Genomic DNA, 72,089 nt, shown 5'->3' with positions numbered 1-72,089 from the left:
ATATCGCGTTACTAAGTCTACCAACGCACTTCAAGTTGTACAGGTGTACAGTCGTACTCAGTTTGCTATGTTTCGTCCTAGTATGAAGTGGTTTCTCTGCCTTTTTAAGAAGGTCGTAATACTTTAGTGTGTCACCTTCAGCGGCTTCTTGGTTCACAATTTCTTCCCCCCTTGCACCACAACCTGAGGCTCACAATTGTCTTCCCTGACTTCGTGCATGCCGAATAAATCATGCAACATTGCGTGCATGTCTCCACCCTGATTTGCGCTTGCACCCGCATCTGAGGTCGGACGATTCGAATTAGAGCCTGTACCAGGACCCTGTACATGCTTTTCACCGTGATAGTACCAGAGTATGTATTCCAGCATCATTCATTTTCCCCTTGTCAAGTGGTTGAATATGAAATCTGGCGGGTGGCGTCAGTTATTTGGACAAATCTTACAAGGGCAATAGATGAATCCATCAGGGGTTCTTCGTACCCCTAGATTTTGTCATCCAATTCTTATCCATTTTTCTCTACGTACATAAACTCTGAACAAATATATAAGACTTAAAAAATAAAAACCTAATTTCAAGCACATACAAAATATAAACTTATATACATATATATATAGATATATGTTTATATTTTTTCTGTCAAAATGTAACTCTCTGTTAATTAACAAATATAATAAATATTCATGGATATATATATATATGCATTTGTTATATAAGGGGACCCTAAAATAAAAGAAAACTAGGTTAGTTATTTAATTAACAAATATATTCAGTATTCATGGATATGAATTTGTTATATAAGGGGATAGTACCAAAGTGTGTATTTTTAACATTTATCTAATATAATTAATCTTGAAAAACCAAGAAAAAAAAATAAAATACTCAATCCAAATTTAAATGCATTTTTGGTGGAGACCCTAAACAAAATAAATCTAACTAGGTTATTTTATAAGGTTTTTCTATAACATCTACCTAGGTTCGTTATGGGGACCCTAAATCTAGGTTATATTTGCATTATAGAATATTTTTGATTTTTTGTTTCAATTTTTAGATTTTTAGATTTTTTAAATATGATATAACAGTTAAAATAATTTTGAGTGTTTTTCAAATATTTTAAATGGTTTCTTAATATTTTATATTTTTCTTTTAAATAAAAAGAGATGCTTTCATAAAAGTTACAACTAGTTAAGAAGTAATGTTGGTAGTACACTTGTGTCTTTTCTCCAAAGATTTCAATTGGTATTTATTTAAACAGGTGATATATTGATCTAAGAATACTACATTTTGGAAAAATCAAAATTTAACAATTTTATGCTTTAAATACCTTTTTTTAAGTGATATTTATTGACTAGGTCATAGGCTTCCATAATAGCTTTAAGAAATTAAGAAGTAATTTTGGAGAGCAAACTTGTGTATTCTTTTCGAAGATTTCAAATGGTTTTTTTTTAAACAAACTAAGAGGTATAATTCATTGATATAAGAATATTAATTTTTGGCAATTAAAAATTGACAATTTTCTACTATAAATTAGTGAGGAGATTGCTGGAGAAGCTTCGGCTGGAGAACAGTCGGAGACGACGACGGCGAGGTGGAGCTGGCTGCCGAAGATGGAGAGTGAGCTTGAGAGAGAGACTAGTGCTAGCTGCCGGTTCCAAGTTGAGAGATAGAGCTGAGAGAGAGAGAGTGGGAGATGAGGAAGAGTGAGGGAGAGGTCTGGCCGATCGGAGAAGAAAAGAAAGAAAAAATGGGGGAGGTCTGGCCGGGTGGGAGAGAAGAAAAAGTAAGGGAGAGAGGGGAAAAAAAAAAAAACAAAAAAAGAAGAAGAGATCGAGGGAGGATGGCACGATGGGACGGCAAGCAGGGGCTGGCCTTCCCAAGGCAAATTTCTGACGTGCCACATTTGGCACGTCAAAAAATATGTTTCTGATAATTTTACATGCTCTTAATCAATTTCTACGTACTCTTAATCTTTTCAGAATATTACTGTTAATTATAATTTTACATGCTCATTTTTCCCTATAAATAAGACTAAACCCAAAAAATCCAGGTCATGTCAAACTGTCGTTATATTTGTTTTTGATAATTTTTAAGGTTATTAATTTCCTCAAATATTGGTTGGTACATAACACTTTAACCCTAATATTACCCCAAAATGCCAAAAAAATGGAAGGAGTATTTATGCCACACCCCTTTGTCGTTCCATTTCGATGCACAAAGATCCTCTCTATTTCATCTAAAATCCCAAATTTAATATGAGTTAATATAAAGTCTAAGGGTCATGCATTACACAGATTGGGTTTGGCTTAAATTTTTTTTTTTTTTTAATAAAAAAATAGTTCTTTTTTCAACAATTAATATTTAATTTTAAGAGTAATTCTAAATACTAATTTTCCATACTAGTACTCGATCTTATATTATTGGACTGTTGTGGCAATGCTCATTATTAGCCCTTGAGTTTATTTATTTTTTATTTTATTTTTTTTAATAAAGGCTAAACCAAGGGTAGATGAGCAATGCCACATGGGACAAGTGACATGGGAGTGAAATAGAAGATGAGTATGTAGCGTTACTTTAATTTCAAGTTTTCTAGGGAAAAAGAGTCATAGGCCTACGCTAGTGGCCTCAAGGCATAGCCTAGCTAGTTCCGCCTTGTGGAGGAAGAAAGTGTTTGAAAATAGAAAGCCTTTGTGGATGAGATTGAGATTCAATGTAGTTGCCTAACAATTTATATATTGTTTAAACAGATGAGAAGCGTATACCATATTACGCCTCGTTTTATTTTCTTCGGTAAAATTTCAGTTGACCAATATTTTATGCCTCGTCAAACACTTAAAAAAAGAAAACACATTTTTTATGATATGCCGGACAAGTGGAACCTATTAACTTTTTGATATCAAAGAATTAATATTATTTTTTTCTTTCAATTTATAATGATTTAATTTCATACTTTGAACAAATGTCCAACATTTTACAATATATGATGCATTCACATATTGGAACAAGATAATTGATTGATGGCTTCAAATACCGTCCATAATAACAAGTCTAGTATTTTTATATTATTTTTGTCACCATCAAATATCTGCATGCATGTCCAATTGTTATTAATCGTTAATTTTATTAAAAAAAAAATTATCAAAATTTTGCTATTAATTGTTATTAATCGTTAATCATTATTTTGTTATTAATTATTTTAATCGTTAATTTTTTAAAAAAACAATTTATAATTTTTATTATTGTTTTTTAATGTGTGAAAGAATGACACGTCAATATTCAACAAATTATTGATGTGTCAAAATGACACGTCAATAAATATTGACGTGTAATAATTTGACACGTCAATAAATATAATTATTTAAATAAAACCTTTAAAAATTAAATTAAATTTAAATTTAGCAACTTGTCAATATTTGACACTTCAGGAAATCCTGACGTGTGGAATGCAACACGTCAAAAAAAAAATTGTTAACGTGCCACTTTTGCCACGTTAAGAATTATTAGCGTGGCAAAAGTTGGGTTACTGTTTGCCACATAAAAAACTGTCCCTTTTTTTGTAGTGTATATTGACTTCTTCGTCAAAACCAACATCAGTTCTTGGCCTTCCAGTTGGGTATTTTGACGGTAAACAAAATTAGTTTTAAATCTTAAAGTTTATGAATTAAATTCAGTTATAAACCTACAAGCTATCACAAGAAAATGCATGCACCAGAATCATACCCCAGGCGTATGGATTTTTGTTATTATTATTCTATTTCCAATATTATGGTAGTAGCACATTTTAAATTCTAGAGTAAATTATCTTGATTGGTTTTGTTTTGGTAGAGACGTTCATTGCAGTCACACACCAGCAAATTCTGAAATTGTTGCATAATCTTTCTATATTCTACCATATCTTGATTGCATTTGTCAAAATAATAAGTTCTAGAGAATAATTTCTATAAGGTCTTCGTATAAACTAAACATTTTGTGCCCTCCATTAAGAGATTGACACATCACCCTAGCGCAAGAAAATCAAATGTTACCAAAACACTGGATCTCTGCCAAATCTACGTTCTATTGTCTCCCGACTCCCACCTCTGTTCACTCAACGTGAGAGAAGAAAAAACACCACACCGACCAGGCCAGGCACCCTTCAGGACCGCTGCCGCCCAGGCCAAACATCGCCGCAGGTTCCGCCGTTGCTCCTTCACCCAGGCTGAACCCCACAGCTACCACCATCGTGTTCGCACAGGAAGATTGAGAAAATCCCTTTTTGCCCATTCTCAAATCTCCCGGTGTGAGAGAGAGAGAGAGGAGGAGGAAGCAATACCTGAGTCGCTTCTCATAGATGCTAGAAGATCATCAATTGATGAGCAAGTGGGGCATGCCTTGAACGGCTTGGCATCACCCCTGCCATGGAGTATTTGTGATGTGTTCCAAACTGTTGATTGGATGGGTATATATATGGGCCTGATGGTGTAGGGAGGAGTGGAGGAGAACTGTGTTACAATTTGAAGGGTTGAAGATGAAGAGATCTGGGATTTAGAGTTTGTTTAGAGAAGAATGCAAATAGGAAAAGGGGATTTTCTCAAAGCAGCTCTCCGAGTGGGTGGTGGCGTTCGACCTGAGCAGCGGCAGTCCTGGGGCGGAATCTAGCCTGAGCGGCGCTAGTTCTGCCGGTGGCTGGTCTGGGCGCTGATTTCTCTCTCACGTTGCCTGAGGAGAGTAGATTTGGCAGTGATCTAGTGTTTTGCTCACATTTGATTTTCTTGTTTGAGGCTGATGTGTTACCCTGTAATTGGAGGGCCAAACTTAGTTTATGCCAAAACCTTATAAAAGTTATTCTCTACGTGTGTTCCTATTATGAGTTCTTGTGAACGCTTTCATTATAGACCCAAGAAACATTCTTTAAAGCTTACTAATTAATACAACACACAAAAAAAAAAAAAAAAAAAAAAAAAAGTACACCACACTTCACAGAACAACTACGTACCCACATGAAACAAGCTAAAACCGGCCCAAAACACGCCTACACAATAATACAAGCCAATCAAAACAGAATAACAAAGGAAACGACAAATAGTGCATGCAGAACCTATCTACGTAAGAATTGGGTCAAGGCCTTTCACTTTGGGTAGAAAGGCCTGGACAAGTTTTCTTCCCCTAGGCCTCACAATGCCTTCCAAAACTGGAACCAACAGAGGAGAAAACATGAAAGTAACTGCCCGCAGAGGCTCTGAAACTGGAATGAGTTCTAACGGAGATGTGATCAATATTGACGCGATAAAACACAGAGAGAAGATATAAAGGGGCAGGGAGAACAAAGCATTTCGAAAACCACTAGGGAGGAGAACGAATATGGTAAAGACTGTTACACTAAAGGATATCAGATTTAAAACCGCGAGTATAATGAAAATGTATTCATTCATGCTGTCCCCGCAGAGTGTGCTGCACCGGTGGTGCAATGCAATCGGTAGACTTGTTCTCTTGCCATGGATTTCTCATGGCATATGTTTAAGAGAAAACAAAATCAAACGTGAAAAGTGGGGACTGAAGCGCCACAAGGATTATGTGATCAGTTAAATATATATAGTGAGTGTCATATCAAAAAGTAATGACAAAAAAAGAACAAATATAAAATCATTCAATTCAGATTAATTAATTTAGACTTTTAAGATAAAATATTAAAATTGTATCTCAATATCATGAAACTAGTACTTATATTTTATTTATGGGTTAATATTGTGACGTGACTTTTTGGGTATCCAAGAAAATAGGACATGTGAAATAAAAAAAGATGTAACATTTGCATCATCAATTGGTCCGCCCAAGTTTATCTAAATGCACAAATTTTCAAATGAGTACTGTCCTAAGAGTACCTAATACTCTATTAATGTCGTCGTGTCAGGACAAAATCAGTGAAGGTTTTTCCCAGTACCAAATAAATCTAAAGAAATATAGCCCATGAAAGATAAAAAGAAGATGTAACATTTGCTTTATTAGTTGGTTCACTCTTCGAGTCTTGTACATGCAAAATTTCTCATATATATGAGTCTTCAAAAGCAGGCCGACCCGTGAGACAGGTTAATTTTGGCAACAATGTGTTCCTCTTGCAATACATGTAAGGTTGAGTAATGCTAAAAGGTTGAATCCTTTTAGATGTGATGTAGTTTTTTAAATTATTATTAAATTTTGATCTATTGGTGATATTAAAAAGTTTGGGAGGACTTTAGTTCTCATTCTAGGATTACTTCTTACAGTTAAGCCAAACACATGAAATATTTAATTAAAATTTGGTGAATTGACGGAGCCAAGGTTCCAACTTATAACCTTTGGCTCTGGTACCATGTTAAATCGTCAGTTATCGTAAAAGCTTAAATTAATAGAAAGAGATAAATTTAATCATTTAATCAATACTTTAACACCTTACCTTACTACTACTTTAGACTTCCTTTGCCGGCAAGACTACCAAATCTGAGTAGAGTGGATTTAGAATGTCATGGGGATCGACAATGCAATATTTTATGTAAAGAGGCTTTTATAATCTTTTAAAGCATTTCTTGATTATCTTTGTTAGACAAAGTAGTGATGCTGAGAGTCACAATTGGAAAGCAATTCTATAACTAAAATAAGCTGATCAGCAGATAACTTCACTCGAGAAGTTTAGGTCATATAGCTTATACCCTTTTATTGTGTGGGTGTTAAACAATTTTGGTTCAGATAGTGCAGGTTTTTTTTTTTTTTTTTTTTTTTTTTTTTAACTCCACAAGTCTTAGGGCCCGTTTGAGAGTGCGATTTTAATAAGTACGTTTTTAAAAATTGCGTTTTTAAAATCGCACAGGCGTTTGGTAAAACATACTAAAAAGTATTTTTTTTATCAATTGAGTGTTTGGATAACATTGACATATAATTTCGGTTTCATGACCAATTACCAATAAGGATGAACAAGACAGAGAGGATGAAGAAAAAAAAAAAAAAAAAAGAGAAAAGAAGGGTTTTAATATATTTTAGGTGGGTATTCTTGGTATTTTTTTCATTCCCGTTCTAAAAAAGGTAACTATTGTGCCAAATATCTTTTTAATAGAAATCGTGATTTTGTTTTAAATTCACACTTTTTCAAATAAGCACCCTCTAATCAGCTTATGGAAATCGCAGATTGCGATTTTAGTTTAAAATCGCAGATTATTTTTTAAAAAACGCACTCCCAAACGCACCCTTATAGTTAATCTTTGAAAAATAATTAGTATCAATAATTTACCTATACTTTTTACATATTCTCTTATGACCTTTTAATTCCTGTCACAATTGCTTCTTTCTCTCCTTTTTATGATGACTCCTGCATTCATCTTTCTTTCATGAAGGTGATGAGTAATTTTGTTGCATAGCAAGTTAGAATAATTTAACTTTGTGAAGCTCCAAAAAGAAAGAAAGAAAGAAAGAAAATAACAATAATAAGACAATGTCCTATATTTTCTTCTTCTTTTCAACGACCACAAAAAGTTCTAATAATTTATCTTAGTGAGGCTCCAAAAAGAAAGAAATAAAAAAAAAGAAGTTGATCTTTGACACATAGCCAAAGATCAACTATAAAATAAAAAAGTTCGAATAACAAAGGACACTATACGGTGACACATAGCCAAAGATCAACTATACATGTCCTTTGTTTCATCATGGATATCAGCTTTATCATCTTGCCACGGCTTGCCCAATAACAGGTGACACATAGCCATGTCGACCATGTCACACCAAACATGATCCACATATTTAGCTCCAATAGAAAAAGACACTTGGCAATGTTTAGATACCCTTACCTCGTTTTCTTTCGTAAGCCACTCCAATTGATAGGGAGTAGGATGCCTCTTGGTCTCAAGCCCTAGCTTTTGAACCGCTTCCTCCGAGACTGCATTCATACCACTCCTTAGATTGATGACAAGCTTGGCCCGCTTGCCTCTCATGGTGCATGTAGTTTGAAATTGTCAGCAAGTACCTCCAAGGTATTGGGACACCAACTCCGCTGCTTCCCTAGACAACTCTTTTTTGTAGGTCTTTTTTATTTTCTTTGTCATATCTATAAACCCTTGTCCCCAATTCTGTGATTTTCGGCCCATGGTATACTTATGGCGCAAGAAAGCGACTCGCATATATTTCAATAGTTTCTCCCAACTATTGATCTTCAATTTTCCTTGCCGCACCCTACTTTGCTTCAGTTGTTGTCACCACGCAGGAACTCTTCCCCGGAATGTGTGTACCACCAAAGAGACTCGCTGTTCATCGAGCACTCTGCTGAATTCAAAATCCTCTTCAACAACCAACACCCAATCCAGAAATTCTTCGGGTTGTAGATCCCCTTGGAATTCTAGAATATTGAGTTCGAACCTGTTCACCCGCCGATGGGCATGAGCTTACGCACGGTGCTGAGGTCCGTGTGTTCGGCGCTGCACAAACGAGTATCTAGATCCACTCCCATGTTGACCACACTAGTCGAATACTTGGGTAGTGAGGTCTTCAATTTGATCCCTCATACCTTAAGTCGATCCTCCGTGTGTTGCCAATATTCAGCGATAGATTTGCCTTTCGCCTCCACAAATCTCGGTCCTGGTTGGTGACGACAACCGTTCGGCCCACCACTCATGTGTCGCAAGCGAATTGGCGGTTGCTCCTTACGTGTTGTCTCCGTGCGCACGTGCACCTCGTTCATGTCTGCAAAACGGTTGTTCCTCCGCATTCATGGAAAGTAACTGAGCTCTGATACCAACTGATACAGCCCGACTTGGTGGGCTGTAGCGAAGAACAACAATAAAAGAACGGATAGGTAATTCTAGATCTTAAGTCCATTAAAGATCTAAGAATTCTTCTCAAAATTATAAATTCTATCTAAATTTTAAAGGAAAAAGAAAAATAAACTCAACTCTGAGTATTCTCATTGATAAAACTCAATAATAAACATAAACTCTGCATCTTACATATTAGGTCTGCTGTATTTATAATAATAAGCAAGCTTGGAGCAAAAGTAAATCTAAACCTATTATGGAAAAGTTCTAGAATAATAAAGGAAAAATTACAATTAAATAAAATCCTAATTTAAATAACGTAAATAATAAAATATATATGATTGCTGGATTGTTGGCATAAAATCTTTATTAAAGTTCCCAATAGAGGAATCAAGTCTTTCCTTATTAGATTCTTGCCTTTATTTCCGTCCAGCTTTTCAATCTTCCATTTGCAGCCCGTTTTGACCTAGTAAACATTGGAATTAAACAAATCTCATGAAACATGATTTTGTAGATCTTTGAATTATCTTTCCAACGCCACCAAGATCGCTCCAATACGATCACCAAAACTCGAGTTATGATTTTTCTAATAAAGCTAGTTGCAGCCGTGTCAGGACGGATATATAGGGGCCATGTCCGAACAGTATTTCCCGAAACTCTAAGATTGCAGCCCATGTCTGGACATGTGGAATTTCTTTCCAGAAACCTCATTTTAGGTCCTAGATCTACATCAAAAAAACTAGTAAAACCAATCGGGAGGAGGAAGAGTATTATGAGACCTGATAGACCAAAGCATGCATCAAATATTAGCATAAAAGAGTAGGTAAATATAGGTTTTATTCATGATTAAAATTAGTATTGCCAACAATTTTCTTGGCAAAAAAGCCAAATAAAAATAGTCATGTAGTAGTTCTTGGCAAGGGTTCAAAGTAGGGGTGTTACCGGGTGTACATTTTCATTTGGTAGATATTAACCACCTGCATTTACGTTATCCATAATTATTTACTATCTGCGAGTGTGAAAAATGATTGTGTTATATTAAGACCATTTATATTTGTTGGATTTATAATTTAAATTTGAAAGACTGAGGTCACTAAAGAAATCCTATACTCAAGCAAAAAGTACACATTTTTATAAATAAATAGCTGGGAAGTTTTTTATGTTATACATAATGCAATATTTGAATACTGATTTAGAGTGTTGTGTTATTTGTGTTGCTCGTTTGCTCTGGAAAATAATCCATAAGCATCAATTTGCAATGTTATTGTTAAAATATGAAAATAAAGTAGAAAATAAGAGAACGGTAAAGATAATAATTTGACATGGCTCAGTTTTAGAGGCCTACTTTTTATGACTACATTGTGTTTATATTGACCTATTTGATAATTTCCGCTTATAGGCCATATGAACGCAAGATATGATCAGTAATGTAAATTGTGTAATAGTGATCAAATTTTGATATTATGACATGATCAAAATATTATATTTGATTATATCGTTTGATAAAGAAAGAATACTACTTTTTAGAGTGATGCTATTTATATAAGGTTTTTGTAATTTTTGTTTTTTAAAGAATTTCTCATTGTAAGAATTGACTGCTTGGATCGAGCCAGATCCATATTGAAGGCGCATTGAGGGCCTGGTTTCAGGCCAACTCAGGCCTTCATTTTGGGCCTTTATTTAGGACAAGGACTTTATTGGACCTGACAGCTCATACCAAGCCTAGCCCTTTTTAAATCAAGGCCTGGTGGAGAAAATTCTTGGACTCGAACCAACTGCCAAGAATTTTCTTATTTATTTTCCTTCAATTTCACACCAGCCTCAATGGCTCCCCGTTGCCACTGGAATGTGCTCCATGGGCTCCCTCCATGAGTGACCACATAGTTTTTTTATTATTTTTTTTTATTTTTTGGAGTATAAGTAATGTTTTATAAGTATTTTGTTAGAAGAAATGGTAGAATATATATAGAAGGAAAATATATATTTGATAAAGTCTTCATCAATTACAAAGATACATTTGATAAAGTTGAAAGTAGAATAAAGTACAATGAAAGGTGAAAGCATATATAGGAGATAATATTAATATTTTCCCTGATTTTTTCCATTAATTATTCTTTCATGAATGGACTAACCAACTGTTAAGCTCTATCCTCCCTTCGGTGTCGTCTAAGTACGTTACATATCGAACGTCGAAAACGATGGAGTCGTTTGACCCACCATACGAGCACACTATAAGAATGGTCAAGTTCTTCAAACTTCTCAGCAAAAATGACAGTCGACAATAACGAAAACAGCATAATGGTGATCGAGAACCCCAAGAGATTCGCCAGAGAGTTGCTGGGAGTTATGACTGCCAGTGAAATGTGATAGCATACCAGGAGGAGCATCATTGGCACGACACAAAAATACTTACTCAAACTAGTAGGTAGGAGGATGACTATTACCAACCATAACTGTTGCACCAAAGCACAGAGAATTCAAAATATAGAGTAGCAAGAAATATATTTCATTCATGACTACTTTCTCTGGCTTGTTTGGGACGACGGTGCTATTGGAGTTATCTTGCCAAACTCCTCCGAGAAGGCTGAGCGTCGCTTGATAGGTGCTTGTTATAAAAAGTGCAAGAACCACAAACAACATATTGCGCATCTCAATTGTCATATTCTTTCTTTGACGAAGCGCAAATATCTGGAACCAAATTGGGTTAAAATACCTGAGGTAAAATCTCCAAGAGCAAAATGTAACTCGAGAAGCACTTCGCTTTTGGCTTTTCACAATGTCCAAAGCTGTTAAACCTTCTAAATTCTTAACGTTTATATCAACTCCAACATCCAATAACTTCCTCACGATCTGTGTATGATGTAGTAATGCATAATTATTGATCCAATCAGTTTAAAATAGTTTACACCATTCAAAACCTCCAAAAATAAAAAATAAAAAAACAAATGCACAAAAATTAAGGTAGTGTTATGAATTAAAGAAAAAATTACTGCTACTAATTAACAGCTTAAATGAAATTGAATCCTTAATATCATTTGTTTGAGCAACAATATATAGACACCCAAGATGCCAACTCAATTTCCATTATTAGAAAAACCATGAGTGGAGAGAGAACTTGCCTTGTGTAGATTGTTTGATGCTGCAATGTGCAACCCTTCCCATCCTTCCAGTTCATCAATTTCTCTCGCCACGATGAGGCATTTTCAAACGTGGAACAATGAACCATTGCCACAAGAAACTTAAAAGCTTTTTCTTGGCTGTTATTCAGCGCAATATGAAGAGCAGTGTCTCTTCCAATTGTTACATCTTATATAGACATGGGGCAATCTAACCAGAATTTGTTCAAAAGCTTGATGTTTCTCATCTGAGCTACGTAATGAAAAGGAGTCACCCCCTCTTTTCCTTGGACACGGACAAGATCCTTATCAACATCATGTAATTGCTCCAGCAACATTAACATGGTTAGTATATTTTGCACATCACGGTTATTTTGCATTTGCAAAGCTTGGTACTTTTGCAAAGCAAGGTGCATGGGGCTCAAGCCATCTTGATTAAGCTTCCTTGCAAATGACGGTTTTAACCTCATGATCTCCATTACAAACGGGTTGTGCCCTGCAAATGCAGCTATGTGTAAAGGAGTCTCAACAAATGGAATCTCATCGATCCTATTCAAAATATTTGCATCCTTCTTAATCAATGTGTACAAGGAATCAACACTTCCTAGCTGAGCAGCTTCCCTCAAATCAACGACAATGTCGATATTCTAATCAATTCAGAGAAGAGTAATAGTCAGGCCATCAAAGGAAATGCATTAAGTAGTAAAATGTACGTGGAAATTGAGGACAAATTAATACAACCAGCTACTATGAGTAGAGTTGTTAGTTATTGGGCAAATGAGAAAATTAGCCAGTCCTTTCATAGGATTGGCTGGGTTAACAATGATTTAAGCTCACGTAAAAGAATAGATTTAATTATTTAATTAATATTTTAATACTTTTACTTTCTTAAACAGATAAAAAAAAAAAAAAAAAAAAGAAGATAAATTTAATTATCTAATCCCATAAAAAGATGTGAGAAGATTGTAGTTATCTTGCCAAACTCCTTCGGGCTTGGGTGTCGTTTGGTAGGTAATTAAGTGGTTACAAGAAGCACAACAACCTCTTAACAACACACTTTTCATATTCATTCTTTGATGAAGCACAAATATTATCTCTAAGTTGATACAAAACAAGACAAGATATATGAGGTAAACTTCATGAGATCTAACCCTTGGAAGAGAAGAAGTTAACATATCCCTGATCTCATTGTTATCGATCTGCGTTTTCCCTTGTAAGATGTCCAAAGCTGTAAAACCTGCTAAATTTGTAGCATTGGTATCAACTCTAGCATCCAATAACCATCTCACGACCTGTGTGATATAGTGATGCACTATTACCGATCCCATTTATTTAAAATAGTTTACAAATAGACAAGAATAAGGTAACGTTACAAATTAAAGAAAGAAAAAAAAAATGAAAGAGATAACATAAATATCACTATCAAAAGCTCAAGTGAAATCATTTGGAGCATGTTCCTGAAATTAAATCCTTAGTATCATCCTTTCAAGCAACAAGATAGACGCCAAGATGCTAACTCAATTATGATATTATTAGAAATGTTAATTTACCATTTGTCCTAAAAGCCTAAGTTCATAAAAAGAGGTAAATGCGAACTCCCCTTTAGTATAGGTGATGCTCAACGTGTGGAATATTTAATTAAATTGAGAGTGAATTGATGGAGACATGGTTCTAACTCTGATACAATATTCAGGGACAGAACTAGAAACTTTGATGGGAGGGGGCTAAGAGCATTCCCAGCAGACTCCCTATAAGGGAGTCTGTTCCCTAAATTTAGGAAATATGTCTAAAAAATCGCAAAAAACGTCCTACAGTAGATTCCCTATATGGTTCCTTAAACCATCAGCTGCTACAGTTAAACCCAAAACATTGGGTTCAACTGTAGCGATCCAAAGGCTTATTAAATTGAAAAAAAAAAAAAAAAACTCTTTCTCTCTCCTGTCAGCACAACTCTCAACGCATCCTCTTTCTCTTTCCTGTCAACACGCCATCCCTCTCTGAACATAACCTCTCTCTGCAAAAACTCAATCTTCTTCAACCTCTCAACTTTCATCCATGGTTTACACAAGGTAGAGAGGAGACCGAAAAGAGAGAAAGTTCGAGATTGAGAGAGAATGGTGAGCGTTTTGTTCAAGCCGAGAGAGAGAGACTGAAGAACGGTGGTTGAGCCACCGTCGTCGTGCAGTGGGCAACGCCTGGGCAAAGCTGAACCAGCCCTCTTCCGGCGAGATGAAAACTCGGAAAAAAAGAACAAGAAAAATATTCACATCTTCATTTTCCTCTGTTTCTTGGGACCCAAACAGAGAACTCGAAGAAGATGAGACAATGCAGTTCGAAGATGAGACGATGCAGCAAAAACCCAGATCCCCCAACAGAAACCCAGAAACCTAGACCGATCAAACCAAACTTCACGGTTCTCATATATGCTCACCAGGCTTCACCATTCAAGGAGATCAAGAGAGTGAGGCAAAGAGTGAGATGGAGATAAGTGAGGCAGAGAGGGAGAGAGGGAGAGAGGTGCGGCTGGAAGGGAAAGAAAGGAAAGAATGAAGACGGAGATGAGATGAGATGAGATGAGAGAGAGAAAGAAAGGTTAAATTAAAGGAATAAAATATAAAAAATGTAAAATAAAAATAATAATATTTTAATGATATATGGAAGCATTAAGGGAAGCTATTGGGGTGCAAATTAACATAGGGAAGCAAAAAGTAGTTTCGATTCTTAAATTTAGGGAAGATGACCGGATAGCTGCTGGTAATGCTCTAAGCAGGCCAAGCATAAATGAGAAATATATTAATATAAAGAGGTCAAAATATAAATGATAAATATATTAAGATTGTAGATTAAATTAATATATAAAAATAAACTTAGTTTAAATTCAGTGTTAAAAAAAATAATAAAAAAATAAAAAAAGAAGAAGACGCAAAACAATTATTTCTTAAATATATTTCAATTTTAAGCTAAAACCCCTATCAAAATGGAACTCGGCGTTTTAGATCCTGAAAATCATCTATGATTGAATATGTACTAAATAGTGCTACAATTTCTCTTTTAATATACAACATCAAAAAATAAATAAAAAAATTCAAGCTTCTAAACTTTGTGCATTTTTTTCTTTTAAAAATATCAAGTATTGGATTTAGCTTTTTCATCGGCTACAAATAAATTTATTTCACATTAGAGTCTTTAAAAAAGATAGAAAAACATATACGTGGTTAAGAATAAATAGACTCACATAAAAAATAATAGAATATAATAGATTTCACATGTCAAATTCTCAAATTGGTTGTTTAGACTTTTAATAACCAATTAGTTCTGTACTATTATTTTCTTAATCTTTTTATGTTTATTGGTTCTCAAGGTTTTTTTTCTACAATTTTTGTTCTTTCTATATTTTTTTCTTGTTGTTTCTCATGAACTAAAAATTACTCTAAACTATAATTCTCAAATAGCAATTAAAAAAATATTGTAATTTGCAATCAAATAATAATTAAATAATTACAGTTTCTTATAAACACATTTTACTAAAGAAATATAATTGACTTTTTTTTTTCAAATTTTTGTGATAAACCAAGCATAAGATAATCATAGTTGATACTTCTGCCGAATTAAATGAATTTGTTTTCGGCCTGATCTCAAAATTCATTGATATATTTCTAACATAAGCACGTGACCTACGGGCTATTCCTGCATCTGGGCCTTATTGTACATGGTAGCACAATGCTTGGGTTCCTTTTTACTTATAGGGCCAGTTGCCTTTTAGATTCTATGGCAAGGGGCCGAAGTTGTGAACGGCTCGGGAAAATAGTTAAAGCATACTGATTTTACCTTGTGTAAATTTTTTTCTAAACAAATGGGCAGGGGCAATGGCCTATACCAGCCCCCTGCCAGTTCCGTCTCTTGACAATATTGAATCACTATTTGTTCTAAAAACATAAACTCATAGAAAAAAATAAATTTAATCAATACTTTAACAAAAACCATGAGCGGAGAGAATTTGCCTGGGGTAGAGTTTTCATTATTGCGATGTGCAAAACAGTTTTGCCTTCCTCATCCTTCCAGTTTAGCAATTTCTTTTCCCACAATGCGGCATCTTCAAACGTTGTTTGCTGAAACCATCTTACAAGGAGATGAAAAGCATCTAGTTGGTTGTTATTCAGCGCAATATGAAGAGCATCTCTCCTCGAATTGTTACATCTTTAATAGATATGGGACAGACCTTTTGAAATTCGGCCAGAAGATAGAGGTCTCCTGTTTGAGCTACATAACGCAAAGGAGTCACACCCTCCCTTCCTTGGACACGAACGAGATGATCATCAACATCAAGTAGTCGGTGCAGCAATTGGGTCTGGTCATTTTGCAAAGCAAGGTGAACAGGGATGAAGCCATTTTGATTAAGCTTTCTAATAAATGAGGGCTTTAACCTCACGATCTCCAGGAAAATCGGGTGTGTCCTGCATATGCAGCATCATGTAAAGGAGTATCAACAAATGGAATCTCGTCGATCCTATCCAAAACTTTTGCATCCCTCTGTATCAATGCGTCCAAGGCATCAACGCTTCCTTGCTGAGCAGCATCCCTCAAACTCTGATCCATTATAGGAGATGTGATAGTGAGTGAGACAGCTAAAAGGAAATAAAGGCTTTAAAGTTTGAATGATGATATTGGACAGTCCTCTATTTATAGGAGAGGTGATAGTGGTACTGTGATTTATTTGTTTACATCTTGGAATCTTATTATGGGTTTGTCCACATTAATTAACTTTTGTTTTGTTTTGTTTTTGTTTTTGTTTTTGTTTTTTGTATCTTTGTCTTTTTGTTGTTTTGTATATAATTTGCTAATTTTTATTTGTATAATCTTATAACGTCTGAATGAGAAGATTGAAAAAAGATGGAAATCTTTTTTTCTTTCCCAGTGAAAGAGACTTCGGATCCTCTAAACAAAGTAGTTTATAAAGCAATGCTATTTATTGAAAAAGAAATGATTCAAAGAGGGTTGTGTGACATGCTTAAATGAAAAAAAAAAAAGAATTATTTCTCACTGTCAATATGTTATCCCTATTATATGGTAGTCGCACATTCTTTACATATATATATACACTGTTGACACTCATGCAGCACATACAAGTAAGTCTCCAAGAGGTAGTTCAATTGGCTGGGACCACGCTTAATGAAACGGAGGTCATTAGTTTGAATCTCTCTCCCCCTCTTGTGCTGACATGTCAAAAAAAAAAAAAAAAAAAAAGGGACTACATCAAGAAATTATAAAGAAAAACTTATTATTTTCGAAAATAAGTTTTACAGATGGCATCTTTTTAGGAAAAAAACACCCCCAAACCCATTAGAAGTCCATCATACAAAAATGAAAGAAAAAAACAAGGGAACCTTTCCACGTGATTAGAGCACTAGTAGCGGCATTTCTTAAAATTTTCTTAAATTTAGATAACCAAATTACCTTTTACTTTCCTATTCAAATAATTAATTTCAAAATAGCTTCCCTTTATTATTTTTCTGTACGGTTTAAATATTCTTTCAAAAAAGAAGAAGTCTTTTTATATTAAAATAATAATAAGCAAAGGCTATCCTAAATTTAGGGTAGCATGCAATATTGGTCCTCATGGTGTTCCCAAAACCAACTAAGGCTCCGTTTACTTCGACGTAAAATGATTTTTAGAAAATAATTTTCACATTTTATAATATTTACTTCAACATAAAATAGTGGTCAAACCGAAAATGATTTCAGTTTGACCAAAAAGCATTTATATTTTTAGGAAAATGGTTTAAACTTTTTAATTTCGTAAACCATTTTTCCCAAACTCTTTCGACACCATCAGCACAGGTTCACTCTCGTTCGATTCTCATCTTCTCCATCACACCGGCACAGCTTCTCTCTCTCTCGGTCGATTCTCATCTTCTCCTTCACGTTCATCAGAAGGAGGAAGCTTGAGGTAATTTTCCTTTTCCTCCTCTCGTCACTCTCTCTCTCATGTTCTTTTCAATCTTGCTTGAAGAATTGATTAGTGATGATGTGGGCTCCTTAGTTTCGAATTTTGGGATGATAATGATGAAGTTTGTAGCTTATTTTATATACCCATCAGGTCATTCTATATATTTTCTGTTGATGTTGGAAACTTGGAGTGAAAACTGAAAACCCCTTGAATATTCACGAAATTTGTTGGCTATTGATACTGTTGGATTAATCTGTGATTGGGTGATAATATAGTTGATGATTTTCGATTTGTAGTAATACCCATGGAATCTAGGTTTGAGAAGCTTGGCTTTGGGTTTGTCAGGTCAAGCATTTTTTTCTTACAAGCACGACAAACACGGGGGTTGAATATGGGGTAAATTATTTGAGCAACCAAACATGGGTCAGGAAATGATTGGTCTTTTCTTTTCCATCTCGGTCGGTTTGCACTTTACCATGGAAAAGAGTGAATGTTTGGTGTCACTTGGGAAGGCAGAATTGAAACCCATCTTTGTTGGTTTCCAAACTTTGCTACTTTTTGTATTTGAAGTTGTTACAGAGCACCTGGCTTGTGAATTGCTAATTAGGTGATAGCAGAGATGACAGGTGGAAGAGTAAATAAGTGATTAAGAAAATACACTTATTATTTTTTTTTTCTTGTCAATTGCTACTGCGTAAAGCAGTGAAAAATTGGATTTGTATGCATAATTCCTATAGTTGAGTATTTGATTAGATCAGATCAGATTAGATATGTTGAGGCCATGATTTCTGCATTTGAATGTGGAAAAGAGTAAATGTTTGCTGTCGGTTTGGAATGTTTCATTTCAAATATTGTGAAAATTGTTTAGTTTGGAATTCAAATATTGTGATGTTCTCTTTGTTTATCTGGTTTTAATATTTTGGCAAAAATTTGCCAGAAATTGTTAGACATAAAGTCTTCCTTGAAGTATTATTCCGACCAGCACCAAGTTCTTTATGATGAGTTGGAAGACAGTGTCAAGTAATCCTTCAAATGCCTATCTTTCATCAATACCCCCACAGTACTCATACTCATATTTCAGAGATTTTTCCATCCCTCCTTTCATCTATATATATACACACATACATGTTATTCCATCACTCAAATCAAGTCCACTTATATCCACTAGTAAACATTTATCGACCTTTTCCTCCAAAGCCCTTTTTGAAGGTCAAGCTTTTACAGAAATGGCTATTTGAGTTCCTGCAATTATGCATTTTAAGCAGCTTCTCTACTGGTCTTTATATTGTGATGTTCTCTTTGCTATCAATGGAGTGACTGAGCAACCCATCCATTATGAGAGACGGGTTGCTCTGATCCGCCCATCCATTATGAGAGACAAGTTGCTCTGATCCAAAACTACAGTGCGGTTGAGGAATCATGTTTACCTACCTTTCTGTTATGGCAACCTATATGCTTCCTGTGTTGAAGCATATTTAATTTATTGTTACAAAAAGTTCAATTTTTGTTATGCATTAATGTCTAGAATGGCGAAGAGAATCTTATCCTGATGTGTCATTGGGGTATGGGCAGGGAACAAGTTTTTAAATCAGGAGATACTGGATAGTACTCTATCACCAAGAAATGCTAGAAACTATAATTTTTTCCTTTGTTATGGTAGTTTTAACCAACCGTTAGATCAGTCAACATTTCTCCTAAAACTTGCATTCATTTGAATCATAATGGTGTTCTGGGTTTTTTTCCCCTTATTTCTGAGTTAAGGCTTTACTTATGAACATGAACCAAAAGAGTCTGACATCTCTAGCTAAGTCGTATTTAATATCTCTCTTGATTAATGTCATCGTGGCTGAGCATCGGTCCCCTTTTGGTCTATTATCTCTTCTGCATTCGACCATTTGAATGGAGATGAGAAGCTTGCAAGAGGATTTCTGGTAAAGAATGCTAAGCTTAGAATTTGCGTATTATCGATATGTAGTAACATACTAATGAACTTGGATGGTAGTTCTTTGGCCAAAATATTGTAATATTTGTGGTTGAATTTTAGAATTCATGGTAATTTTTGATTTATTTATTTTTATATATTTATTTATTTTTTTTCAAGCAAGATGAAAGTAACTTACTTGCCCTTTCATATATATCAATCTTCCTAGATGTGGAATATTCATGATATTGATGTATAGACATTTTTAGATAAGTACTTTCAAAATACTTTTTCTATTTTTTTTTTTTTTCTGAAAAAATAGAAAATCCAAAAATATTCTCAAATAGGTTAATTGTTTTTGTCGATTTTTAACAATCAAACATAAATTATTTTATATTAATATTTTTATATTTTGAATAAAAATTATATTTTATAGGTTAATATAATTAAATGAAAATATTTTTTTTTAAAAAAAAATTGATTTTCCGTGCGTGCGGTAAACACTATAAAATGTTTTCAGTGGAAAACATTTTTAGGAAAAATAACTTCCCTGAAAATATTTTCCGACGTAAAATGGTTTTTAGAAAATGATTTTCGCATTTTACAGTGTTTAATTCGATGTAAAATAGTGGTCAAACCGAAAATGATTTCAGTTTGACCAAAAAACATTTATATTTTTAGGAAAATGGTTTACACTTTTTAATTTCGTAAACCATTTTCCCCAAACTCTTTCAACATCCTTGCCAACCTGACTCTTCTCTCCCTCACGCTCAAACACACACACCGACACAGGTTCTCTCTCGTTCAATACTCATCTTCTCCTTCACACCGGCACAGCTTCTCTCTCTCTCGGTCGATTCTCATCTTCTCTTCTTCACGTTCATCAGGAGGAGGAAGCTTGAGGAAATTTTCCTTTTCCTCCTCTCGTCACTCTCTCTCTCATGTTCTTTTCAATCTTGCTTGAAGAATTAATTAGTGATGATGTGGGCTCCTTATTTTCGAATTTTGGGATGATAATGATGAAGTTTGTAGCTTATTTTATATACCCATAAGGTCATTCTATATCTTTTCTGTTGATGTTGGAAACTTGGAGTGAAAACCGAAAACCCCTTGAATATTCACGAAATTGGTTGGCTATTGATACTGTTGGATTAATCTGTGATTGGGTGATAATATACTTGATGATTTTCTATTTGTAGTAATGCCCATGGAATCTAGGTTTGAGAAGTTTGGGTTTGGGTTTGTCAGGTCAAGCATTTTTTTCTTACAAGCACGACAAACACGGGGGTTGAATATGGGGTAAATTATTTGGGCAACCAAACACGGGTCAGGAAATGTTTGGTCTTTTCTTTTCCATCTCAGTCGGTTTGCACTTTACCATGGAAAAGAATGATTGTTTGGTGTCACTTGGGAAGGCAGAATTGAAACCCATCTCTGTTGGTTTCCAAACTTTGTTGCTTTTTGTATTTACAGTTATTACAGCGCACCTGGCTTGTGAATTGCTAATTAGGTGATAGCAGAGATGACAGACGAAGGAGTAAATAAGTGACTAAGAAAATACACTTTCTTTTTTTTTTCTTGTCAATTGCTACTGCCTGGAGCAATGAAAAATTGGATTTGTATTTGATTTGTATGCATAATTCCTATAGTTGAGTATTTGATTAGATCATATCAGATTAGATATGTTGAGGCCATGATTTCTGCATTTGAATGTGGAAAAGAGTAAATGTTTGCTGTCGGTTTGGAATGTTGCATTTCAAATATTGTGAAAATTGTTTAGTTTGGAATTCAAATATTGTGATGTTCTCTTTGTTTCTCTGATTTTAATATTTTGGCAAAAATTTGCCAGAAATTGTTAGACATAAAGTCTTCCTTGAAGCATTATTCTGACCAGCACCAAGTTCTTTATGATGAGTTGGAAGACAAAGCCATGTGGTCCTTCAAATGTCTGTCTTTCATCAATACACCCACAATACTCATACTCATATTTCAGAGATTTTTCCATCCCTCCTTTCATCTATATATATACACACATACATGTTATTCCAACACTCAAATCAAGTCCACTTATCTCCACTAGTAAACATTTATCGACCTTTTTCTCCAAAGCCCTTTTCGAAGGTCAAGCTTTTACAGAAATGGCTATTTGAGTTCCTGCAATTATGCATGTTAAGCAGCTTCTCTACTGGTCTTTTTATTGTGATGTTCTCTTTGCTATCAATGGAGTGACTGAGAAACCCATCCATTATGAGAGACGGGTTGCTTTGATCCGCCCATCCATTATGAGAGACAGGTTGCTCAGATCCAAAACTACAGTACGGTTGAGGAATCATGTTTACCTACCTTTCTGTTATGGCTACCTATATGCTTCCTGTGTTGAAGCATATTTAATTTATTGTTACAAAAAGTTCAATTTTTGTTATGCATTGATGTCTAGAATGGCGAAGAGAATCTTATCCTGATGTGTCATTGGGGTATGGGCAGGGAACAAGTTTTTAAATCAGGGGATACTAGATAGTACTCTATCACCAAGAAATGCTAGAAACTATAATTTTTTCCTCTGTTACGGTATTTTCAACCCACCGTTAGATCAGTCAGCATTTCTAATGAGTGCCAAATATTGTATATTTGAGCCCCTTAACTTATGTTTGTTAAGCTCTTAGCTGTGTTAATTTATGATGTTTTTGGTTAGTTTTAGTGTTTTAGTGATTTGCAGGTTGTTAATAGAAAAATGCAGCTTTAAGGTGATATTTGCGGCTTAAGACACTTCATGGAGCATTGGCAGCACATTGGGATCGAGCGATGATTTTCACCCGACGAGTCCCACTAAAAAGGTCATATCTTGAGTTGTATAGCTCAGATTGAGGTGATCTTCGTGTCATTGGAAAGCTAACTCGAAAATATACAAATTCATATTTCACAAGAGTAGGCAAATTCTGATCGGAAGTGTGCTCGGGCGCACGTTTAGTGCGATCGAGCGCACTCACGCCCTGCGCAGCAGCAAACTTGTTGCACGAGTGCGATCGAGCGCACCTAGAGTAAGATCGAACGCACTCGGCCGACCTGGGAGTGCTGAAACCCTAAAAGTAGCTTATAAATATCGCTATTTTTCATTATAAACGGACGGAGACGCTCTGGGGGCGTCGTTCTTGGTCGTTTTTCGTGTTTTCTGGGTTTTTGGAGGTTTGAACTCCAATTCTTTTGTAAGTATTTGATTTTTAATGAATTTAATTAGTTTCTATATGATTCCTTTTGTCATGAGAGGCTAATTCTTCAACTAAGGTTGAAGATGAAGCCTCACCATTGATTAGTTTTATGTTTTCATGTTTTGTTCGTACAATTCCGACCTTAACGTAATGTATGTTCGTTTCAATTCAATTATGTGACAAAATTGTGTTTGATTGTGCCAAAGTTGGATATTCATTGTGTTTCATCCAACGGATACTGTGCATCTTTTGATTTACTTTGGATATCCATTGTCTTTTGTGCAAAGCATGGATACATTGGATCTTTTGAACTAAATTGGATATGCATTGTTATTTGTAAAATAGATGGATTCAATGAATCTTTCAATAAGAACAATAGAACATGCATAGGTTTTAATTGTTTGTCGGGTGTATGAACAAACACATGAGAATGTATGCTTTAGTTTGGTGAGGTGAATTCTGAAAATCTTAGTGCCCTTTTTATCTTTTAATTATTTCATTTTGTTTTCAATTTCAAATGCACGACAAACTTCAGAACTAGGTTAAAATAGGATTAGTTTAGATAAGAATTAGTTTTCACGACACGACTCCCTGTGGATTTGACCTCGCACTTGCACACAGACTTTACTGCACACGACTCGTGCACTTTCGAGTACAATTAAATTTGTACATCAAATTTTGGCGCCGTTGCCGGGGAGTTGTCTGTTTTTGTGAAAATTAATTTTTGTTTAAATTGATTTTATTTTTCTACTAGTTATTTTCTTTTTACAATTTGTTTCTTTTTATTTTTATTTTTATTTTATCTTTATTTGCTTCTGTTTACAGTTACTAAAAAAAAAAAAAGAGAGAGAAAAAGTTGTGTTTTTTTTGTTTCTGTCGTAGTTCTGTCGGAGGAACTAATCCCTGCCAAAGCGCTCGATCGCACATCACTTGCGCTCGAGCGCATTCGAGCCTAACGCAGCAAGCATCTCGCGTGCCGGCGATCAATGCTTCCGCAAGTGCGCGCGAGCACACACGTTGCGCCCATCTACGCTCGATCGCACATCATCTGCGCTCGAGCGCACCTTCGCAGACTGCACCAAAACGGGCCAGCAACTTGAATTTTGCCAAACTTATATTTGGTCCATTTTGTGAGTTTTTGTTTTTAATTTTTGGTATTTTTGTTTATTTTATTTATTAAAAAAAAAAAATTTGGTTAATGTTTCATGTGGAAGTGTATTTTGTTTAAAGAGTGAGGATAAGCATGAATTTTCTTTTAGGTAATTTTAATGATACCCGTAGTTGTAGGACACATGTTCCTACCAACTATCCTCACCATTTTCACCCACATGTACCATGTTCATACTGCTCTAACCCTTATCATAGTTCAGGTAATTGTCCATCCTGGGGAGAATTTTCCATTTTTTCACATGAGCAGATGAACACCAACTTCTCCAGTCCGGGGTCTGAATCAAATTTCAATTGCTACACCCCATATTGGAGCAACCCTTCTAATTTCTCATGGCAAGCTAATGCTACGAGAAATTATGCTCCCCAATTTGATGAACTGCACCATCCTGAATATCCTCAGTTCGACAACCAATCCTCTACCCCTTCACCCTGCAATTATCCTCCACAAGATTTATCATTGGAAAACACCCTCAAAGAGTTCATACAGTCTAATGGCCAAACCTTGCAAGAGCTTAAAAATGCCACCATGGTCAATTCCCGAGCCATAAATGAAGTGAAGAATGTAGCCATGGCCAACACTCAAGCAATTGAAAACTTGGAATGACAGCTTGGTCATTTAGTTGCTGAACTCACCAGAATAGAGGGAGAAGAGCTTCAAAGTCAGTTGATGGCTGAAAGGCACTACATGATTGATGAGGATGATTCCAGCAATCCTTATCATGAGCATGTCCAAGCCACCACCCCAATTGGGAGAGAGAAAATTGTTGAGGAGACTGTTGATGAGCCAAGTCTAGAGGACCCATTGGGAAAGTGCTTTGCTCAATTTGGATGTGACCTAGAACTTGACAAGTTACTTGAGCAAGCTGATGTTTTATTGGGCTCCACTCCCAAGATGCGAACTGAGAATGGGGAAACCACTAAGATATCATTTCCTAACTCACCCTCATTAGCAGTTGAGCCTTTCATTGTGAGTAACCATGAGGAGAAAGAAAAAGAGGAGCAAGTTGAGCAAATTGATCCCCCACCAACTCCAAGTCTATCCAATGACAAAGAAGTGAGTACTGAAGCTCATTCCTTTGTCACAATCCCTCTTGAGACACTTCATGAACCCCAAGCTCCGCTTATTCAATGTCTCAAAGAGCCATTTCATGCCAAGACTCTCAAGGATCTTTGCAAACAAGCGAGCAAACCTAGGAAGCCTCGTCCCAAGAAGATCCTTCAGAGCAAGCAAGTTGGCTACATAAGATGGCGAAACATCCTTCCAGAGGGATATCAAATTCTTAAGAAGAAAGGGTGGAAGGGATTGGTTGGACACCCAAATGATCGGGGAAAGTGTGGTCATCTTTCTTCCTGTTTATTTTATGCACTTTATTTTTTATTTCTTTTCCTTTTTGTCACTTCATTTCTTGTCATTTCATTTTTTGTCTCTAACAGCAAGTAATTTTTTTGATGTTTGTTTCTATGAGGAAATATTGCTGTTAGATTTTGACAGGTGTTTTGGTGTTCAAGTTTGGGGGACGCCCTGGCCTTTGCACACTCGAGTTTCCTCATCCCACGGTATTGTGTCTCTTGCCACATTGGGGACAATGTGTCATTTAAGTTTGGGGGTGTGGACAAACACATTGTCTTTTTGTTTGTTTGTGTCTTTTTGTTTGTTTTTATCTGTTTGTTTTGTTAAAAAAAAAAAAAAAAAAAATTGTGCTATGTTGTTGATTGGGCATGAGTTACATCATAACTGTGGTTTGCATGTCATTAGTGTGTTTAACTTTTTGAACACTGCATGTCATTAGAAATCTGAGTCCTTTGACTCATTTGGTGGATTAGAGAGACTTCACATGTCTGAGTTGATTATCACAAGCACACTAGCATAAAGTTTGTGAGGTATGAAATTTGGATTGATTAGGGTGTGCCTTGTGATTTGTAGGATGAAGTGTTGATGAAACCTTGGCTTGAAGAAAAAAAAAAAAAGTGTCATCATCTGTTTGAGCTATTCATTGAGTAACCGGACCTCATGCCTCACTAAGCATTGAGTGTTCCCGTAAAAAGATGAAAAATTCAACTTGGTTGACTGTATGGCTAGTTTGGATTTGTAGCCTTTTTGACTTGAGTAATTAAGCCTTAGGGATGTTTTACATCTAGTGTCCTAAAACCATCTGGTTTGGGAGTCACTGGCCCAACACTCGTTACATAAGTCAATTAGAAAGCTTAAGGAAGCTGAACATTGCACAGTCTATACAAAAAAAAAATAATAATAAAATATATATATATATATATATATATAAATGCATGTCTTGATTTAAGCCTTTGGTGTTTTCATCTGTGTGAATTCCTATGAATTTTGAGGTACACCAAACTTTGAGAAAAATTGAAGCCTCTTAACTTTGTGTTAGTCTCGCTTTGTACCTATTGGAGCTTGTGTTGTCTCAAATTTCCACCTTTGAGTTAAATGATTTGTGGTTGGCTTGATGATTCGATTGTAGTGTTTACTTTGTTAAATCTGCCCATGAAGTGAGAATCATGTGTTTGTGTGGAAATTGTGTTTGTCAATGACATAGTGCTAAAAATGTTTGTGGGTATCATTTCTGTTAAACCCTCACGAGACTTCACTCGTCCATTAGGGATGCCTAGGGGTTTAAAAGGCTTGTTGCATATGCTAAATGCAATCGTCTCTCCCACGACAGTGGACTTATGTTTCTTGTTTTCATTTTGTTTTGCTAAGGGACTAGCAAAATGTAAGTTTGGGGGTATTTGATGAGTGCCAAATATTGTATATTTGGGCCCCTTAACTTATGTTTGTTAAGCTCTTAGCTGTGTTAATTTATGATGTTTTTGGTTAGTTTTAGTGTTTTAGTGATTTGCAGGGTGTTAATAGAAAAATGCAGCTTTAAGGTGATATTCGCGGCTTAAGATACTTCATGGAGCATTGGCAGCAAATTGGGATTGAGCGATGATTTTCACTCGACGAGTCCTACTAAAAAGGCCATATCTTGAGTTGTATAGCTCGTATTGAGGTGATCTTGATGTCATTGGAAAGCTAACTCGAAGATCTACAAATTCATATTTCACGAGAGTAGGCAAATTCGGATCGGAAGTGTGCTCGAGCGCACGTTTAGTGCGATCGAGCGCACTCGCGCCCAACGCAACAGCAAACTTGTTGCACGAGTGCGATCGAGCACACTCGGCCGACCTGACAGCGCTGAAACCCTAAAATTAGCTTATAAATATCGTTATTTTTCATTGTAAACGGACGGAGACGCGTCGGGGGCGCCGTTCTTGGTCGTTTTTCGTGTTTTCTGGGTTTTTCGAGCTTTGAACTCCAATTCTTCTGTAAGTATTTGATTTTTAATGAAGTTAATTAGTTTCTATGTGATTCCTTTTGTCATGAGAGGCTAATTCTTCAACTAAGGTTGAAGATGAAGCCTCACCATTGATTAGTTTTATGTTTTCATGTTTTGTTCGTACAATTCCGACCTTAACGTAATGTATGTTCGTTTCAATTCAATTATGTGACAAAATTGTGTTTGATTGTGCCAAAGTTGGATATTCATTGTGTTTCATCCAACGGATACTGTGCATCTTTTGATTTACTTTGGATATCCATTGTCTTTTGTGCAAAGCATGGATACATTGGATCTTTTGAACTAAATTGGATATGCATTGTTATTTGTAAAATAGATGGATTCAATGAATCTTTCAATAGGAACAATAGAACATGCATAGGTTTTAATTGTTTGTCGGGTGTATGAACAAACACATGAGAATGTATGCTTTAATTTGGTGAGGTGAATTCTGAAAACCTTAGTGCCCTTTTTATCTTTTAATTATTTCATTTTGTTTTCAATTTCAAATGCACGACAAACTTCGGAACTAGGTTAAAATAGGATTAGTTTAGATAAGAATTAGTTTTCACGACACGACTTCCTGTGGATTCGACCTCGCACTTGTACACACTTTATTGCACACGACTCGTGCGCTTGCGAGTACAATTAAATTTGTACATCAATTTCTCCTAAAACTTGCATTCTTTTGAATCATAATGGTGTTCTGTTTGTTTTTTTTCCTTATTTCTTATTTAAGGCTTTACTTATGAACAGCAACCAAGAGAGTCTGACATCTCTAGCTAAGTCGTATTTATTATCTCTCTTGATTAATGTTATTGTGGCTGAGTGTCGGTCCCCTTTTGATCTATTATCTCTTTTGCATTCGACTATTTGAATGGAGATGAGAACCTTGCAAGAGGATTTCTGGCAAAGAATGTTAAGCTTAGAAATTTTTTGTTGGACAACTTTTTCAAAAATCATGGAAATTAGAATTTGCGTATTATCGATATGTAGTAAGATACTAATGAACTTGGATGGTAGTTCTTTGACCAAAATATTGTAATATTTATTGTTGAATTTTAGAATTCATGGTAATTTTTTATTTATTTTATTTCCAAGCAAGATGAAAGTAAATTACTTGCCCTTTCATATATATCAATCTTCCTAGATGTGGAATATTCATAATATTAATGTATGGACATTTTTAGATACAGTACTTTCAGAATACTTTTCTATTTTTTTTTTTCTGAAAAAATAGAAAATCCAAAAATATTCTCAAATAGGTTGATTGTTTTTGTCGAATTTTAACAATCAAACATAATTTATTTTATATTAATATTTTTATATTTTGAATAAAAATTATATTTTATAGGTTAATATAATTAAATGAAAATATTTTTTTAAAAAAATTGATTTTTCGTGCCCGTGGTAAACACCGTAAAATGTTTTCAGTGAAAAACATTTTCAGGAAAAATGATTTTCCCTGAAAATATTTTCCGGCGGAAACCATTTTACGTTGAATTAAACGGAGCCTAAGTTTTACAAATGGCATCTTTTTAGGAAAAAAACTCCCCCAAACCCATTAGAAGTCCATCGGTTTATCCGTACAAATATGCTTAATTGGCTTGTGGAATATTTAATTTAAATAGAGTTAATTGACTTAGTCAAAATTTCAATTCAAGATCTTTGGCTTTGATATCATGATAAATCATCACTTGTCTCAAAAACTTAAACTTATAGGAATATGTAAATTTAATCATTTAATCAATATTTTAACAAATGTCTTATAAGAATCCATACGTACAAAAATGAAAGAAAAAAACAAGGGAACCTCTCCACGTGCTTAGAGCACTAGTAACAGCATTCCTTAAAATTTTCTTAAATTTAGTGAACCAAATTACAGTTTGGCTTTCCTATTCAAATAAATTTCACAATACCTTCAATTTATCATTTTCTATATACGGTTTAAATATTCTTTCAAAAAAAAAAATAATAATAATAGTCTTTTTATATTAAAATAATATTAAGAGAAGGCTATCCTAAATTTAGGGTAGCATGCAATTTTGGTCCTCTTGGTGTTCCCAAAACCAACTAAGTCTATTTCAGAGGTATTTTTTTAAAGTTTTTTCTTCGTGAATTGAGATTTAAGAAATCGGATTAGAGTTGAATCTGTGAATGCTCATGATGCGCAAAATTGACCTAATTATCAAAATAAAATTCAAAAGCGCCTACACATACATACCCACCAGATCGAGACGAATATTTTTGAGTTCTCAGCGATGAAAATTCAGAAGTGAATCGAAATTTCAAGAAAGCGCGAAATGAAAAGAAAAAAGAAGAAGAAAAAGAGGAGGGGAACCTCTCCACAGGATCGCTTAATTATTGGAATCCAGACGTACAAAAAAAGAAAAGAATTAAAGGGAACAAATGGAGACTTGAGCGGAGAGGCAGCAAGTATTCCAATATATAATAAGCATTTGCATCCCTCCGAATCAATAGACTGATATACAGTGAAAGGAAATCGCTTTAAATGATGAAAAATGATTGGCCGTACAGCACTTTATTTATAGGATTTGGATGAGATTTACACATCAACTACGTGTTTAACGTTGTTTGAAATTTACAATATTATTCGTCTTTTCAGGTTAACCGATAATTTCTATTTCATAAATTACTCTTTTTAGGTGTCAAACTTAAATAGATTTCACATATCTAATGATAATTTGTAAAATAGGAAGATTAGAAGAGTACAACATAATTAAGGATGTTTGCTAAATGGAGCTCTTTAAGATTCTCTTTAAGATTCATACTTGTGCTTAGGATTGTTTGGTATGTATAACAGTATTGATTAAATTTTTAAACTTACATCTTTCTATTAGTTTAAATTTTTTAGATAAGTGATGAGTTTAAGTCGCAAGAGGGTCATATTGAGAGAAAGATTATTAAGGTACAACAATGCCACTCTTTGACGTGAACGACTCTAACGAGAGAAATATAGAATAATATATAGTTTGTTTTTTGCTTTCTTCATTTTTTGGGCAAAGTTCAAAGTTGAAACCATATAATAATATATAGCCATAACACCTCCGTAACAAAAGAAAACAGAATAAAGGGAAGCACAGTGAAACACTGCTCGCGTGAACAACGCTCATGGGAGAAACATAAAATAATATATAGCAATTTTTTTTCTTCTTATATTTCTGGGCAAAGTTCAAAATTAAAACCATGGAATAATATATAGCCATAACACCACCATGACAAAAGAAAAAAGAATAAACGAAACCTTGGAGACTTGAAGGGAGAGAGACAAGGTATTCTAATTGCCGGAGAAGTTCATCATTCATAACGAATAGTGATGGGTTTAGTTGACAGGTAATGCTACACTTCATGTCTATTATCTCACTTACTTCATAGTGGCTCTTATGGCGTGTTTTTCGCTATTAAAAATATTGAAAATTATCATGATTGGGACCTTAAATTATATAATTAGACATACTACATCTACTAATTAGAGTGTTCCTTTGAATGGCGTCCATGTAATGGAGTTGAGTTATGTTATTATTCATAGACTATTCTGCTCAAGGATCAATTGAAGTAAAAAAGCCCATAAATTTAAAGTCCAAATTATTTATATTAGGATTAGTAGAGGAAGGGCGGTACAAGTATTAATTCTAGTTATGCCTTGAGAAATATAGTCTTAAAAGACAGGCCAAAGCAAAATATAACTCAACTTTTTGGGCTTGGGTTGGTCCGGTAGGTTTGGGTTCAAACAATTTTGTAGAGCGGACCAACACCCAACCAAGGCTTCAATGAAATTTTCTTCATCCCAAAGAAGATGAATTCTTTCCTGGTTTGATGATTCTCCTAATCTCCTTCATTGCTCCGTAGTGTCAAGCCTTCTCTAGAACTTATTATATTAATTTCTAATTTTTTAAGACTATTTAAATTTTTACGATTATTCCTAGTATGTATTATTTGTAAATTGAAAGCTTTATCCACTACAAAAAAATATAGTATTAGTAACATGTGTACTGTTCATTATTTGTCGCCACGTTATCATTTAGTATGTGTCAGTTTGTGACACGTTATTAATTTTTTTAGTAATGTGTCACTTTATCCACGTTACTAAATGGTAACGTATCAAATTTGACACGTTACTAATTCAAAAACTGAAAAATAAAATAAAATAAATAAATAAATAATAAAAATTAAAATTTTTTTTTTAAAAAAATGAAAACTTTAGTAACGTGTCAAAGTTGACACGTTACTAACTGATAGCGTATCAAATTTGACACGTTACTAAATGGTAACGTGTCAACGGGAATTGAAAACATGCGTCAGCTGCTTCCCTCTTTTCTTTTCTTTTTTTCTTTCTTCTTCCCTCTTTTTTCTTCCTCCCCGCCACACTTTTTCTTTATTCTTTCTTCTTTCTTCTTTCTTCTTCTCTTTTTCTCTCTTTCGCCCTCATGCCCAATATACCCCCATGGCATCTCCCTCTTCTCTCAAATGGGAAGAAGAAAAGGAAAAGGAGAAGAGAAAAAGAAGCGAAAATAAGAAGAAAATGAAAAAGAGAAGAAAAAATTTTCTGTTGGGTATGGGTTTGGGTGTTTGAAATTTTTCTGGGTCTGATTTTCTGGTTGGTTTGATTTGATTTTTCAGGTTGAATCCACTTGGGGAACAGACATCGTATCCTCTAATGGGTAATTTTTTTGATTTTTATGGTTAATTTTTATGGTTGATTTTTTTGATCTTTTTATCTCTTTCAAATTAATTATTAATTTGCAACTTGTTTAGTTTCTTTTCTTAATTACATGAGTATTGTTGACCTAAGACACTATAAAGGAGTAAGGCAGAGACTGTGGAGTAAATAGGCAGCCGAGATTCGAGACCCATTGAAAGCAGCAAGAGTTTGGCTTGGGACCATAGTAAAGGCTTTGCAATTCTTTTTAATGAAAAAACACAAAACTTGCATGCCTAAGAGCACTACTCATCCAAATTCCAGAAATAAATTTGGAAAAAAAAAAAAATTATTTTTTTTACTAATTTTTTAAACTTTAATAACGTGTCAATTTGACACTTTACTAAAGTTTAGTAACGTGCCATTTTTGACACGTTGCTAAAGTTTAGGAATGTGTTGACATGTTACTAAATAGTAACGTGTCAGAAGCTGGCGCGTTACTAATAGGAATTTAGTAACACCCAAATTAGTAACATGCCGCACACGTTACTAACCACACGTTACTAACATTTAGTAACGTGTCAAGCCTATTAACACGTTACTAATCAGAAGGTTTTTTGTAGTGATTGGGTCAAGTCCAACCTTCATTGATAGAGTGATAGCTAGGGCAAGCCAGGCCTCCATGTAGGGCCTTGCAGTTATGGACCTTCATTTACAACCTTACAACTCGGGTCAAGGGAGACTTTTTTAAATATAAACCGGTTAGTACAATATAAAAGGGCAAAATGATCTTTTCAAATTTTTAAGATTATTTTGTATCTCTTGTTTTGCTTGACTAGTTCCTCAATGGAGAGGATCCTTTTGGTTTAAATCAAAGCTTGGCTGAGAAAGTGCTTATGCTTGAAACAACTACCAAGCATTTTTCTAGTTCATTTTCCTTCAATTTCACACCAACTTCAACCTCCATGGCCCTCCACGACGAGGGAGAGATTCTTTTAATGATTTTTTTTGGAGTATAAATTGTATAATTAATAGTTTATAAGTATTTTGTTAGAAGAAGAGACAGAATATAAAAAGAAATTATCTATTTGATGAAGTCTTCAATTACAAAAAGAAATTTGATAAAACTGAAATTAAGTACAAACAGGCTAACTGGCCAACTGCTTAGCTCGCACTGCACCTCACTTTGGTGTAAATTGTGGACCAGAAGGAAATCCCATTCAACTTCTTTATGGATCTTGAACAAAGTGACAATGAGAAGCAACGAAAGTAGGACAAACTTCACCACCAACGTTTATTAAAGGAGGAGAATCATATTCATGGGTATGAAGCAATAAAGACTATTAGAAATGAGTCTTGGGCCTAACTCAACCCAAAAGTTAGCTCAAGAGGTGAGACTTATCCTCACACTTATAAACTCACCACTAGCCCTTCGTTAACCGATGTGGGATAACCCCAACAATCTTCCTCTCACACATCGGGCCCTAGGTCGGAGCAGCGACAACTCGTTTCTCCCGTGGACTATTGGGCCGAAACTTGTTGGTAAACTTGGGCTCTGATACTAGTGTTAAGTGGTCTTGGGCCTCTCTCAACCCCAAAAGCTAGCTCAAGAGTTAAGGTTTCTCCTCACCCTTATAAATGGCCCATCTCCTTAATACCCAAGCAATGTGGGACTTCCAACATGCCCCCTCACGTGTGGCGGGAGGACATCCAAGCCAACACGTGCAACAATGGGAGACGGTGGGCCACATCCAATTGGGCCTGGCCCTGGTACCATATTAGAAATGAGTCTTGGGCCTAACTCAACCAAAAAGCTAGCTCAAGAGGTGAGGCTTACCCTCACACTTATAAACTCACCACCAGCCCCTTCCATAACCGATGTGGGATAACCCCAACAATCTCCCCCTCACACATCGGTCCCTAGGTCGAAGCAGCGACAACCCGTTTCTCCCGTGGACTGTTGGGCCGAGACTTGTTGGTAAACCTGGGCTCTGATACTATGTTAATACCAGTTATCGCAAAAGCTTAAGCCGATAGGAAGAGGTAAATTTAATCATTTAATCATGACTTTAACACTCCCTCTCACGTGTGGAAAATATATTATAACAAAGACTAACAAGAGTCCATGGGAGGAGAATGGAGATAGATTATTACGCAAAATGATGTTGTAGCAAAGCACAGACTACTAAAAACAGGGAGTTGCTAGAAAGAGCTATGATTCATCCATGATTAGTTTTCCCGCTGGGGGAATAAGCGAAATCCCACTGATCTATGTAAGAGTAGGGTCAAGCAGTTTTGCTTTCGAAAGAAAGGCCTGGACAAGTTTTCTTCGTCTCAGCCTCACAATGCCTTCCAAACACACAAGCAGAAGAGGAGAAAGAAAGAAATAAAAAATATTCAGAAGAAGATTTACCTGAATGTTTACTGGAGCTGTGATCCATAATGACATGATAAAACACAGAGAGAGAGAGGATATAAAGGGGTATGCTGAACAATCAACTTCTAAAACCACCAGGGAGGAGGATGAATTGTAAAGACCGTCATTCAAAAGGATGTCAGATTATAAACCGCAAGTAAAAGGAAAACGCTTAAATTCATGATTGTTGTGCCCGCAAAGTGTGGGGGTGTACTGTATTCACTATTATCAGTGGTCGGGGCAATACTATTGGAGTTATTGGTCGTAGGAGGGTTATAGTTATCTTGCCAAACTCCTCCAGTAGGGCTCACCGTTGCTTGGAAGGTGACTGTTACAAGCAAGGTAGCAACCACCAACAAAATATTGCGCGTGTCATTTGTGATTTTTGTTTCTTTGACGGAAGAATAATATGTATATCTTCTCATCAAATTTGACAGAAGTTTTCAAGCAATTTGCAAGAGACTCAATTCTTAGAAGATGCAAAATACTAAAACTTCTGGCACGACATAGCATGTGCTTGATCTGTTGTTTGTGCTTGTCCCGTGTTTTCCCTTGTAACATGTCAGACGCTGCAAGATATAAAGATGCACAATCATGATCTCATCAATGCATAATAGCCTATATATATAACTACTATTCAACCCCCCAAATGCTAAAGCAAACTTAGAAAAAAAAATAAACAAAAATAAAAGCAAATGATATCAATTAAGGAGATTAAAAAAAAAAAAAAAAAAAAAAAAAACGAAACACAAAATATCCCAACAAGAAGTTGAAGTAAAATCATTGGAAGACAAATTTTTGCATGTTTATGTAATTAAAACCTTACAGTAACCCTTTGCACGTTAATATATATATATATATATATATATATATATATATATATACCTTCAATACTGTAGGTACCAACTCTATTCGCTATCTTTAATTAGTAGAAAACATGAGTACTGGAGACTACTTACCTGGGGTTGATTTTTGAATACCGCAATATGTAATAGAGTGTTGTCTTCCTCATCTTGCCAATTGAGCAACTTCTTCTCACAGTGAGGCATTTCTAAACCAGGCCTGCCGAAGCCATCCCAACAAGAGTCGAAAAGCATCGAACATGTTGTATTTGAGGTCAATATGAAGGATAGTCTCTCTTCGAACTATTACATATTCAATAGATTTGGGGCATGCTTGTAAAAATTCGGCCAAAAGACGAACGTTTCCTATTTCAACTACATAATGCAAAGGAGTCACGCCCTTCCTTCCTTGAACACGAACAAGGTCTTCATCAACATCAAATAGCAGGAGGGCCAATTAGGTTTGCTTATTTTGTAAAGCAAGGTGCATTGGGGTGAACCCATCTTGATTAGGCTTCCTAGCAAATGAATGCTTTAACCTCACGATCTCCATGGCAAATTGGTTTTGCCCTGCCAATGCAGCTATGTGTAAAGGAGTCTCAACAAATGGAATCGTATCGATCCTATCCAAAACATATGCATCTCTCCGTATCAAAGAGTATAAGGCATCAACACTTCCATGTTGAGCAACATCCCCCAAACTCTGCTCCATTCCTTTATTTTCAAACAAACAAAAAAACTAAATATACTTTTCAAAACACACATCACATGACTAACTATTAATGTTTACAAATGTGTGGCGGATAGATTTCAAGTACATATGTGGGGTCTTATTTTATTTTTAATTTTTTCCTTCTAAGTTCTAAGCACATACATATGAGGTCCCTATATAAATGTGTGGTGGATAGAATTTTTTATTTATTTTTAGGTGTTAATTTGCACAAAAAAAAAAAAGAAAAAAAAAAAAAGAGAAGGCCATTCGTTTCATGTGTGATGGATCGATTTCAAGTAAATATATGGGCCCGGGTATTGTGAATTCGTATTAATATTATTGTACTAACGTTTTTCAACTAAGTGCAACAGTTAATAGATTATTTTAGGAGAAAGTACACATATTTTTTTAAAAAATTACATTAAAAAAAAAAAAAAAAAACAAGTGATCTACAGCAGTGGTCATGGGTCTTAATTATACATGCGGCCACCGTAAATTCGAATTTATAAGGATATTTGTCTTTTTGAGAATTATTGTTGGCATGTTGGATTCTTTTGGTTATCGTTGAAATGAAATTGCGAAGAAACTTGGGCTCTATTTGTGGAAATTCTTGTTTTTCGTCTTTTATTTTTTATTTTTAAAACAAAACATTAATTAAAAAATAAAGTAAACTCAAAACCTTATTTAAAACACAAAAAAATAATTTTTACATTTATGTCATATCAAAAAATATTTTTTTAAAAAAAACAAAAAATATTTTTCAAAACAAGTTAACAAACTGTACGTTCACTCACTACAAAAAATTAAATTTTTTCTGACGGACGTTTTCTGACGTGTCAGGTAGTCTGACACGTCAGAAAACGTTCCTGACGGGGCCTTCCTGACGTGTTTCACGCGTGAAGATTATAGGTGTCAGAAATGAAAAATTTCTGACGTGTTAAGTTTTAACCCGTCAGAAATTTCTGACGTGTTATAATTAACACGTCAGAAATTATTTTCTGACGTGTTAAAGAGTGACACGTCAGAAAAATTTCTGACGTGTTAACTTGTGACACGTCAGAAATTTTACTGACGTGTTGAAATTTAACCCGTCAGAAAATTTCTGACGTGTCAAAATTTGACACGTCAGTAAATAATTTTAATAAAAAAAATCCAGAAAAAAATTAAAAAAAAAAAGAAAAATTAATTTTTTTTAATAATTTCTGGATTTTTTTTAATTAAAAATATTTTTTTTATTTCTGGAACAGTAGTCTTCTCCGGTCCCCAGTTCTCCCTGATCTCTGCTGCTTCCTCCATTTTCACTCTCTCTCTCTCTCTCTCTTCTTTCTTCCATTTTCACTCTCTCTCTCTCTTCTTTCCTCCATTTTCACTCTCTTTTCTCTCTTCTTTCCTTCATTTTCAAAAACCCAAACCATAAAATCAATAAAAAATCAAAAACCCAAATCAAAAAATAAACCTTTCGATCTTCTTCTCTTCAAATCAAAAATCAAAAATCTCTCAAATCAAATCAAAATAAACCAAATCAGAGCTTCTTCAAATCAAAAATCTCTCTTCTTTGATCCTCTTCTCTTCTCCTTTTTTTTTTTTTTTTTTTTTTCTTTCTTCTGCTGCTTCGATCTCTTCTCCATCCTTTTTTTTTTTTTTTTTTCTTTTCTTTTCTACTACTTCTCTGGATCTTCTGATCTTCTCCATCTTTTTTTTCTTTTTTTCTTTTCTTTTCTGCTGCTTCGTTCGATCTCTTCTCCTTCTTTTTTTTTTTTTTTTCTTTTCTTTTCTGCTGGTTCGATCTCTTCTCCTTCTTTTTTTTTTTTTTTTTTTTCTTTTCTTTTCTGCTGCTTCTCTGGATCTTCTGATCTTCTCCCATTTTCTTCTTTTTCTTCTTCTTCCTCAATCTTATTTTTCTCCTTTTCTTCTTCTCTTTAGAAGCTGGTGGCCGGATGTACAGAGAGAAGAGGCTAGGGAGATTGAGAGAGGAGAGAGAGAGCTGTGTTTGGAAATAAAAGAAAAAGGATTAAATAATATGAATATATAATAGAATTATAAAGGGAAAGAAGAGGGAAAGAAGATAGGGAAAAAGAGGGAAAAAGTTGAAAATCTCGCTTGTTTTTTGATATCAGGTTTCTGACGTGCTAAAATTAACACGTCAGAAATTTCTGACGTGTTAATTCTAGCACGTCAGAAAAGGTGAATATATATAATATAAATAAACCTAATATAAAAATTATTTATTTATTTATTTATTTCTGAAACATAATATATATATATATATATATAAAATAATTCCTGACGTGCCATACATGGCACGTCAGGAATTCCTGACGTGCTATATTTGGCACGTCAGGAATTTCTGACGTGCCAAATGTGGTGCGTCAGAAATTATTTTTTTTATTTTTTTTTTTTATTTTTTTTTTTTGTCTTCATTATTTTTCTTCTCTCCCTTTCTTAATTAATTCATTCTTCTTCACTCCCTCTTTTTTTTTTTTTTTTTTTTTTTTTTTCTCTCTCTGCACGTAGGCTTCAATTCTTCTAATTTTTTTTTTTCCTTTTCTTTTTCCTCCCCCAAGTTCCAACACACCGTAGTGTACACGTACAGTACCCTGCAATTTTTCTTTCCTTCTCTCTCTGCACGCTAGCTTCTAGCTATCTTCTTCATTTTAATTTTTTTTTTAAATTCCTGACGTGCTATTTTTAGCACGTCAGGAATCTAACATAAAAAAAAAGGTGAATATATATAATATAAATAAACCTAATATAAAAATTATTTATTTATTTATTTATTTCTGAAACATATAATATATATATATATAATAATTCCTGACGTGCCATATATGGCACGTCAGTAATTCCTGACGTGCTATATTTGGCACGTCAGGAATTTCTGACGTGCCAAATATGGCGCGTCAGGAATTCTTTTATTTATTTAATTTTTTTTTTTGTCTTCATTATTTTTCTTCTCTCTCTTTCTTAATTAATTCATTCTTCTTCACTCCCTCTTTTTTTTTTTTTTTTTTTTTTTTTTTTGTCTCTTTGCACGTAGGCTTCAGTTCTTCTAATTTTTTTTTTTCCTTTTCTTTTTCCTCCCCCAAGTTCCAACACACCGTAGAGTGCAAGTACAGTACCCTGCAATTTTTTTTTCCTTCTCTCTCTGCATGAAGGAGAAGAATAAAAAGATGAAAGAATTCATGAATATAATTAAGAAGAAAACCTAGCTATTTGGATGCAACGACAAGTTCATTTCATGTTTGTTTGTTTTATCTCCAATTAAATAGTGTTTTTCAGTGAAAAAAAAAAGACATAGAGATAATTAGATTTTAATTTCTATACTAATCGAAGGGATAGGAGAGAGACAGTGTTGGAAAAATAAATGAGGGGGAAGAATAAAAAGATGAAAAAAGCGGAGGGAAAATAAGAAGAGGAAAAAATTTCAAAATTTCGGTCCTTTTTTTTTTTTTTTTTTTCTTTTTCTGACGTGCAAGTATTTAGCATGTCAGAAAATTTCTGACGTGCTATTTTTTAGCACGTCAGAAAATATTTTCTGACGTGGCATTTTTTGCCACGTCAGAAAATGCTGACGTGGCAAAAAATATGCACTGTTTGCCACGTCAGAAAATACCTATTTTTTTGTAGTGACTTCAGGTGACTAGCTAGGATAGATTTCAAGTATATGGGGTCCCTTTACAAATGAGTGGAGGCCAGGATAGATTTCTTTTTTTTTTTTTTTTTTGGAAAGAAAAAAAATAAAGATTCCAACTAATAATCTATGTTTCATGTGTGGTGGATACATTTCGGCCTCGTTTGGTTTGCGGATTGTCTATTCCATTGGAAAAGGATTAGCTACCACTGGGATTAACTATCACTGGGAATAGATTAGCTAGTCCTATTCCTTTGTTTGGTTGTAACGCTGGAATAGACTACCTAATCCTATTCTTTTGTTTGGTACAATGCTATATGTTGGTGAATGGAATCGTATTGTGATTTTATTTCCTAAAATACCCTTATAATATAAATACAATTTATATTACTAAGGACTTCCATTCTTTTCATTTTTTTTGGAACATAAACAACTTTACTATAATTTTTTTTTTTTTTTTTTTTTTTTTACTTATGTCATGTATGTGGTTTTTTGTTTTTTTTGTTTTTTTAAACAATTACGCTACAAATATATATACACACTTGAACACAGGTTGTACGCTTGAAACCTGTGTTCAAGCGTGTGTATATATATATATATATATATATATATATATATATATATATATAATTGAATTAAAAATCAAACTAAGAAAGTATAGAGAAAGATCGAGAGAAACAGAATAAAAAAAATAAAAAAAAACCTTAAATAGAATCAAAGAGAAACGATACAGAGAATCAAAAGAAATAAAAAAAAACAGAAGCAAAAAAAAAAAAAAAAAAAAAAAAAAACTGAGAAACAATAAGAGAAAAAAAAAATCCAAATGAAATAACCAAGAAACAAATAAGAAAAATTGAAGAGAAGAGAGATCGTTGCTCTTTGAGAGATGGAGATCGTTTTGCAGAGTCTCTTTGAGAGACGTGGGTGCTAAAAGGGTGGGGTTGTTGTGGGCAATTTACACGATAATTTTAATCCCATAGGAAAGGATTAGTTAAGCCACTCGTTTTTTAGTGGCTTAGCTAACACTGTGTGTATAGGATTAGTAATCCTATGGGAATAGACTATTCCCAGGAATAGAGTGTTACCAAACAAAAGATTAGCTATACCTAGTGTTAGCTAGTCCAATCCAAGGGTCTAATCCGCGAACCAAACGGGTTCGCATGTATTGGTCTTGTGATTATCTTAATTGTAGAGCTGTGCATTTAAAGTTGTTATGATTAAATTACTCGATTTCTTTATATATATCGGTGTTGTGAATCCGTATTACTATTATTCTACTAACCTTTTTAATTTTAATTAAGAGGTGTACTATATAATAGTTAGTATATTATATTAGGGGAAAGGATACCCATACTTCTTACAAATTAAGTATTACTTGTACCGTCTTTTCCAAATTTTTAATTGAAGTAATGTCATTTCTCAAGATAATAAAAAATTAAAATTCACTCTTTAAACAAAAATGACAAAATACCCTTATAAATCTTTTTAGAAAAAATACAAAAAAATCAGAAAAAAAACTGGTGCTCCATAGCAGCGGCCATGGGTCTTCACTAGACCTACGATCACCGTGAGTTTTTTTTCTTTATTATTTTTTATTTTTTAAAAATTATAAGGATATTTGTGTTTTTGAGAATTTTTAAGGATTTTTTTATTTAGAAAAAAAAAATACGTTTCAATTTTCGGGTAGTTTTGAAGAACATTGCTTCAAGTGAAAGTTTAGAATGAAGGCTACAAATGATCTGAATATGTGTACTTTTCCAATTATATTTATAACAGAGAGTTGTATCCTAACCCAATCTAGATATCAACCTAACCTTACCCAAGCTGGTAAGTAGCCCAAGTCCAATAAAAAACCACTGAGCTCCATTTTAGTTGTACAAGTTGAAGACCGGGCTTGGCTAGGTTGGGACTCGAGGTTTGAAAACATGGGTTAAGCCTGCGTGCCACATCCAACCGGACCAGTCTACCTAAATTGCAATTCTAAGAACTTGACCATAACTTTAAATTCTCAATCCCTTTGAGATAAACTGCATAATGAAAGTTATGTGATCCTCTCTATTTTAAATGAAATCAATATTATCTATTTTAAAGTTAGAATTTAAAGTTGATTCAGTTAACAGTTTATTTTAGATGCATTAACTTTAAATTATGACATGAAATAAAGAATTTTTATTTTATTTGAAATTGAAAGGATTTTGTCCCTGCCCTTGGGTAACACACTAACACTTACCTCAACTGCCATGTCATTATAACAAAACTGGTAGTAGTAGTCACCATTGAATCTGTATGAATCCTAATGATTGATTAAAAAAAACAGATGTATTAATTAAGGAACATATACAAGAGATATACATACATATTACAGGTCTTCCCAATAATATCCATTATCAAACTTGGGCTGTAGGAAGCTTCTCTATTCGTATTCATTGTGCAAATTAAATGCAAAATACATTTTTCATGCAATCGGTGAAATAATCCAATCAGGCAGGTGAGCAGGTATAAAAAGGAAAGGTCCTATCAAAGAGGTAACATGTTTTATCCACTATGCTCTAAGGACTCCATAATCAAGAGTCTTTTTATCCTAAGAAACATACCCTAGCTGTCATTTAGGCATATCGAAAGTATCCCCTAGCTGTCAGCTCATCTCGACAGACCTCTAAGCCTTTCATCTTTGAACTTGTGTTGGGAGGATAATCCCTTGAAATGGTACTAAGAAGCAGTACACGAATTTCAACTCTATTAGAGCTGATCCTAGACTTGGTGGGAATAATAATATTCCACGCTACATTCCAGAGAAAAAGCTTGAATCTTTCATTTAAGTTTAATTTCCAAATGGCAAACTAGGTGGAAGGAGAGAGGTAAGGAGATGGAGATGGTTTTTGGTTTAGGAGCAGACCCTCCTAAAAGGGAAGGAGTACCCAAAGGAAAGATTGGTTGTAATTAATGAAATATTACTCTGTACATCTATGTTCATTACTCATTTTATGTAATGCCTCTTGTACATTTAGAGACGAAATCAAGAAATTTATTTAGGAGAGCAGAATATAATTTTAAAATAACACCTTTTTGTCTACCTGTAAGTCCGTACTTAGGAATTGTGAACAGTAAAATATTCTAACGGAGTAATGATATAAGGAGAGTCCTCCTAGACTTATCCCAAATATGATGTGCCATTTAAAATCACCATTGAATTTCAGATGAAAGGGGAGGAAGAAAGACCTGTAATATATATAGGAAGGAGGGAAGATCTAGATTTAGAACTTTTCTCTTCTTGAAATTCTTCTTGGTATTGTGTAGAAAAAAAGAGAAAAATTCTAAAGAGAATGTGAGCCTCTTCATTAAAGCTTACTAATACAAAACACAAGTACCCAAAAAAAAATAAAAAAGTAAATCACACAAATTTTCTCACAAAAAATAAAAATAAAGAAATATATTAGGTACACCAAATTCCCCTTCTCCATGTACTTAGCTTTCACACACACACACACACAAAAAAGAAAAAGAAAAAAAAAGAAAGAGATTCTCACTAGAATAGGTCACACGACTTTAGAAGTGTAGAAAGAAAGCAACAATATATTATATGATTAGAGGAAAAGGATGGATGGCGGGTGTGTAATTAAGAAAGATCTTTCTTGGATCCGGAAGAAAAATATTCCAAGAAAGATCTCGACTTGAATGATGACATAGCCATCCTAAACCACAAAAGAAGTGGAAGAAACACGAAATATCCGCCAAAGATACCAAACCAGGCTATAATCCGAGCATTTGATAATAACGGAGATGAAAAGCAATAGCAACAAAATAGGAGTCCAACGAGTACGGTGAGCAGCCATCCAATAAAATCGGGAGGGACGAGGAAGAAAAGTGTAACGTTTGTCAGGTAAAAGACGGCAGTATTTATTCCGTAAAAGGCTCCCACAAATTTGTCTCGAGATTCACTGTCAGGGTTGAACCGGGCTGTGCAGTTGAAGTGACTGGCACCGGTAGCGTTGATCGGACTCGGGGGTGTGCAGTTGAACTCATTGGGTTGATCAGGACTGAGTGCTGCCGGGTAGGTGACCGTTATTAGCAGTCCAGCAACGACCAACAGCGCATTCCGCCTCTCCTCTGTTATAACTGTTTGCCGGCGACGTATTCCTACGTAAAACTTCACAAATATTGTTATCAGAGATCTTAAGTAATGTTCAAGTCTAGTTGTTAAACGCCTCACACAATGTTGTCGTAGAATCTTTCCAATCCGTTGGTTGTCCACCTGTGTTTGTTGGCTTTGGAGTTCAAAGATGCCAAGCACCGTATGACCCTCTAAATTCTTTATATGAACTACTAATCCAACATCCAGTAACCTCCACACTAGTGGTTCATGATCCAATAACCACGACACTACCTGCAAGATGCAGAAAATTAGCATATATATATATATATATATATATATATATATATATATACTGATCCAAACACTTGATGTAGCGTCTTACATCGCCTGGAAATAGAGATGTACTTATATGTATACTCACACATTTTTTGACATTAACGCATTTTAAAGCTGAGTCAAAAGTAAACGCACAATATTGAGTGTTATTGAGGTAGAGCATTACATTGGCCCCAATTAAGTAAAAATAAAAACCCAAATATTGCTATAAACAAAACTTTAGAACCCATGAAAATAAAAGCAAAATATCACATCGAAAGCTCAACTAAAATTTTGGGTCACCCAACATGATAAAAAACTTGAGTGGAAAAGACTTGCCTCAGGTTGATTTCTGGATACTGCAACGTGCAAGAGAGTGTTGCCGTTGTCATCTCGCCCATCTAGTAGTTTCTCCTGCAACAATTTGGCATCTTTAAAACAAGCTTGCCCAAGCCATTGTACCAGGTACCAAAAAACATCGATCATGTCATATTTCAGGGCTATATGCAAGGCATTCTCTCCTCGAATCGTCACATCTTCAAGAGACTCAGGGCAAGCTTCTAAAAATTTCTTCAAAAAAGAGAGGTATCCTTTTTGAATTACGTAATGCAAAGGAGTCACACCCTCCCTTCCTCGGACACGGACAAAGTCCTTATCAAAATCAAGTAGTCGGTCAATGAATATGGCTTGTTTTCTTTGCAAGATGTAATCTTTTTCAAAATTAAAAGCATGGTTTTGCATGTTAAGGAACCAATAGAGTCTGTTTTATAGTTGTTCTTATCTTTTAGTATTATCCTTATAGTTGTTCTTATCTCTTCTCTTTAGTGTTCTAGTTGTATTTGTTTTACTTATTTGTATTGAATTAGGTCTCCTAGTTTGTATCAAGTTTGGGTTTGTCAAACTTGATTACAATTGTAACTCTTTGCCTATATATACAATGAGAACGAAGCTGAGACTTCATTCCGCCAAAAGCAATTTTCTTTGCTTTCTTTCATGGTATCAGAGCTTGGTGAAAGGACTTGAATTTTGGAGAGTAGGGGTAGGCAATCTATTTATGAGATACACGGCAGTACTGACAGCTTCAACCCAGTATTTAGAAGAAAGGTGGGATTGAGCTAGGAGACTAAGACCAGATTCAATGATATGCCTATGTTTTCTTTCTGAAACTCCATTTTGTTGAGATGTATGTGGACATGTGACTCGATGAAGAACACCATGTGTTGACAGAAATTTAGTAAAGTTATGAGAGGTGTATTCACCACCCCCATCTGTTTGAAGTTGTTTAATTTTAAGGGAAAATAAATTTTCTATCAAGCACTTGAATTTAACAAAGGTTTCAAAAACATCTGATTTGAGTTTTAGAGGAAATAGCCAGGTGTATCTAGAGAAATCATCAATAAAGATAACATAACATTTGCTTCCATTGATTGAAGATAAAGGAGAAATCCATACATCACTATGAATAAGCTCCAATGGAGCAGTGGTAATACGACTTGACTCAATAAAGGGCAATTTTCTTTGCTTTCTTTCATGGTATCAGAGCCTTACGGTTCATACCCCTCTCAATAAGATCCTTGACCCTCTCAAATTTTTGGGCCTTCTTCAACGGAATCAGCTTCTTCTCCAGGCAAATTCGCAGCTCTTCTTGCTGCCCTCAGATCACCTTTTCTCTTGCCGCACCTGCTGTACTGCACCAACATTGCCGCACTGCACCAGATTGCCGCACTTACTTTCTTTCTTCTTGCTGCACCAAATTACAGCCTCATTGCTGTTCTTCTCCTTGCCGCACCAGACCATAGCCGCATCTCCTTGCCGTGTCCTTGATACTGCACTCATGACGCAATCCAGCGACGCTGCTCTATCCTTCACAATGCCAAACATTGCGCATCTCTGTCAATCCAAGCTCGATGACAGCAACTATCTCGGATGGGTATTTCAATTTAAGCCCATCCTCAAAACTAACGGCTTGATGGGCATTGTTGATGGCTCTGAGCCATGCCCACCAAAGCTTATTCCATCTTCTCCGGACAAAACTACTCATGATGTCCCAAATCCAGAATATATTATCTGGGAAAAGAAAGACCAATGTATTCTCAGTTGGTTCATTGCAACCTTAACTGCTCCACTTGTGCCTACTATTTATGGGTGTAAAACCTCCAATCAAGTATGGAAAACCCTTGCCACTCGTTATGCTTCTCCATCAAGGTCTCACGTCACTCAATTGAGACGCCAACTTCAGACTCTCAGACAAGGTAATAATCCATGTGTTACCTTTATTCGAAGTGCAAAATCCTTGGCTGACCAGCTAGCTATCGCCGGCAGCCCCATCACCGATGATGACCTTGTATCCTACATCATTGGTGGATTAAGCTCCACCTACAATTCTTTTGTCATGACCTACTCCATGATAACAAAGAATACCACTATGTCTCTTGAAGAATTTCAGTCTGAATTACTTGGACACGAGCAACTCATTGAACATCAGGCTGCCATTGATGAACCACAATCCTTTGCCATGACTGCTCAGAAGCCAGGTTACAAACAGAGATTCAACAACCAAAGGAAACATTTCTCCAATTACAGAAATTCCTATCCCTCAAAGAAGACTTTCAACGGATCTCCTGGTATACTCCCAACCCCTGCTTTCTCCCAAGGAAAAACTATTACTGGAAGCACTAGCAACTACACTCCAAGAAGCAATTCTCCCAACAACTACACTCCAAGGAGAAATAACTACACTACAAGGAGAAATTCTCAACCTGGCATCCTCTCATCCAACAAACCTCTTTGTCAGATATGTGGCCGCTCCAATCATCAAGCATTGGACTGCTTTCATCGCATGGATTATTCATTCCAAGGACGACATCCACCATCTGAACTTGCTGCAATGGTTTCCCAATCCAACGATCTACAAGATGAAGATGAATGGCTCGCTGACAGTGGAGCCAATACTCACATCACTAATGACTTGGAAAATCTAACTCTGCAACAACCATATCAGGGTAATGAGACAGTAGCAGTAGGTAATGGTAATGGACTTGGTATCTCCCACACTGGCTCTTCCTCTTTTCTTCGCTCAAATCAACTCCTACATCTTAAAAATATCTTACATTGCCCTGATGCTACAACAAATTTACTTTCAATAAATAAATTTTGTCGTGACAATAATTGTCATTTTAAACTAACTGATACCTATTTCTTGATTAAGGACAACCTCACAGGGAAGATCCTCCTACAAGGGGCAAGTGAAGATGGTCTCTACCCATTAAGGCTACAACACTTCACCAAAAATAAAGTCAGAGCATTTACTGCGCAAATTGGGATCAGGGTGTCTTCTTCAGTTTGGCACAACCGCTTAGGGCATCCAAGTCATCAAATCTTGCAGCATCTGCTTCACAACTACTACCTTCCTGTGTCTTCAGTTAAGTCGAGTCAATCTATTTGTGTTTCATGTCAGAAGCTGAGACTTCATTCCGCCAAAAGCAATTTTCTTTGCTTTCTTTCATTGCAAAGCAATGTGAAGAGGGGTTAAGCCATATTGGTTAAGCTTCCTAGCAAACGAGGGCTTTAAGCCCATGATCTCCCTGACGAAATGGATGTGCCCTGCAGATACAGCTATGTGTAAAGGAGTGTCAACAAATGGAATCTTATCGACCCTATCCAAAACATGTGCATCCTTCTCTATCAATACATATAAGGCATCAATGTTTCCTTGCTCAGCAGCTTCTCTCAAACTCTTGTCAATGTTTCTTTGCTCGGCACTGTCCCTCAGACTCCCATCCATTTTAGGAGAGGTACCTGATAGTAGTCTGAAAGTTAAAAGGAAATGGCTTCTTTTTTTTTGTCTAATTGTAAAAGGAAATGGCTTTAAATGAGAAGATTGGGCGTCCTCTATTTATAGGATTGGATATCGATATCAGATCTGCACACCTCACTGAAGCAACAATTTTTACGTTGTTTGCCAAACATTGAAGCGTAAAGGGCTTGTCTTGCAGGTCAGTGCTACTGTGATTTATTTGTTTACATATCTTGGAATCTTATGAGTTGTCTGTCCACGTGCATTTGCTTTTGTTGATTTGGTGTTTTTTAGTATCTTTGTTAGCAAAAACTAATTTGCTAATTTGTTCTTGTATATATAATCTATGAAAATGTCTGAATGAGATGATTGAAAAATTAAGGAGACTTGGGATCCACTAAACAAAGTATTTTTAGAAGGCAATGCTATTTATAGAAAGGTTTCTCAATATAGTTTTATTTTCTAATCTAAGACTAGTCTTCTTGACACATGAACACCATATATGGTGACATGTAATGTACCTTTTATGCATAAAAGACACTATAGTTCAAGAAATATAAAACGATATGCCAAACCGATTAGAAGTTGATCGATCGGTTTATCCATACAGATATGCCTAGATATATAGGAATAATCCAGACGTACAAAAATAAAATAGAAAAAGAAAAGAAAAGGGGAACCACTTGAGAGAGGTCGCTAGCTTGAGCTGAGAGGCAGGAATATGGATTCCTATAATAAGCATCGGGGCTGAGGAAAAAATTAAAAAAAAAAAAAGAAGAAAACGGGACCTACGGAGACTTGAGCGGAGAGGCAGAAGTATTCCTATATATAATAAGCATAATTATGGCTTTAAATGATGAGAAGCTAGATTTGCCGTACAGTAGAACTGCATTCATAGGATTTGGATGATCAGATCTGCGTACGCGTCAATGAATCAACGTTTTTTAACGTTGTTCGCGGACAATAAAGGACGTTTGCTGGATTGCCTGGTGGGTCACTGGTGCGTCACTGGATTGTCTGGACAATAAGAGAAGAAATGTTACACTAAAAATCACGTAAAAAATAGAAATCAAAAGCTAAAACAAAATTGAAAAGGGACACAAAAATAAAAATAAAAGCAAATGTTGTAAATTAAAATCAAAACATAAAATAACAAAAAGCTCAAGTAAAAAATGATTTAATCACTGATAGTGAATCCTTATAAGTTATAGTAAGCTCCTTTCAGCACGATAGACCTCCATTAATGTTTCAACTGTATTCTCATTCAGTAAAAAAAAAAAAAGGGGTAAAGTCCATATATCCTTCTCAAACTATCACCCAATTGACAATGTCCCCCTCTAAACTTTCAATTGCGAGAAAGTACCTATCAAACTACCAAAACATTGTCAGTATCCCCCCAAAGCTAGCAAAAAGATCAAAATGCCTTAGATATTTCTTAATATGACAAAAATACCCCTAAAATTTTAAAAAAAATAATAATTTTTTTTAAAATGAAAATTTTAATTTTTTTTTTTTTAAAATTAAAATAATTATTTTAAAAAAAGATTTTTTTTTAAAACGGAAATTTTTATTTAAAAAAAAAGTATTTTTTATTTTTATTTTTTTAGATTTTTTTAAATATGTTTTAAAAAACGATTTTTTTTTTTTTTTAAAGGAAAATATTTTAATTTTTTTTTAAACGGAAATTTTTATTTAAAATTTATAAAAGAAAACATTTAAAAACAAAAAAAAAAAAACAAAAAACAAAAAACAAACGAAATTTTTTCAATTTTTATAAAAGAAAAATCAAAATTTTTTAATTTTTTTTCTTATAAAAAGATTTTTTTTATTTTAGGTTTTTCCAGAAATTTTAGTATTTTTTTTTAAAGAAAATTACTATGGGTACTTTCGTCATTGAGGGGTACATTGACAATATTTTGGTAGTTTGGGGGGTACATTGTCGCAATTGAAAGTTTGGGGGAACATTGTCAATTGGGTAGTAGTTTGAGGGGGGTATGTGGACTTTTTCAAAAAAAAAAAAAAAAAACGAGAACTTGCTTGGGCTTCATTTTTGGATACTGCAATGTGCACCAAAGTATTTTTGAAGGTGTACAAATAATTGTAGTTGCGTCCCAAGGGTAGCTCAATTGGCTGGGGACCACACCTTATGAAGCGGTGGTCACTAGTTCGAATCTCTCTCTTCCTCTTGTGTGGACATGTCAAAAATAAATAATTGTAGTTGGGGTTTTTTCTTCCATTAATGTTTCAACTTTATTCTCAATGTTTCAACTTTATTCTCGTTCAGTTAAAAAAAAAAAAAAGGAGAACTTGCTTGGGCTTCATTCTTGGATACTGCAATGTGCAACAAAGTATTTTGAATGTGTACAAATAATTGTAGTTGTGGTTATTTCTTCTTAACCACAACCACAACCGGTTTAAGTCATTATGCATTTTTAAATAACCACAACCAACGGTTACTTATTGTCAGTCAGATACGGTCTATATATATCATTATATATTTAGCCATAATTAGTCTTTCTAGTTATGGCATGTTCTTGTATTATAGCTATAGTATATTGTAATTAATAGGTAGATTTTAGTTACCTTATTTATTTCCCTAGATTGCTGTAATCGCTGAGATACAGCCTGTAATTACCTAGACAATTTCTATATAATACGAGGAACCCTCACATTGAGAGGTATTCAATACAATTGACATGGTATCAGAGCCATCATCTAAATTAGGATTGTTCTAGGTTTTCAGTTACCTGTTGTTTTTTTTTTTTTTGTGGCGATCGATAACTTCGATCATTCTGGTGGGTTCTAAACTGCTATTTGGCAGTTTTTTGTTGAGGGTCGAGGCAGTCTACATTGATTAGGTGTTGTCGGCAGGTTCAGGTGTGGCGGATTCTATTTTGGTGTGGTGTGGAGCGTTTCCGGCGATTTGTGGTGCTTGTCGGCAGACTTGGGCTTTCGGCGATCTCCTTGGTGGCTGTCGGCGATCTGGGCTGTCGGTCGTTTTTGGGCTGTCGGCGATTCTGGTGTATTTGGGGCCAACGGCGGCGTGGTCGTTTTTGGGCTGTCGGCGATTCTGGTGTATTTGGGGCTGACGATGGCGTGGTCGTGAAGGATTTGGGGCTGTCTGTGATTCTGGAGGAGTAGGGGTTGACGGTGGCGTGGTCATTTTGGGCTGTCGGCTATTCTGGAGGATTTGGGCTGACGGCAGCGTGGTCGCATGATCGTTTTGGTTGCTGTTTCTGTTTGGTGAAGACGTGAGGTGTTATTTGGGTGCTGTTTGGTTGCTGTTTGGGTGCTGTTTGGTGGGCTTGGGCTTGACTGGTAGCTGTGGGCTCATATTTTTAGTTGCTGGTAACTTTGGGCTTGCTGGGCTTGGGCTTAGTTGCTGTTTGGGGTTGCTGATTGGTGTTTGACTTGTGTGGACTTGGGCTTGCTGTCCAACAGATCTGGTGAGCCTATTACTCCTTTATCAGGTGTTTTAATTTCTAATTTTCTTATTTCATCATGTCTTCTAGCGAGGCTTTTGGGGTTCGTTTTACTGGAAAAAATTATTCTGCTTGGAAATTTCAGTTTCAATTATTTGTTATGGGAAAAGAGTTGTGGGGCCATATTGACGGTAGTGATCCAGCTGCTACGGAAACTAAGGAGTTGGCTAAGTGGAAGGTCAAGGATGCACGTGTGATGTCTTGGATCTTAGGGTCTGTTGATCCTCTTATTGTGCTCAATCTGAGGCCCTATAAGACTGCGAAGACTATGTGGGAGTATTTGTTGAAAGTTTATCATCAGGACAATACCGCACGCCGTTTTCAGCTGGAATATGAGATTGCTAGTTACACTCAAGGCAATCTCTCCATTCCGAAGTATTTTTCTGGTTTTCAAAATTTGTGGGGAGAATTTTCTGATATGGTTTATGCGAAGGTACCTGCTGCATCTCTCTTTGCTGTTCAGGCAGTTCATGAGCAAAGCAAGAGAGATCAATTCTTGATGAAATTGCGTCATGAATTTGAGGTTATTCGCTCAAATTTAATGAATCGGGATCCTTCTCCATCTTTGGATGTTTGTTTTGGAGAGTTACTTCGCGAGGAGCAGTGTCTTCTCACACAGGCTACGTTCCAGCAAGATTCTGCTGCATCCAACCCGAATCCAGTAGCCTATGCAGCCCATGGGAAAGGGAAGGGTAAGGATATGCGCAAGGTCCAGTGTTTCAGCTGCAAGGAGTATGGTCATATTGCTGCCAACTGTGCAAAGAAATCTTGCAACTACTATAAGAAACAGGGCCACTTTATCAAAGAATGTCCCATTCGACCTCAGAATCGTCAAGCTACTGCCTATCAGGCTGCAGTGAACACCTCTTCTGCTCCAGTGATGTCCTCAGCTTCTTCTGCGGTCGGATCAGCTATTCTTACTCCTGAAATGGTCCAGCAGATGATTATGTCAGCCTTTTCAGCCTTAGGGCTCCAAGGTAATGGTACTATTTCTTCTAAGTCTTGGCTTATTGATTCTGCTGCATCCAATCATATGACCAGATCGTCCGATACTCTTTACAATGTTCGTCCATATCATGGTTCATCCCATATTCAAGTAGCTAATGGGAGTCATTTAGCTATTACTGAAGTAGGAGATATCAATCCTTCATTCAGAGATATTTATGTATCTCCTGGACTTTCTAGTAGTCTTATTTCAGTTGGCCAGTTAGTTGAAAAAAACTGTGATGTCCATTTCTCTCGTGATGGTTGTCTTGTGCAGGATCAGGTGTCAGGGAAGATACTCGCGAAGGGGCCTAAAGTTGGCAGACTATTTCCACTGCACTTTTCAATTCCTAGTTGTTTATCTTTGGCTTGTATGACAGTTAACACTCCGAACGAAGTATGGCACAAACGTTTGGGTCATCCAAACTCTGTTATTCTGTCTCATATGTTAAATTCTGGTTTGTTAGGCAATAAAGAACGTGTGTCTAAAAATTTGTCATTTGACTGTTCTGTATGCAAGCTTGGTAAGAGTAAAACTCTTTCGTTTTCTTCTCATGGTAATCGTGCTGCAAAATGCTTTGATATTGTGCATAGTGATGTATGGAGCATTTCTCCTATAATTTCTCATGCTCGATATAAATATTTTGTGACATTCATAGATGATTTCAGTCGGTATACTTGGGTCTATTTTCTTCGGGCCAAATCTGAGGTCCTGTTTGTTTTTCAGACCTTTGCAGCGTATATTGAGAACCAATTTTCTACAAGTATTAAGATTTTGAGGTCTGATTCTGGTGGAGAATACATGTCTCGCGAGTTTCATGATTTCTTACACCACAAAGGAATTGTCTCTCAGCGCTCTTGTCCTTATACTCCGCAACAAAATGGGGTGGCGGAACGAAAGAACCGACATCTCTTGGACATTGTTCGCACCTTATTGCTTGAGTCATCTGTTCCTTCTAAATTCTGGGTTGAGGCATTATCTACCGCAGTTTACTTAATTAATAGACTACCCTCTCAGGTCTTGAATTTTGATTCTCCTTATTATCGATTGCATCATCAGCATCCTAGCTATCTTGATTTGCATACTTTTGGATGTGTTTGCTTTGTTCATTTACCTCCTCATGAACGTCACAAACTTTCTGCTCAGTCTGTTAAATGTGCCTTTATGGGTTATAGTATTTCTCACAAAGGTTATGTTTGCTATGATCCTTGTTCTAACAAAATTCGTATATCTCGTAATGTTGTTTTCTTTGAGAATCAATGTTTCTTTTCTACACATGTTGAATCATTGCCTGAGATTAGTATTCTACCTTGTTTTGATGACTTTCCTTTTTTGCCTGAGCGGTTCAAACCTGGAATTGTGTATACTCGACGTCTACCAACTTTGCCCCTTCTCGAGACTGACCCTTCATCTGAAACTGTTCCGACAACTCCTCCGATTGACCCGCCATCTGAGACAGTTCATGAGTCTGGTCCTCGATGCTCTACTAGGGTATCACGTCCTCCTGATAGGTATGGTTTTTCCCACACTTCTTATAATGCTACTTTATCTTCTATTTCCATCCCTACATGTTTTTCCAAGGCTGTAAAATATGAATGTTGGTGGAAAGCGATGGATGAGGAACTTCGGGCTCTCCAGGCCAATCATACATGGGACGTGGTTCCTTGCCCCTCTCATGTTAAAGCCATTGGTTGTAAATGGGTTTACTCGATTAAGCTTCGCTCTGACGGGACTCTGGATCGGTATAAGGCCCGATTAGTTGCTCTTTGGAACAAGCAAGAATATGGGGTGGACTACGAGGAGACATTTGCTCCGGTTGCGAAGATGACCACAGTGCGTACAATTATTTCTATTGCCGCCTCCCAAGGCTGGCCACTTCACCAGATGGATGTCAAAAATGCTTTTCTTCATGGTGATCTCAAAGAGGATATTTACATGACTCCTCCTCCGGGTTTGTTTTCTTCTCCATCTGCCGCTGTATGTAAGTTAAAGCGGTCTCTCTATGGCTTAAAACAGGCTCCCCGGGCATGGTTTGAAAAATTTAGGTCTACTCTGCTTCGCTTGTCCTTTGTCCAAAGCCAATATGATTCTTCTTGTTCCTTTGCAAGACTCCGACTGGTCTCGTTCTTTTACTTGTGTATGTGGATGATATTGTCATTACGGGCACCGACTCCAGTTTGATTGCACATCTCAAGCGGAATCTTCAAGACTCTTTTCATATGAAAGACCTTGGTCTTCTTACGTATTTTCCGGGGTTGGAGGTGCACACTGATTCTTCCGGTATATTCTTGAATCAACACAAATATACCCAGGACTTGATTAGCCTGCCTGGTCTTCAGGATTCTTCTTCGGTGGATACTCCTATGGAGGTTAATGTGAAATATCGACGTGAGGAGGGTGATCTTCTCTTTGATCCTACTGTGTTCCGACAGTTGGTAGGCAGCTTGAACTATTTGACTATTACTCGGCCCGATATTTCCTTCGCTGTCCAGCAGGTTAGCCAGTTTATGCAAACTCCACGCCATCTTCATTTAGCTGCTGTTCGACGTATCATTGGATATCTTCGGGGGTCCCCTAGCCGTGGGTTGTTCTTTCCAACCGGCTCTCCTCTTCGCCTTGTTGCTTATAGTGATGCGGATTGGGCAGGATGTCCTGACACTCGGCGGTCTGTCACGGGTTGGTGCATGTTTCTTGGTGATTCTTTGATTTCTTGGAAGAGTAAGAAGCAAGCTCGCATTTCTAAATCATCTACTGAATCCGAATACCGGGCAATGTCTGCTGCTTGTTCTGAGATTGTGTGGCTTTGTGGGCTTCTCGCTGAGCTTGGTTTTTCTCAAACTGATTCTACTCCTCTTCATGCTGATAATACTAGTGCCATTCAAATAGCTGCTAATCCTGTTTACCATGAACGTACGAAGCATATTGAGGTAGACTGTCATTCTATTCGGGAAGCCTTGGACACTCGTGTTATCTCTCTTCCTCATGTTTCCACTAATCTCCAGATAGCTGATGTCTTCACGAAGGCTATGACACGACAGTGTCATCAGTTCCTAGTGGGCAAATTGATGCTTCTTGATCGACCAACATCAATTTGAAGGGGGATGTCAGTCAAATACGGTCTATATATATCATTATATATTTAGCCATAATTAGTCTTTCTAGTTATGGCATGTTCTTGTATTATAGCTATAGTATATTGTAATTAATAGGTAGATTTTAGTTACCTTATTTATTTTCCTAGATTGCTGTAATCGCTGAGATACAGCCTGTAATTACCTAGACAATTTCTATATAATACGAGGAACCCTCACATTGAGAGGTATTCAATACAATTGACACTTATTAAAAGTTGGTTATAGTAACTGACAACCCCCTTTTTTTTTTTTCATAAAAATCGAAACACATTTTTTTAGCTATATATAAATTTTTTCATTATTTCAGTTATTTTTTATTTGAGTTTAATGAATTGTAGGATTGGACACTACTGTATCTGAAACTGTAGTATTGATTAACATAAACAGGCCGATTTTTGCATGCCAAGAAAAGGAATTGTATACATCATGATTAAAACACTAGCAGCAGACTCCTTATAGCACATTCCCTTCCCTATGTTTAGAGAAAATCTCCAAAAAAATCACCCACATCCAATGGAAACACTATAGATACCCAATGCATTATTAAATTATAAACAATTGATTCTCTCTCATCTCTCCTCTCTCTCCTCATGTTTCACATCTCTCTCACCTCTCTTTCTCGCTCTCGCACCTCACCAAACGGCCGAAGATTTGGGCGAGAAGGGGTTTCGGACCAAAAAGGGTTTTTGATATCTGATTATTTCCAATATCAAATCCATATCTAATGTTGGGTCATCGATCAGCTTCATATATAAGGCCCAACAGATCCCGAACCCAATTTCAACAAGTTTACAAACCGAACAAGGCCACAGATAGCTTAGCCCGGTAAGGCCTCGGACAGCTTAGCCCAACAAGGCCTCGGACAGCTTAGCCCGATGAGGCCTCGGACAGCTTAGCTCGATGAGGTCTCGGAAACCTAGTCCGAGACTCAACTCATGGGCCGAAATAGTCAAGAACCGAAGGGTAGGTTCGATCATTCCGCAATAAGGATATATCTATATTCTATTTAAATTAGGTGATCTTACCCCACATTTGAAAAGGCTATCTACAATGTAGACTAGCTATCAACATATCAACTATCCATATACAAACGAGATGGGCTATCATTCAAATTCAAAAGGTTATCTACACTCATCAGGATGCATGTTAGCTGTTAGCGCCTAAGCCGTACACGTCTGACCAAGGAGTACTTGGCCATCCTCATCTAACGTCAAACGGAAGCCATATCACTTATTCCACGATCTTAGGCCACTGAGATCACGGAGTGGCTAACAAACCCTATCCTTCTCATATAACTGCACGACAAATATTGAAGGATAAGGGATCCGAGACATATGGGGAATCAAACTCCATTTCATGCCTATGAAATTCAAGTTACCTTTCAATACTAAGGTAATCGCAACCCTTGCTTTTTAGCTTTCTTGTTGCTTGTATACTCTCTCAAATTACTGACTTAGGCATCGGAGTATCCCCGCCGGAACACCACCGGGGACTCTAATCCTATTGTTTGCTCTTGTGTGAAGGCCCGACGCATCCTTAGACACTGCGACATCACCCGGAGAGTGTGCCACGTTGCTCCTCGAAAAATTGTGCCTCAACAGTTTGGCGCCGTCTGTGGGAAGTCGATTTTCATTAGTTCTTAACATCAATCCAAAATTGTACAAACACATGCAACACATCCTCTGCCGGAAAGTCAAGTCGGGATGCCTGGCGCAATTGCAATGCCTCCAAACCTTGCCGAGTACATGAAGCAGATGATTGCCTCCATGGACGCACTGAAGAAGCAGAAAGAAGATTTTGCCATCAGGCTCACAGTTGCTGAAGGCCGTTACTAACTCGAGTTAAAAAGGCTATGAGACCAATCTAACCATGACATTAACCAAATCAAAATTCTTCACCTTTTGACGTGAATACTCAATGCTTTGGGACAAAAGGTCCAGTTACTCAGTGAAAAACTTATCAATGATCATATTTTTTTCTTTCTTTTTTTTTTTATATATATATATATATGTGCCAAGGTATCCATCTAATAAATCATCCAGTTTCACTTAAGACATAGAAACATACACATTAAACTTTCATATCATACCCCACAATTCATGTGCTAATGTGCTTGTGTAAGATCAGATCAAACATGTGAATTCTCAACTGTCCTAAGCAAGTAACCAAACTGAAAAACTCAATTATTAGATCATGTGTTCAAAATTTTAAGCTCACTGATGAAATCAAATCACAATTTTTAAGATCAACCAAAATTTTAAGACAAACATGAACATGCATATATTTTTTTTTCATTTTGAAATATTTTTTTTCATATATATAAATAAACAGCAAACAAAATGAAATTGGGACAAAGTGTGTGTAAACAACATGTGTGCCCATACCCCCAAACTTAAATGACACATTGTCCCTAATGTGTCTAAAACAAGGAAAGAGTGTACCCGGGAGATGGACGACATCGTCTTGGAAAGCATGGCTCATAGCACACCCCCATACTTGAAGTGAAACACACTTGTCCCTGGTCATCTTGAGGCATGTTGTGATGTGGACACTTAAGAAGCAGTGTATTGTAGTGGTCCCACGCTTGAAAGAACAGATCTCATCTCTTTGTTGGAAGGATTGAATCTCCCTTCTAAGTTGTCTTGTCTTTTGAGCTGGGAAGAACTTCGTTAGGAACTTGCTGGACAACTCTTCCCAAGTATGAATAGATTCTGCAGGCAAAGAATTATACCACAACTTAGCATTATCTTTTAAGGAAAAAGGGAATAAGACTAACCTGAGCCTCTCTGGAGTTAGGCCTTGAACATGTTGAAGCTTGCAGAGATCAAAGAACTCCCTGAGGTGCAAGTGTGGATCCTCCATAGCTTTGCCTCTTGAAGTGAGTTAAGGCATTCAGTATTTGTAGGGATATGTAGTAATTGCCTTCTACCGCCGGTTGGTAGGCTATGCATGAGGGCTGGTTGAGGTTCATTGGGATGAAGGCCTGCTTCACGGGCCTTCGCATTGGTTGTGGATTTTCTGGCAATTCTTGCATTGTTTCCTCAACTTCTTCTTCTTCTTCTGTGTCGAGGTTGTCTTTATGCCCTTGTCGAATGGTCCTCTCAATTTCTGGATCAAGTGGGAAGATTGTTGAGGCTGGAGATCGACGACCTTGCATAAGAAGAATTTTCCCTTATGGTCACAGCAGCTTCAGTACTACTGTGCGGAAGTCCTCTGGAACTGCGCTCGATCGTTTGTCCCTGTGCTCGATCGCAATGACAGAATGCCGGGTGCTTTAACCTGAAACAAAACACAGAGAAACACAAAAACAAAAACAAAGGCAAAATAAAAGAAAACAGAGAAAAATAAAAATAAAATAATAGAAATACAAGATTGAAATTGATAAGCGCCGAATGTTGCACATTCAAGCCCCTTAATTTGCATATGTTAATTCCTTAGCATTGTTATTTGTTTGATTTTGTTTTGTTTTTGTGTTTTCAGGTTATAAATAAAGATGCAATTAATTCCATTGATTTTGGGCTTAAAAGCACACATTGGGAAGACCTAGAAGATATGGTTAAACTTAACCAATCATGGTTAAGTTTAATCAAATAAAGGAAGGGATTAATTCGGAATTTCTCAAATTTGAGTCAAAATCGGATTGGATTCAAATTTGGATTCTGCATATGTCTCGGTATTTTGGCCATAACTTTCAGTTCAAATATCCGATTGAGGTGATTCAAGCGGCAGTAGAAACCTAACTCAAATTACTACAAATCATTGTGAAATAGCATTTTCCTAATTCGGAGCGCCTCAATACCAAAATCGCCCCGAAAGATAGGAACGCAATTCTGGGCGAATCCTATTCCGATTTGGACTTAGGTTTTCTTTGTCCTAATTGGACTTGGACTTAAATCTCCGAAATTTCTAGGTTTCCTAGGGCTTCTAGGACTGGCTTGCTCCCTATAAATAGACCCTCAACCTTCAAGAGAAGGTGTGCTTAGTTTTAGATACAAAAATCTTCTTGGAGGCTTGACAAGTTGAAGAGGAGATAATCCATGGCAAGAGGCCATCCTAGCACCCCTATGAGCGGCTAAACCCCTTTGTGGGGTATTGATGTAACCCTATCCAAGCACAATGGTTTGATTGTATTTAATTTCTAGATTTTCAATTTATGCATGTTGATTGTATAACTATGAGGATTGCTACAATTGATTTATGTTCTTCATATTAAATGCAATTGTTCTTAAATTCCAAAATCAATATTTGTGAAATTCTTCTCTTGTCTTAGAAAGTATTTTACTTTTATTGATCTCAAATCATTCTTGTTTTCTGTGATTATGAGGATGATGGTTATACAATGGGTTTAATTGACATATGATCAATAGGATTTGATAGGCCATGCCTAGGGAAGACGGATTGTACTACATCCTAGTTTAGTGTAATTTAGGTAGACAGTCCGTGTCAACCGAAGATGGGTTACACTTATTCATTGATTGTATGTATCCTATTAAAGAATTTGATAATTTATACCTAGGAAAGACGGGTCGTACCGCATCTTAGTGGTTAGGTGGACGATCCGTGCCAACCGAAGATAGATTATGCTTATTCTTTAATAAGGTAGTTTCTTGTTTATTTATAACATGCATAGCATGAATTTCTGGGATTAATTATGATTAGCCATTGTTGTGCGGATAGAGGTGAAGTCAATACCCTACACTCTCTCTCTCTTATTTTTAATCTCTTTTATTTTCATGCACTTTAGTTTTAAAGAAAATCAAATCAAATATCTTTTTAATTAAGTTAATTTTAATATTTCGAATTTTGATAATAAAACTCCTGCAGTCCTTGAGGTTTGACACCCTCTCTATAGCCCTATCCTACAGGATTCGTACTATTGCGAGTGGTTATTTTTATTATTGATATTTTTTGTCACAAAAATACCACATCAATTTTTGGCGCCGTTGCCGGGGACTGCTTAACGGTTTCATTATCTAAATTTAGAGATTAATTTTAGCTTAATGATTTATTTTTCTGTTTTAAGTTGCTAATTAAAAATTCTGTTTTGTGTTGATTTTATTTTAGAAACTGCAAACAGGTCCCTAAGTGCACCTAAGGGCCGTTTGTGAGTTTTTATTTTTACTTATTTTTATTTTTCTGTTGTTATTTTATGTTAATTATATTAGTTAGTTCATGTGGGGAGGCATTCCAACACCCCATGGACCATGTTCATCCTGCTATTGTCCTTATCATCATGTTAGAGATTGTCCTACAGCAGGACAATTTTCTAAGTATTCTTATGAGTATATGAACAGACCGTTCTCTAGACCGGGGAATGACCTTTATTCTGATCCCTACAACCCGGCATGGAGCAACCAGTCTAATCTCTCGTGGCAAACTCAAGCTCCTGGGAATTATGCTCCACAACGTCATGAACTGTACCATCAGGCATATCCGCAATTCAATGATCAATCCTATTCTCCTCAATATCAAGCAACTCCACAACAGATATACCAGGCTGCACCACCTCCCTCAGATTCTAATTTTGAGGATCGGATACTAAAAATGATAAATGAGCTAACGGGTGAGATAAAGCAGACGGTGAAATCTCAACAGGAACTTTATACTCCTCAATTCTTCGCCGAGATAGACGCCAGGATGGAAGCTCATGTTGAACAAATCATCAACCACCTCAATAGGATGGAAGAAGAAGAGTCTCAAAGTCAGCCGGTAGCCAATCCTGATGGACACTACATGGAGGAAGAAAGTACTTCTTGTCATGAGCAAGCTATCCCCACACTGAGGAGTGGAGTGGTGGTCGAAAACCACGTGGAAGAAAAGAAGGAGGAGCCAAAGGAGGAGCAAATTGAGGTCCCACAGGATCTACATCGGGAAAAAAGCAAGGAAGCGAGCACTAAGGCTTCTTCACTATCACCTCCTATTCCCGAGATGCCATATGAGCCCCAAGCCCCTATTCCAGGTAATCTGAAATCTTCATTTTTAGGGACAGATGACACTATCCCGGTCATTATTTCTTATGACTTACCAAGAGGCCATGAGGGTAGTTTGATAGGGCTGTTAGACGAGCAAAAAGAGACCATCGAGGTAGAAAAACTCCCCAAATATTCTCCCCATTTTATTCCAATTCATGATTCCTTTTCGGATGAGAAATTGTTTGGGAATACTCAGAAGGATCTACCTCGATATGCTGACATTTGGAATTACCCAATTGTGGGTCAAATTTATTCTCTTTGGTTTAAGAGAAGAAAAGATTGGTGCTTCAAATTTAAACTTAAGGGTCAGAGAACACTGCGCGCATCAAGGATGTGGATTCCGTTCCATATATTTTGACTAGATGAGTCAGTTTCATAAGATCGAGTGCAGGCCCTGTGCGCTTGACTCCTCACTCCACTAGGGTACATGATCTCCATCCAGGTTTACTTTATCCATTGTTGTTTCATTCTTTGTTTATATTTTTACAACAATGTGTGCACTTGATTGGTATTTGGTTGGAGTATCACATTTTTTTTAGGACATGTGTTTTTGCATTCAAGTTTGGGGGTATGATATGCCCACATCTGCTCATTCAGGTATTCCTATACTCTTGATCTTATTCTTTAGTTCTATACATACATTGGGGACAATGTATGATTCAAGTTTGGGGGTATGGAAAAACAAAACACAGTCCATTTTTGTTGTTATGTCATTCTTAAGCTTATGGTTGAGCTTTGATTTTGGTTTGAAATTCATTGCTAGGCTTAAAGTTGTGAACACATGATCATATGACTTAGGGATTTTGAGTCTTATTACTTACTTTTGGCAACATGAGATGCTTCTTGTTTCAATTTAAATCTATCTTGAGCACATTAGCACATGTCTGTGAGGTATGAATTTTGAGACCAATTATGTTTGTTTTCAATGTCTTGAATTTTGTTGGGCGACATATTGGGTGAATAACTTTGGCATGCTATAAAAAAAATAAATAAAAAATAAAAAAATCAAGTTTGAATTTTTCGCTGAGTAACCGGACCTCTTGCCTCATTAAGCAGTGAGTGTTCGTGTCAAAAAGTGAAATTTTTGGGTTGATTAATAAAATGGCTAGCTTAGTTTCGTAGCCTTTTTGACTCGAATTAGTAAGTCCTTAGGGGTGTCTTTACACCTAGTGCCCTAAAGCCATTTGGTTTGGGAGACATTGGCCTAACACTTGATACACGGGTCAACTAGAAAGCTTAAGGGAGCTAAGCATTGCAAAGCCTACAAAAAAAAAAAAAAAAAAAAAAAAAAAAAAAGGGAGAAAAAAAAATGTATGCCTTGGTTGTTTCATTTGATATGAAGTCCAATAAATTCTGAGATGTTGATTCATTCATATTGGAAGTATTTTGAAGCCTCATGATTATGTGTTAGTTCACTTTGCACTAATTGAAACTTGTTGTATCTCAATCTGCCATTGGTAAGTGATTTGACTTGTGAATTCCTTGAAATTTTGAAGATGGAGTTTATAATTTTAAGCTTGCTAATGAATGAGAACCATTATTTTTGTAATGCTTTATCCTTTTGAATAACATAATGATGACAATGGTTGTGGGTATCATTCCTGGAAAACCCTCACGAGACTTCACTCGTCCACTAGGGAATTCCTAGGGGTTTAAAAGGCTTGTTGCATACGCTAAATGCAATCGTATATCCCACGAAGGATGGATTTATCTTTTTGTTTTTCAGTTTATTTTCTGTTTTGTATTGCTAAGGGACTAGCAATATGTAAGTTTGGGGGTGTGATAAGCGCCGAATGTTGCACATTCAAGCCCCTTAATTTGCATATGTTAATTCCTTAGCGTTGTTATTTGTTTGATTTTGTTTTGTTTTTGTGTTTTCAGGTTATAAATAAAGATGCAATTAATTCCATTGATTTTGGGCTTAAAAGCACACATTGGGAAGACCTAGAAGATATGGTTAAACTTAACCAATCATGGTTAAGTTTAATCAAATAAAGGAAGGGATTAATTCGGAATTTCTCAAATTTGAGTCAAAATCGGATTGGATTCAAATTTGGATTCTGCATATGTCTCGGTATTTTGGCCATAACTTTCAGTTCAAATATCTGATTGAGGTGATTCAAGCGGCAGTAGAAAGCTAACTCAAATTACTACAAATCATTGTGAAATAGCATTTTCCTAATTCGGAGCGCCGCAATACCAAAATCGCCCCGCAAGATAGGAACGCAATTCTGGGCGAATCCTATTCCGATTTGGACTTAGGTTTTCTTTGTCCTAATTAGACTTGGACTTAAATCTCCGAAATTTCTAGGTTTCCTAGGGCTTCTAGGACTGGCTTGCTCCCTATAAATAGACCCTTAACCTTCAAGAGAAGGTGTGCTTAGTTTTAGATACAAAAATCTTCTTGGAGGCTTGACAAGTTGAAGAGGAGATAATCCATGGCAAGAGGCCATCCTAGCACCCCTATGAGCGGCTAAACCCCTTTGTGGGGTATTGATGTAACCCTATCCAAGCACAATGGTTTGATTGTATTTAATTTCTAGATTTTCAATTTATGCATGTTGATTGTATAACTATGAGGATTGCTACAATTGATTTATGTTCTTCATATTAAATGCAATTGTTCTTAAATTCCAAAATCAATATTTGTGAAATTCTTCTCTTGTCTTAGAAAGTATTTTACTTTTATTGATCTCAAATCATTCTTGTTTTCTGTGATTATGAGGATGATGGTTATACAATGGGTTTAATTGACATATGATCAATAGGATTTGATAGGCCATGCCTAGGGAAGACGGATTGTACTACACCCTAGTTTAGTGTAATTTAGGTAGACAGTCCGTGTCAACCGAAGATGGGTTACACTTATTCATTGATTGTATGTATCCTATTAAAGAATTTGATAATTTATACCTAGGAAAGACGGGTCGTACCGCATCTTAGTGGTTAGGTGGACGATCCGTGCCAACCGAAGATAGATTATGCTTATTCTTTAATAAGGTAGTTTCTTGTTTATTTATAACATGCATAGCATGAATTTCTGGGATTAATTATGATTAGCCATTGTTGTGCGGATAGAGGTGAAGTCAATACCCTACACTCTCTCTCTTATTTTTAATCTCTTTTATTTTCATGCACTTTAGTTTTAAAGAAAATCAAATCAAATATCTTTTTAATTAAGTTAATTTTAATATTTTGAATTTTGATAATAAAACTCCTGCAGTCCTTGAGGTTCGACACCCTCTCTATAGCCCTATCCTACAGGATTCGTACTATTGCGACTGGTTATTTTTATTATTGATATTTTTTGTCACAAAAATTCCACATTAGAAATCAGCAGCTTCAGTACTGCTGTCTGGCTATGCACTCGATCGCATAGTTGCACTCGATCTCCCTAGAATGGCCGCTCGAGCGCACTCTTGCAAAACATAAACATATAAGGCTCACAGGCAACGGTGCGCTCGATCGCACTTCCGCAAATTAGATGAGATTTGCGAACAGGACAGAATTGAAAGACAAAATAAACAAAATAATAAATAAATAAAAAATATGAACAAAACAGAGCAAAGAAAGAAAAATAAGAATAAATAACATAATTATAAACAAACAAAAACAAAGAAAATTAAATAAGCAAAATTAAATCAAAACAGAAATAGAACAGAAACAGAGAAGTAAACTAAAAAAATATTTTTACTTTTGTTTTTTTTTTTTTTAATGTTAAAACAGAAATAAAAATAAAAATAATAGACTGGAAACAAAAAAAAAAATAGAAATTTGAAAATAATAATAAAAAAAATAAAGGCAAAATTGCTCCCTGGAATTGCGCTCGATCGTAGGTTAGTGCGCTCGATCACACTTGGCCTACGCTCGATCGCAGTAACAGAATGCTATCTCCGCAAATCTGAAACAAACAGAAAATTAAGAAAGAACGGAAATTTTTTTTTTGATCAAAATAGAAATAAAAATTAAAATAACAAAACTAAAGGAAAATAATTCTAAACAAAATTTAAAGCAATCCCCGGCAACGGCGCCAAAAACTTGTTGTGCTAAATGCTACCTAAATTAATAGATAATATTTAGTATGTTTTAACTCGCAAGTGCACAAGATCAAAACAATAGTATAGTAGGCAAATACGAGATCATTCCCACGAGGATTGGTAAATTATGTTTATAAGTAATTTCCTATTTAATTAAAAGATAAACTCAATTGTCACGATTGAGTTAAAATAAAGAAATAAAATAAAAGATAAACAAAACTAAAAAGGATTAGGGTTTTGATATCCACCACTAATCAGACTAATTAAGATAACAATATGCCAATGCGCCAATTATATCGGTATAATTAATGTTTGCCAACCTAAGGGCATGGGTGTCTACTCCTTAAGCTATTAATTTTCCTAAGTAACGAATTAGGCATGGGTATCTACTCTAATTCTTTTCTTTCTTAAAGGATTTAGCATGGGTGTCTACTAAGTTGTTATTTAAGAAAGTATAAATCTGTGGAAATCGACAAACACACGAAGCCTAGGGCATGGGTGTCTACTCCCGGTTCCCCATGTTGATTAACTCAAGAATCCGGTGTGGATATCTTTTGTTACTCTTATTAAACCCAGGACTCGATCATCCAAATTGATTTAACTAACTAGTCCATACCACATGCATATGTTGGCCAGACAGAGAGGAATATAAGATAATAGGTATTAATCAAGTTAAAAACACCAAAATATAATTGTAGCAAAGGCGCCAATATTGCAATCATAAAAAGACATGATTAGGGCTTCAATCTAACCCTAACAAAAATATAAACTACATAACAAAATAAAAGGGTGGAAGAGAAGAAAAACCCAAACTCCTCTTGATGTAGCATTCAGTTCCTTTCCAAAGCTTGTGCCTCTTTTCTCCACACCTATTTCTAGAGGCTAAGAGGTCTATTTATAGGCTTTAGAAGTACTTTTTACACAAGTAAACCTAGAAAATTCGGAGTTTTAAGTCCAAGTCCAATTAGGATAAAGAAAACCTAAATCCAAATCGAAATAGGATTCGCCCAGAATTGCGGTCCTGACTTGCGGCGTGATTTTGGCCTTGCGGCGCTCCGAATTGGGAAACTTATATTTCACAATGATTTGTATCCCTTTTAGTTAGCTTTCCAATGCCGCTTGAATCACCTCAATCAGATATATGATCTGAAAGTTATTGTCAAAATACCGAGACATGTTCAGAATCCAATTTTTCATCTAATCCGATTTGACTTCAATGTGAGAAATTCCGAATTGATCCTTTCCTCTATTTGATTAAACTTTAACCATGATTGGCTAAGCTTAACCATATCTTCTAGGTCTTCCCAATTTGCCCCTTAAGCTTGGAATTTGTTCAAAAACGCTTCTTTTCTTCCAAAAGCCTATAAAAACATCAATAACAAAAAAAAAAAAAAAAAAACACAAAAAGGAAGTAAGATGGCCTAATTAATCAAAACCAAAGGATTAAAACATGTAAGTTAAGGGCTGAAAATATGAATATTTTAGCCCTTATCAATGGCTCCTCTTCATAGGCGTCTATCTTGGCAATGGATTCAAATTGAGAGTTCACCATCTCCTGTTGAAGGTTCATAGTCTGACTCATCTCCCTCATCTCGCTTCTAATCTCGTTCATAAGTTTCGACATCTTTTCTAAAAAATTCTCCCGAGAATCTAACATTTTTTCTTGAAAGTCAGAACCCATCGGACAAGGTGGTTCGGTTTGGTAGATATGTTGTGGAGTTGCTTGATATTGAGGAGAATAGTATTGATCATTGAATTAATGATATGCCTGATGGTACAGTTCATGACATTGTGGAGCATAATTCCCAAGAGCTTGAGCTTGCCACGAGAGATTGGACTTGTTGCTCCACACCGGGTAATAGGGATCAGAATAAAGGTCATTCCCCGGTCTTGAAAACGGTCTGTTCATATGCTCATAAGAATAATTAGAAAATTGTCCTACTGTAGGACAATCTTTAACATGATGATAAGGATTATAGCAATATGAACATGGTCCATGGGGTGTTGGAATGCCTCCCTTCATGAACTAAACTAATAGAATTAACATAAAATAACAACAGAAAAATAAAAATAAAAACTCACAAACGGCCCTTAGGTGCCCTGGAAATTTGGATGCCGACTACTGCTAATGCGCTCGATGGCACTGCAGGGTACGCTCGAGCGTACTGCCACAGATGGGTGTGAGCACAGGAGTGGAGGGCTCAAGCGCAGAAGGTAGAGAGCGTACGTGCGTTCGATCTCACACCGGCTGCGCTCAATCGCAGTCACAGAGATGGGCAGCTACGGACCTGTTTGAGAATTCTAAAAAAAAAATAATAAAAATAAAACACAAAAACAGAATTAAAGTTAGCAACGGAAAACAGGAAAATAGATTATTAAGCTAAAATTAATCCTTAAAATTTGACAATAAAACCGTTAAGCAGTCCCCAGCAACGACGCCAAAAATTGATGTGGCATTTTTGTGTCCAAAAATATCAATTATAAAAATAACAACTCGCAATAGTACGAATCATGTAGGATAGGGCTATAGAGAGGGTGTCGAACCTCAAGGACTGCAGGAGTTTTGTTATCAAATTCGAAAGATCAAAATTAACTTAATTAAAAAGAGAATTGATTTGATTTTCTTTAAAACTAAAGTGCATGAAAATAAAAGAGATTTAAAATAAGAGAGAAAGAGTGTAGGGTATTGACTTCACCTCTATCTGCACAACAATTGCTAATCATAATTAATCCCAGAAATCATTATATGCAAGTTATAAATAAACAAGAAACTACCTTATTAAAGAATAAGCATAATCTATCTTCGGTTGGCACGGATCGTCCACCTAACCACTAAGATGTGGTACGACCTGTCTTCCCTAGGTATAAATTATCAAATTCTTTAACAGGATACCTATAATCAATGAATAAGTTTAACCCATCTTCGGTTAGCATAAACTGTCTACCTAAATTACACTAAACTAGGGTGTAGTACAATCCGTCTTCCCTAGGCATGGCCTATCAAATCCTATTGATCATATGCCAATTAAACCCATTGTATAACCATCATCCTCATAATCACAGAAAACAAGAATGATTTGATTTCAATAAAAGTAAAATACTTTCTAAGACAAGAGAAGAATTTCACAAATATCGATTTTGGAATTTAAGAACAATTGCATTTAATAATTAAGAACAAAATCAAAAGGTAGCAATTCTCATAGTTATACAATCAACATGCATAAATTGAAAATCTAGAAATTAAATACAATCAAACCATTGTGCTTGAATAGGGTTACATCAACACCCCACGAAGGGGTTTAGCCGCTCAAGATCTTCTAAGCTCCAAAGACAATTTACTGAATTTTTACTCTTGAAGGCGGTGTGTCCTTTTTCTCAATGCTTAGAGGCCTATTTATAGGGCTTAGGAGAGTCCTAGAAGCCATAGTAATCCTAAAAATTTCGGATTTTAAGTCCAAGTCCAATTAGGATAAAGAAAACCTAAGTCCAAATGGGAATAGGATTCGCCCACAATTGCGTTCCTATCTTGCAGGGCAATTTTGGCATTGCAGCCCTCCGAATTAGGAAAATTTTAATTCACAATGATTTGTAGAAATTTGAGTTAGCTTTCCAATACTTCTTGAATCACCTCGATCGGATATTTGACCTGAAAGTAATGGCCAAAATACCGAGACGTATGCAAAATCAAAATTTGAATCCAATCCGATTTTGACTCCAATTTGAGAAATTCCGAATTAATCTTTTTCTTTATTTGATTAAACTTAACCACGATTGGTTAAGTTTAACCATATCTTCTAGGTCTTCTCAAAGTGTGCTTTTAAGCCCAAAATCAATTGAATTAATTGCATCTTTATTTATAACTTGAAAATAATAAAGACAAAAAAAAATCAAACAAATAACAACGCTAAGGAATTAACATATGCAAATTAACTTGAATGTGCAACATTCGGCGCTTATAAGGAAGCTGAACCTTTAACGGTTGGCACCGTGGGTAGCAAAAGGAGGGTGAACCGAAAGGCAAGCCTACCGAGTAGCTAGATGACGTGGTCGTAGCGGACGGCAAAGTAGTGAATATTGGATCTTAACTCGCCTTGGAGGTCCGAGAAGGCCTCGTCACCTTTCTAAAAACGAATCTAGAAGTGTTTCCATGGGCACATGAAGACATGCCGGGCATTAGCCCTAAAGACATACTCCACTAACTCAATGTGGATCCGAGCATGAAACCAGTGAAGCAAAATAGAAGAAAATTCACTCTAGAGCGAAATATGGCAATAGCCAAAGGGGTGAGAAGTTGCTTAGAGCTCGGTTCATTGAAGAAGTACACTACCCTGATTGGCTGGCCAATGTAGTATTGGTCAAAAATCCAATGGGAAATGGAGGATGTGTGTAGACTTCACCGACCTCAACAAAGCTTGTCCGAAAGACAACTTTCCCCTACCCCACATTGATGCGTTGGTAGATTCAACATCTAGATAGGGCTTGCTCAGCTTCATGGATGCTTTTTTTGGTTACAACCAGATCTACATGCATCCAGAAAATAGGGAGAAGACTGCGTTTATCACAGACTGAGGCCTGTACTGTTATAAGGTCATGCCATTCGGTTTGAAAAATTCAGGGGCGACATACCAGAGACTGGTTAACAAGATGTTCCGAGAGTAGATCGGGCGGAACATGGAAGTTTACGTGGATGACATGCTAGTCAAAAGCGTGTTACCATAGAACCATACAGGTGACCTGCAGGAAACGTTCAAATCGTTGAAGAAGTACGGAATGAAGCTGAATCCTGCAAAGTGTGCATTTGGAGTTTCCTCTGGGAAATTCCTCGGCTATATAGTGTCGAACTAAGGGATTGAGGCCAATCCAGAAAAGATCCAGGCGGTCTTGGATATGCAGTCCCTAAAGAATATGAAACAGCTCTAACAATTGATAGGTAGGATCGCAGTACTTAACCGGTTTATCTCTCTTTCAACCAACAAGTGTCTACTGTTCTTCAAAATCTTGAGGAAAGCATTTGAATGGTCTTAGGAGTGTGAGGAAGCTTTTGAGGAGCTGAAGAAGTATTTGGTCAGCCCACCTCTGCTGAGGCGAACAGTCCCTAGAGAACCATTGTATCTTTACTTCACCGTCTCTCCAACGGCGGTAAGTGCAGCTCTTATACGAGAAGAGGAGAGGGTGTAGAAGCTCGTATACTTCACCAGCCGAGCATTGAGAGGAGCCGATGAGAGATACCCCCAAATGGAAAAGCTCTCCTTTGCTCTTAGTATAGCATCAAGGAAACTTCGACCGTACTTCCAAGCTCACACGATAAGGGTTCTCACCAAATACCCACTCAAAAAGGTGCTTCACAAGCTAGATTTGTCCGGCAGGTTGGCTAACTGGGCAATCGAACTTCGAGAGTTTGATATCGAATTCCTCCCTCAGAACTCCATCAAAGGTCAAGCATTGGCGGACTTTCTAGTAGAATTTACTAATTTGCCAGATGCGGAACAATGGCCGAGGGACGAGACTTGGGCAGTTTACGTGGATGGGCCATCCACAAGAAAGCATGGCGGAGCTGGGGTGGGACTAATCACCCTAGAAGGTGAAGAGTTGCGTAGTTCCCTAAAGCTGGAATTCAAGACTACCAACAACGAAGCCGAGTACAAAGCAGTACTAGTTGGACTCGGCTTAGCTCGAGAAATGGGAACTAAATTCATCGAGTTACGAAGTGACTCTAAAGTGATTGTCGGACATATCCAAAGGGAGTTAGAAGCCAAGGGAGACAAGATGAAGCTGTACTTGTCCAAAGTACAGGATATGCAGAATTCTTTTAAAATATTCTACATTGTAAAAATCCCAAGGGAAGAGAATGAAATGGTGGATCATCTCGCTTGGATAGTATCGACAACGGAACACATGGGAGAATCTAAAGAACCCGTTCAAATTCGATCACAACTTGCCATAACCGAGGTGATCTCAGTCTCGACAGCAGAGGTAGTGCCTAAGTGGCAAAATGAGGTGGCAGAATATCTGGAAAAAGGAACTCTCCCATCAGAAAAGAAGAAAGTAGTCCAACGAAGGAAAAAAGCTGCTAGATTTACCATGATAAATGGAACCTTATACAAACGAGGTTTCATGTTCCCACTTCTAAAGTGTGTCTCCAAGGAAGAAGGTGATTACATCCTTCGCGAGATTCACGAAGGCATCTGTGGGAGTCATTCAGGCGCAAGAATGCTGGCACATAAGGCAAGCCGAGTAGGTTTTTACTGGCCTAACATGACTCGGGACTAAGTGGAGACGGTCAGAAATTGTGACAAGTGCCAATGTTTCGCTAACATTACTCGGTCTCTTCACCATGGCCCTTCTCACAATGAGGGGTAGATATAGTAGGACTGTTGCCTTGTGGAAAGGGGGGTGTTCAATTTGCAGTAATAGCTATGGATTATTTCATGAGGTGGACAGAAGTCGAGGCCCTAGTGAATATAATAACCAAGAGCATAAAGCGGTTCCTATGGAAGAATGTCATCTGACGCTATGGCATTCCACATGCATTCGTCACAGATAATAGAAAGCAATTCGACTACGATTC

General features: G+C 36.1%; 3 protein-coding genes, 2 long non-coding RNA genes and 3 pseudogenes across 5 annotated transcripts; 4 read left to right on the top strand and 4 right to left on the bottom strand.

The window, feature by feature from the left end:
• Positions 1 to 5,076: 5,076 nt before the first annotated feature.
• LOC132174194 (ankyrin repeat-containing protein BDA1-like) lies at positions 5,077 to 16,460 on the bottom strand (annotated as a pseudogene).
• A 1,222-nt stretch (positions 16,461 to 17,682) lies between these two features.
• On the top strand, positions 17,683 to 23,113 carry LOC148586937 (uncharacterized). Its single transcript, XR_015911636.1, has 2 exons — positions 17,683 to 17,811; positions 22,449 to 23,113. It is a non-coding gene; the product is annotated as an uncharacterized LOC148586937 (long non-coding RNA).
• Positions 23,114 to 23,795: 682 nt separating this feature from the next.
• LOC148586936 (uncharacterized) lies at positions 23,796 to 27,613 on the top strand. Its single transcript, XR_015911637.1, has 2 exons — positions 23,796 to 25,665; positions 26,970 to 27,613. It is a non-coding gene; the product is annotated as an uncharacterized LOC148586936 (long non-coding RNA).
• Positions 27,614 to 34,375: 6,762 nt separating this feature from the next.
• LOC148586935 (uncharacterized) lies at positions 34,376 to 35,083 on the bottom strand (annotated as a pseudogene).
• Positions 35,084 to 35,430: 347 nt separating this feature from the next.
• Positions 35,431 to 36,076, bottom strand: LOC148586934 (ankyrin repeat-containing protein BDA1-like; annotated as a pseudogene).
• Positions 36,077 to 43,323: 7,247 nt separating this feature from the next.
• Positions 43,324 to 47,899, bottom strand: LOC132174197 (ankyrin repeat-containing protein BDA1-like). The gene is made up of 3 exons (XM_059585889.2): positions 47,626 to 47,899; positions 44,455 to 44,855; positions 43,324 to 44,091 (listed from the first exon to the last, which is right to left on the bottom strand). Exons 1-3 carry the CDS (start codon positions 47,897 to 47,899, stop codon positions 43,324 to 43,326), a joined length of 1,443 nt encoding a protein of 480 aa, XP_059441872.2.
• A 3,690-nt stretch (positions 47,900 to 51,589) lies between these two features.
• On the top strand, positions 51,590 to 52,839 carry LOC148586933 (uncharacterized). Its single transcript, XM_088514939.1, has 2 exons — positions 51,590 to 52,370; positions 52,655 to 52,839. The coding sequence occupies exons 1-2, from the start codon at positions 51,590 to 51,592 to the stop codon at positions 52,690 to 52,692; spliced, it is 819 nt and encodes a 272-aa protein (XP_088371065.1). The 3' UTR covers positions 52,693 to 52,839.
• Positions 52,840 to 70,756: 17,917 nt separating this feature from the next.
• On the top strand, positions 70,757 to 71,791 carry LOC148586932 (uncharacterized). The gene has a single exon (XM_088514407.1). It carries the CDS (start codon positions 70,757 to 70,759, stop codon positions 71,789 to 71,791), a length of 1,035 nt encoding a protein of 344 aa, XP_088370533.1.
• The last annotated feature ends 298 nt before the right edge of the window (positions 71,792 to 72,089 follow it).

Source organism: Corylus avellana, chromosome 3 (assembly GCF_965113065.1).
Source record: "Corylus avellana chromosome 3, dhCorAvel1.hap1.2, whole genome shotgun sequence".
Classification (NCBI taxonomy): domain Eukaryota; kingdom Viridiplantae; phylum Streptophyta; class Magnoliopsida; order Fagales; family Betulaceae; genus Corylus; species Corylus avellana.
Note: the sequence above shows the minus strand (reverse complement) of the source record. Positions and strands in the feature narration are given on the sequence as shown.

Bases quoted from the DNA above. Each gene is read 5' to 3' on its own strand.
- LOC148586932 (XM_088514407.1), top strand. From the start codon at position 70,757: ATGGAAAAGCTCTCCTTTGCTCTTAGTATAGCATCAAGGAAACTTCGA.
- LOC132174197 (XM_059585889.2), bottom strand. From the start codon at position 47,899: ATGGATGGGAGTCTGAGGGACAGTGCCGAGCAAAGAAACATTGACAAG. The intron at 44,856-47,625 runs TGCAATGAAAGA...GGTTCCTTAACA, and splicing joins AACCCCTCTTCACATTGCTT to TGCAAAACCATGCTTTTAAT. The intron at 44,092-44,454 runs GCAAGTCTTTTC...TGCATCTTGCAG, and splicing joins TATCCAGAAATCAACCTGAG to GTAGTGTCGTGGTTATTGGA.
- LOC148586933 (XM_088514939.1), top strand. From the start codon at position 51,590: ATGTCTTGGATCTTAGGGTCTGTTGATCCTCTTATTGTGCTCAATCTG. The intron at 52,371-52,654 runs GTAATGGTACTA...TGTCTTGTGCAG, and splicing joins TTCAGCCTTAGGGCTCCAAG to GATCAGGTGTCAGGGAAGAT.